Source organism: Lontra canadensis, unplaced genomic scaffold (genome assembly GCF_010015895.1).
Source record: "Lontra canadensis isolate GAN:19392208 unplaced genomic scaffold, GSC_riverotter_1.0 scaffold177, whole genome shotgun sequence".
Lineage (NCBI taxonomy): Eukaryota > Metazoa > Chordata > Mammalia > Carnivora > Mustelidae > Lontra > Lontra canadensis.
The window spans coordinates 1,311,019-1,364,861 of record NW_022631171.1 but is presented as its reverse complement, the minus strand read 5'-3'; the positions used below and the strand labels follow the sequence as shown (position 1 = coordinate 1,364,861).

Genomic DNA, 53,843 nt, shown 5'->3' with positions numbered 1-53,843 from the left:
CAAATAAATAAAATCTTTAAAAATATATATAAAATTGTATTTTATATACCAACAATATTTATAACTGCTCAACAGAAAAAAGTACTTACATGTAAATTAACAAATCATGTACACGATTTGGAGGCTGAAAACTACAAAAGAGTGATGAAAGACATCAAAGGAGATCTAAATAAATGGGAATCTATATCATGTCCATGGATTAGAGGACTTAACATAGTAAAGATGTTTAATTCTCCCCAAATTGATAGTTTAATGCAATTCCCATTAGAAACCCAGCAAGATTGTTACAGCTATACACAAGATTATTCTAAATTTATATGGAAGGGTCAAGGAACAAGAATACTTAAACTATTGAAAAAGGAATTGGGAGGGGAGCCTGGATGGTTCAGTTGGTTGAGTGTCTGACTCTTGGTTTTGGTTCAGGTCATGATCTCATGGGTCTTGAGATCAAGCCATGCTTAGGACTCTGCTCTCAGTGGGAAGTCTGCTTGAGATTCTCATTCTCTGCCCCTCCTCCTGCTTGCTTTCTTCTCACTTTCTCTCTCTAAAAATAAATATATCTTTTATAAAAACAAAGTGGGAGAAATCTTTCAAATTTCAAGAAATTATATAGTAACAAAACTATGTGGTATTATTGGCAGAGAGACAGACACAAGAGGAACTGAACAAAATGCAGCAGAAATAGCCCCACACAAGAGCAGCCAAGTGATTTTTGACAAAGGTACAAAAACAACTCAATAGGGGAATGATAGTCTTTTAACAAATGGTATTGGGGCAACTGGATATCGATAGACCAAAAAAGTGAACCTAAATCTCCTACTGTATACATAAGTTAATTCCGTATAATGAATTATGGATTTAAATGTCAAACATAAAATTATAAAAATTCTACAAGAAAACACAGGAGAAAATCTCGGGATGTTGGGCTTGAAGTGTTTCTCAATAAGACACCAAAGTAAAGACACCTAAAAGAAAAAAATTTAATTGGACTGCATCAAAATTTAAAACATTTTTGCTCTTTCAAAGCCCCTGTTAAGAGGATGAAAAGACAAGCTAAGACTGGGAGAAAATATCTCCAAACCACAAATCCACATGCACAGCTGGTACAATACATAAAAGAACTTTCAAAACTCAACAGTATTAAAAAAAAAAGACAAAACCACACACACACAAAATAGGCAAAAAAACCACGAAGAGACTCTACCTAGATGGGAAATAAGCACATGAAATATATTTAGCCTTACTAAACCATTAAGGAAAGAGTAAAACCACAATGGAATTATCACTATATACCTATTAGAACAAATAAAATTTAAAAAGGCAATGGCAAATGCCAATGATTCAGAGAACTCAAATCTCTCATACGTGGCTGGTGGGAATGTAAAGTGGCATAACCACTTTGAAAATTTTGGTAGTTTCTTTAAAATCTATATATAATAGTTATCGTATGACCCAGCAGTTGTACTCTTGGGGATTTATGCCAGAGAAAGGAAAACTTACATCTACACAAAAACCCATACATGATTATTTGTAGCAATTTTATTCATAATATCCAAAAAGTAGAAAGAAAATTATGGTACAATCATACCATTGAATACTACTTGGCAATAAAAAGGAATGAATTACTGATATACACAACAATTTTGCTGGATCTCAATGTCATTATGCTGAGTAAAAATGGCTAATCTTCAATAGTCACATATGGTCTGATTTTATATAACTTTGTCAAAATGATAAAATTATAGAAATGGAAAACAGTGAGTGGCAGAGATTAGAGATGGTTGGGGAGAAGGTAGGGGGTATGACTATAAAGGGGCATCATGAATGAGATCTTTGCAGTGATGGAATACTAATGTATCTTGATTGTGGTGGTAGTTATATGAATTTATACATGTGATAAAATGAATATGCACACAGAAGTGCCAGTTTTTGGGTTTTGATATTGTATTATAACGAAAGGTGTAAGTATCTCTACAATTTCTTTTCAACCTGTGAATGTTTCAAAAGGTGTTTTTTTTTAATGTACAATGGGAGAGATGATAGAATTTGAACTATTCTATGGTTTGTTCCACTATTTTCTGAGAGTAGATAAGAAATAGTCATTCCCTTTAGATTAGATATTCACAATGTAAAGTCAACTAAAAAAACCAAAACCAGGGGCGCCTGGGTGGCTCAGTGGGTTAGGCCTCTGCCTTCAGCTCAGGTCATGGTCTCAGAGCCCTAGGATCGAGCCCCGCATGGGGCTCTCTGCTCAGCAGGGAGCCTGCTTCCCTTCCTCTCTCTCTCTCTGCCTGCCTCTCTGCCTACTTGTGATCTCTGTCTGTCAAATAAATAAATAAAATCTTTAAAAAAAAAAAAACAAAAAAAAAACCCAAAACCAAACCCAAACAAACCCAAAATACAAAAACATGTATGTAACTTCCAAACCAGGGCGGTGGGGTGGGAGTGAAATAAAGAAAGCTCAATTTAAAAGACAAGGTAGGAGGAAACATGTAAAATGTAGAACAAGATATTTCATGATATGATAGACACAAATCCAAAAATAATAGTAATTTTAATTGTGAGTGGGCTAGATTTGCCAGTAATAAGACAGAAGTTATCATTTTGGACAAAGAATGACATGAAGCTACATTGTAGCTACAAGAGATTCTGTTTAATTACAGAAAGATTGAACATAAAGGGATGGGAAAATGCAAGAAGCAAATACTCCCTAAAGTAAAGTAAAGTAAAGTAAGCTGGCTTATCCTATATTAGTATGATGCGAAGTCAGTTTTGAGTTCATGAACACATGTCTGCACAAACACTTGTACATGGATGTTCATAGCATTATTATTCATACTATTCCAAATGCTCAAAGAACCTAGATGTCTGTCACTGATGAATGGATAGGGATACCAGAAATGGGGCATATCCTTCCGATAGCATAGTTTGCAGCAATAAAAAGGAATGTTATAACATGGGTGAATCCTGAAACATAATGCCAAGTGGTAGAAACGAGTTACAAATGACATCATATTGTATGATTTCTTTTATACGAAAAAACAGAATAGGCAAAACTGTTTTTAAAAATAGACTTTAGGGGCACCTGGGTGGCTCAGTGGGTTAAAGCCTCGGCCTTTGGCTCAGGTCATGATCCTGGAGTCCTGGGATGGAGCCCCACATCGGGCTCTCTGCTCAGCAGGAAGCCTGCTTCCGCTCCTCTCTTTTTGCTTCCCCTCCTCTCTCTTTGCCTGCCTCTACCTACTTGTGATCTCTGTCAGGTAAATAAATAAAATCTTTAAAAAAAAAAAGACTTTAATGTAAAGGGAATTGTTAGGGATAAAAATGATCACTACCTCACGATAAGAGTGGTAATTCTCCGGGGAGATATATTAATTTTTAACATGTATGTACCCAATATAGTCTCAAAGCAGGTAAAACAGAAATGAGGGTGACATCAGTGAAAGAGGTGGGGGAAGGAATGCCAAAGTCCTGTGTCTCCACACAAATACCAAAAACAAACAAACAAAACAAAACCTGACCAAAACTGTCAGAATCCACTTTATGGATCTCTGGAAATTAGTCAAAGTTTTCCACCAAGCAAGTGAATGCGTGAGAAAAACTTGATTGAAACCCAGTACAAAAGTGTTGTGTCATTTTAACTTACTCTTACTTAACCCCCCACTTCTAGGTCTTGAAGATGGAAGTCCATATTCCCAACATAGTTTCCAGATATTGGAGAAAGCAAAGCAGATTTTTGTTTCCAAACAATTGTGGTTGACTCTTATGTGGGTCCTTGAAGGACTAACACAAAGGCTTTTCCCCTCCTTTTACTTTTTCTCTTTTTCTTTTCTTTTCTTTCTTTCTTCTTCTTCTTCTTTTTTTTTTTTTCCTTCCCTAACTCAGAACTCTCTCAGGCTGGAAAAATAGCTACACGGAGGTGATTCCCCCCCAAAATATTTAAATGCAAAGAAACCAGCCACTACCATAGTTGGGGCAAAAATAGATACACTGAAAAACCTGGGAAGAAAAGGCTAGGGAATGAAATGCCTTGGGGGAATAAAGACTTCGAAAAGCTTCCACATATTATAAGTCTAGAAGGCCATGTGCATGAACAGTCAGGGTGCATGTTCAAAAAGACCTGAGAATGCTCTAAGCACTCATCTCTGGCTGATCTTGAAGCCCTGGGCAAGCGAGATATGAAAGTAAAGGCAATGTTTTATGCTTCCCAGCTGAATATTGCAGGCATGCCCCAAGACACATGGAGCCCAGATGTAAGCACTGGGAATTGTTTTGTCCCCAGGCACTGAAGGAAATATCTGTGAAATCACCAGGTGGACAGTAAGCTAAAAGAGACTTAGTGACCACTCATGACAATAAATTTAGTCTTTACCAAAAGGAGTTTAGAGAAGTCACTAAACCGAACACAGTAACTAAACAACGAAAACCAAAACCCTCAACTAACAACAATGATGCTGATTTCCAAAGTTACATTATAATATTAAAAATGTTAAGTTTTCAACAAGAAACAAAGCATGCAAAGAAACAAGAAATTCTAGCCCATTTGCATATACAGTAAAGGAATATTAACATAAACTGCCCTTGAAGATGCCCAGACTTTGGACTCACTAGACAAACACCTCAACTGCCTTAAATATGCTCAAAGAACTAAAGTAAATAATGGATAAAGAACTAAAAGAAACCGAGGTTTGTGGGGAGATGGGGTAACTGGGTGATGGGCATTAAGGAGGGCACTGGATGTTATAAGCAACTGATGAATCACTAAAGTCTACCTTTGAAAGTAATAATAAACTATGTTAATTGAATTTAAATTAAAAAATTTTAAAAAAGAAATCAGGAGTGGGGGGAGGAGTTAAGATGGTGGAGGAAGAGAGGACCCTAAGTTTGTCTGGTCCCTGGAATTCAGCTAGATAGTTATCAAATCATTCTGAACAGGTACGAAATAAATCAAAGATCTGAGAAAAGAGATGCTGCAATTCTACAAATAGAAAAGCTATCACTTTTTGGAAGGTAGGAGGTACAAGGACATGAATCTGGGGCAATATATTGGAGGATAACATGGGGAGGAGCCTGGGTAAGGAGGTTACCACAAAGTATTATAAACAGTGGAACACAAAATCAACTTTTAAAAGCCTACTGGGGTAGGGACCTCCCTGGCTCAAAGGTGCTGAGGTGGCAAAGTGGGGCAGAATTCCAGGTGAGAGAGCATGGTCCAGGGTCCCTGAGGTCACAAGAACGGGGCTACCTGAGTGCAGCAGAGTTCCCAGGCATTGGAGAGGGAAGCTGGCTGAAAATAGTCTAGGCTTTCTGCTTGATGTTGCCATAAACTGTGAACTGCTGCACAGTTGGGTGACTACTCTCTGGGCAGGGACCAAGCAAAAGGCAAAAGAGTGGTGAGACTCCCCCCAATCCCACCCCAGGAGGAGGGCAAGAGTTCATATCACAGAAGTCTGTAAAGTTTAGAGACTGGAAACTGGGTTGCATGCGTGAGGTAAAAGTGCTGTCACAGGCTGGATGAACACAGAATTTAGACAGAAAACAGGGAGATAAGAGTGATTGACTGCTTTTCTGTGAGGACTCACTAAAGAGTGGGGGGCACAAACTTTCAGTACGGCAGCTAGAGATGGTGTGTTGCCATTTTCATCTTTCCAATCTGTGCTGAAAGACTTCAGGGAGCAAAAGAACACCACATAGTGCAATCCTGAGCCACTTACATGGAGCCTGGTCCTCCAGCAAGGGGAGTGCAATTCCCCCAGGGAAAGACACCAAAAAAGCAGCACAACAGGCCCCTCCCCAGGAAGACCAGCAGGAACATCTGGCTAATACCAACTTTACCGATCACACAAAACTGCAGAAGTCCAGGGCTAGGGGAAATCAGTATATAGCATTCATGGTTTTTTTATTATTCTTTAGTTTTTCAGATTTTTAAAAAATTTTTATATATATGTTACATATATAGTTTATATGTGTATATTTTATAATATAAATACATATATTTATATATTATAAAATTATATTTATATGTATTATAAAATATATGTATTTATATAAAAATATATAAAATATATTTTATGTATTTTATGTTTCCATTAGTTGTATTTTATTATATTTTTGTATATACATGTTTTTCTTTCTTCCCTATTTTGTGATCTAGTTTTTTTTTTTTTTTTTTTTAAGATTGTATTTATTTATTTGACAGTGAGAGAGAGAGAGAGTGAGAGCAGGAATATGAGCAGGGGAGTGGAAGAGGAAAAGCAGTCTTCCTGCCAAGCAGGGAACCCGATGCAGGGGCTTGATCCCAGGACCCTGGGATCATGACCCGAGCCAAAGGCAGACACTTAATGAATGAGCCACCCAGGCACCCCCAGATCTAGTTTCTTTTAACAAACAGACCAAAATATACCAAGGATCTGGTTTATTATTTCACTCTGTTTTACTTTTCTATTACTATTATCTGTTTTACTTCTTGTTTGATTTTTTTCTTGTTTTGTTTCTGTTTTCTTCTGGTTTGTTTTTTTTCTGATGTTGTTACATTTGTCTTTCTCTCACTTTCTTTTGTTCCTTTCTGGACATAATGAGAAGTCAGAGAAACTCACTCTAAAAGAGAACATGAGGAAGTACTCCCTGCTGGAGATTTAATCAATATGGATAGAAGTAAGATGTTGGAACTAGAATTCAAAACAACGATTGTAAAGATACTAGCTGGGCTTGAAAAAAAGCATAGAAGACACTAGAGAAACCCTTATTGTAGAAATAAAAGAACTAAAAATCTAATCAGGCTGAAGTTAAAAATGCCATTATTGGGCGCCTGGGTGGCTCAGTGGGTTAAGCCGCTGCCTTCGGCTCGGGTCATGATCTCAGGGTCCTGGGATTGAGTCCCGCCTCGGGCTCTCTGCTCAGCAGGGAGCCTGCTCCCTCCTCTCTCACCGCCTGCCTCTCTGTCTACTTGTGATCTCTCTGTCAAAAAAATAAATAAAATCTTAAAAAAAAATGCCATTATTGAGGTGCAGTAAGAAATGGAGGCTCCAACAGCTGGGATAAATGAGGCAGAAGAGAAAGTCAGTGATATAGAAGACAAAATGATGGAGAATAAGGAAAGTGAGAAAAAGAGAGAAAAACAACTACTGGATTATGAAGTCAGACTTCAAAATCAGTGATACCATAAAGCAAAATAAAATTCAAGTAATAGGGGTCCCAGAAGATGAACAGAGAGAGGGGGGCAGAAGGTTTTTTGAACAAATTATAGCTGAGAACTCCCCTAATCTGGGGAAGGAAACAGACATTCAAGTCCAGGAGAATCCCCCTCAAAATCAGTAAAAACAGGGGTGCCTGGGTGGCTCAGTGGATTAAGCCGCTGCCTTTGGCTCGGGTCATGATCTCAGTGTCCTGGGATCGAGCCCCACGTCGGGCTCTTTGCTCAGCAGGGAGCCTGCTTCTCTCTCTCTCTCTCTGTCTGACTCTCTGCCTACTTGTGATCTCTCTCTCTCTCTCAAATAAATAAATAAAATCTTAAAAAAAAAATCAGTAAAAACAGGTCAATACCTCAACATATAATCGTGAAGCTTGCAAATTTCAGAGATAAAGAGAAAAATAAATGAATAAAATCTTAAAAAATAAAATTATTTCTCCCAATCTGTGACTGAACTTTTCATTCTTAAATGTCTTTTATTTAATTTCTTTATTTATTTTTAAAATGTTCTTTATTTATTTGACAGAGGGAGAGATAGTGAGAGAGGGAATACAAGCAGGGGGACTGGGAGAGGAAGAAGCAGGCTTCCCGCTGAGCAGGGAGCCCAATGTGAGGCTCAATCCCAGGACCCTGGGATCATGACCTGAGCAGCAGGCAGATGCTTAACAACTGAGTCATCCAGCCACCTCACCAACAAATAAACTGAAGCAGTAATCAGAAATCTCCCAACAAGGGTGCCTGGGTGGCTCAGTTGGTTAGGTGTCTGTCTTCGGCTAGAGTCATGATCTCAGTGTCCTGTGACTGGACTGAATGTCAGTCTCCCTACTCAGCAAGGTGTCTGCTTCTTTCTCTCCCTCTGCTTCTCACCCTGCTTGTAATCACTCTCTCTCTCTCTCTCTCTCAAATAAATAAAAATCTTTCAAAAAATCTGCCAACAAACAAGAGTCCAGAGCCAAATGGCCTCCCAGTGGAATTCTACCAAACATTTAAAGAAGAATTAATACCTATTCTTCTGAAACTATTTTGAAAAATAGAAATGGGGGCGCCTGGGTGTTTCAGTGGGTTAAAGCCTCTGCCTTCGGCTCAGATCATGATCCCAGGGTTCTGGGATCGAGCCCCGCATCTGGTTCTCTGCTCATTGGGGAGCCTGCTTCCTCCTCTCTCTCTCTGCCTACTTGTGATCTCTGTCTGTCAAATAAATAAATAAAATCCTTAAAAAATAGAAATGGAAGGAAAACTTCCAAAATCATTTTATGAGGCCAGCATAACCTTGATCCCAAAACCAGAAAAAGACCCCACTAAACTGGATACAGACCAGTATCCTTGATGAACATGAATGCAAAAATTCTCACCAAGATACTATCTAATGGGATCCAACAGTACATTAAAAAGATTGTTCACCACGATCAAGTGGGATTTATTCCTAGACTGCAAGTGTGGTTCCACATCTGCAAATCAATTAATGCGATATACCACATTAATAAAAGAAAGGACAAGAACCATATGATCTTCTCAATAGATGCAAGAAAAAAAAATTGACAAAACACAGCATCCTTTCTTGATAAACACTCTCTGCAGTGTAGGGATGGAAGGAACATACCTGAATATCATCAAAGCCATCTATGTAAAAACCACAGTGAATGTCATCCTCAATGGTGAAAAAACTGAGAGCTTTTCCTTTAAGGTCAGGAACATGACAGGGATGTCCACTCTCACCACTGTTGTTCAACATAGTACTGGAAGTCCTAGCCTCAGCAATCAGACAACAAAAAGAAATAAAAGGCATACAAGTCGGCAAAGTAGTCAAACTTTCACTCTTCGCAGATGACATGATACTTTATGTAGAAAACCCAAAAGGCTCCACCCCCAAATTGCTAGAACTCATACAGGAATTCAGCAAAGTGACAGGATATAAAATCAATGCAGAGAAGTCAGTTGCATTTTTGTACACTAACAATGAGGCAGAAGAAAGAAAAATCAGGGAATCAATCCCATTTACAATTGCACCCAAACTCATAAGACACCCAGGAATAAACCTAACCAAAGACATAAAGCATCTGTACTCTGAAAAGTATAATACGCTTATGAAAGGAATTGAAGAAGACACAAGGAAATGGACAAACATTCCATGCTCATGGTTTGGAAAAACAAATATTGTTAAAATGTCTATGCTACCCAAAGTAATCTTCACATTCAATGCAATCCTTATCAAAATCCCATCAGCATTTTTTCACAAAGCCGGAACAAACAATCCTAAAATTTTTATGGATCCACAAAAGACCCCAAAGAGTGAAAGTAAAGTTGAAAAAGAAAGCCAAAGCTGGAGGCATTACAGTTCTGGACTTCAAGCTGGATTACAGAGCTGTAATCATCAAGACAGTATGATACTGGCACAAAAACAGACACATAGATAATTGGAATAGAATAGAGACCCCAGAAATGGACCCTCAACTCTACAGTCAACTAATCTTTGACAAAGCAAGAAAGAAAATCCAACAGAAAAAAATACAGTCTCTTCCACAAATGGTCTTTGGAAAATTGGATGGCCACATGCAGAAGAATGAAACTGGACCACTTTCTTACACCAAACACAAAAATAAACTCAAAATGGATGAAAGACCTAAATGTGAGATAGGAATCCATCAAAATCCTAGAGGAGAACACAGGCAGCAATTTCTTTTTTTTTTTTTTTTAAGATTTTATTTATTTATTTGACAGAGATCACAAGTAGGCAGAGAGGCAGGCAGAGAGACAGAGAGGAGGAAGCAGGCTCCCCCCTGAGCAGAGAGCCCGATGCGGGGCTCGATCCCAGGACCCCGGGATCATGACCCGAGCCGAAGGCAGCGGCTTAATCCACTGAGCCACCCAGGTGCCCCAGGCAGCAATTTCTTTGACCTCAGCTGCAGCAACTTCTTGCTAGACACATCTCCAAAGGCAACAGAAACAAAAATAAGCATGAACTATTAAGGACTTCATCAGGACAAAAAGTTTTTCCACGGCAAAGGAAAGAGTCAACAAAATGAAAAGGTAACCTACAGAATAGGAGGAGGTATTTGCAGATGTATTATCAGATAAAGGACTGGTATTCAAAATATTTAAAGAACTTATCAAACCCAACACCCAAAAAACAAAAGACCTAATCATAAAATGGGCAGAAGACATGAACAGACAGTTCTCAAGAAAGACACACAAATGGCCAACAGACACATGAAAAAATGCTCAACATCACTCATCATCAGGAAAATACAAATGAAAACCACAATGAGATACCACCTAACACTGGTCAGAATGGCTAAAATTAAAAGTCAGAAAACAACAGAGTTGGTGAGGATGTGGGGAAAGGAGAACGCTCTTACACTATTTGTGGGATGCAAACTGGTATAACCACTCTGGAAAACAGCATGGAGTTTCCTTAAAAAGTTAAAAATGGAGCTACCATAGCACCCAGCCATTGCACTACTAGGTATTTATGCAATGGATACAAGCATAATGATTTGAAGGGACACATGCCCCCCCAGTGTTTATAACAGCAATGGTCACAATAACGAAATTATGGAAAGAGCCCAGATGTCCCTTGACAGATGAATGGATAAAGAAGATGTGTTATATATACACAAAGGAATATTACTCAGCCATCCAAAAGAATGAAATCTTGCCATTTGCAAAGACATGGATGAAACTAGAGGATATTATGCTAAGTGAAATAAGTCAGTCAGAGAAAGAGAAATATAAGATTTCATTCATATGTGGAATTTGAGAAATAAAATAGATGAATATAGGGGAAGGGAAGGAAAAATAAAATGAGATGAAAACAGAGGAAGACAGATCATAAGAGACTCTTAACTATAGAAAAGAAACAGGGCTGCTGGAGGGGAGGTAGGTGAGGGGATGGGGTAACTGGGTGATGTGCATTAAGGAGGGCACTTGATGGAATGAACACTGGGTGATATATACAACTGATGAATCACTGAACTCTACTTCTGAAACTAATAATACACTATACATTAATTAAATTGAATTTAAATAAAAATTTTAGAAAAAGAAACCAGGAGAATAATATCTCAATATGAGTAGAGAGTGTCAACAATAAAGAGACAAAAGTTATGAAAGATTACCAAACAGATATCTGAAACCAAAAGAACAATAATTGAAATGAAATTTCACTACAAGGAATCTACTAAATTGGAGCAGTTAGGAGAATCAGTAGACTTGAATTTAGAACAATTGAAATTAGCTGGTCTGAGGAGCAGAAAAAAAGAATGAGGAAAAAGAAACAGAGTCTAAGTAAGTTGTGGAAAACTATTAAGTGTACCAACATATACACGATGGGAGTCCTAGAAGAAGAAAAGAGAGTCAGAAGGAATCCATGAAGGAATGAATGGCAACTTCCTCCACCCCTGGCACCCACCAAATTTAATGGAAATTAAGAATTTGTACATCCAAGAAGCTTAATGAACTCCAAGTAGAATAAACTCAAAAGACATACACATTCAGTCAACTGAAATCAAACTGTCAAAAGACAGAATTTTGAATGCATCAAGAATGAAGCAACTAAAAAAAAAAAAAAAAAAGAATGAAGCAACTCATCATGTCCACGTTTCCTCAATAAGATTAACAGCCATTTTCTCAGCACAAATTATGGAGGCCAGAAAGCAGTAGGATGTTATACTTAAAATATTGAAAGAAAAAATTTCAATGAACAATTCTTTTTCTGTTTTTAAAGATTTTATTTATTTATTTGACAGAGAGAGAGAGAGAGAGAGAGAAAAGGAACACCAGCAAGGGGAGTGTGAGAGGGAGAAGCAGGCTTCCCCTTGAGCAGGGAGCCCAATGAAGGGCTCAATTCCAGGACCGTGGGATCATGACCTGAGCTGAAGGTAGACACTTAATGACTGAGCCACCCAGGTGCCCCTCAATGAACAATTCTATCTAGCAAAACCATTCTTCAAAAATGGAGTAACTAAAACATTCACATAAACAAAAGCTAAGGCAGTTCAATGCCAATATACTTCCTTGATAAAGGAAGTCCTTCAGGCTGAAATGAAAGGACATTAGACAGTAACTTGAAGCCATATGTAGAAATAAAGAACACCAATAAAGGTACTTATTTAGGTTAATCTAAATGCCCATATTATTGTAATTTTGGCTTGATTTCTACCTCATTTAAAAGACATGCATAAAATATTAAGTATAAGTCTATGTTACTAGGAATACATTTGGTAAAGATTTAATTTGTGAGAACTGCATAAAGGGGGAAGGACAGAGTTGTATAGTAGGAAAGCATTTGTATACTATTGAGGATGAGTTGGGGTTATTAAAAAGAGAATGCTATAATTTTAAAATGTTAATTGTACTTTCAGAGATTATGAAGTTGGGCAGATCCTGGCCAGGCTGAGGATATTGGATCTCACTGTCCTCTTAGCTCCTCCGCCCTTCTTAGGAGCAGAAAAGGAAGGGAGAATGGAGTAAAAATGGTATACTAGAAGAAATCAATTACAGAAGAAGGCTGGAATGGAGAAACTGAGGAAAAAAAGGTATAAGATATAGGAAAAAAGTAGCAAAATGGCAGAAGTATGTCCTTAACTAATAATTATCTTTAAAGGATTAAATTATTCAACTTATGAATAATTGAATTTAATAATGATTGAACAATAATTTGAATTAAAAAATTACAAAAATCAGAACAATATCTCAATATCAGAAGAAAGTATCAACAATAAAGAGATAAAAATTATAATAAGTTAACAAAATAGATATCTGGAGCTGGAAAAACAGTAATTGAAATGAAAATTCACTGTAGTTGAATTGCTCCATTCTCACTTTTTTGCACATTTTAAGTTATTTTCTTAGTGGTTACTTTGGGGATTACAATTAACTTTTTATCAACCCATTTTATTGAGGGGCTTCTGGGGAAGCATTAAAGGAATACACTCCATGACCAAATGAGATTTACGTCAGGAGTTCAAGAATGGTTCACTATAAATAAATCATGTAATGTTAATACAATGAAGGAAACATCTGATGTGATCATGTCAACTGACACAAAACAACGTTTGACAAAATTTAATAACTATTCAAGATAGAAATGCTCAACAAACTACTGTGTCGACTTTCTGAATCAGGAAACAAACCAGATTGGGTCTCGGTTCTTGAGGAGTTTACAAACAATTTGTCTTCTAAAAAGGGGACGCCTAAAGCGATCCAATCCATATTATAAAGATTTAGGGAGACTGGGGCAGTGCTGATTTTCACTGTAGCCGCCTCCCACAGAAAAAGGGCTCGGGATTTGGCTGCCTTTTTAAAAATTTTTAAAAAAGATTTTATTTATTTATTTGACAGACGGAAAACACACGTAGGCAGAGAGGCAGGCAGAGAGAGGGGGAAGCAGGCTCCCTGCTGAGCAGAGCTCCGGACTGGGGGCTCCATCCCAGAACGCTGGGATCCTGACCTGAGCCGAAGACAAAGGCTTTAAACCACTGAGCCCACCCAGGCGCTCCGTGCCTTTTTTTTTTTTAAACCTTTAAAAAAATTTATTTATTTGACAGAGAGATCACAAGTAGGCAAAGAGGCAGGCAGAGAGAGAGGGAGAAACAGGCTCCCCGCCGAGCAGAGAGCCCAATGCGGGGCTCGATCCCAGGATCCCGAGATCCTGACCGGAGCCGAAGGCAGAGGTTTTAACCCACTAAACCGCCCAGGCGCCCCGACTTGACTGCCTTTAAAGACCGCCACGGTTTCCCTCCCCAAAACCGCCTCGCTTCAGAGATTAGTGTGTCTCCGAGAATCTGAAGCTCACCCTGGGCGGAGTCTGGGCCGGAGGCGCACGCGCGGCAAAACTCGGCCTCGCCTCCTACAGACTTTTACAACGACCTGGCGGGAAGCCCAGCCACTGGGTTTGCGAGTCAACTCATTGACAGCGCCTCTGGTCGACGCCGGTCTGGCGGGCGCCTTGGCGCGCGGCTTCCCAGCGATCTGCTGTCGATTGTCAGTGCCTGCACGGTGCGCGCGGAGCTCGATTGGCGCTGTCTGCGGGGGCGGAGTCGATATCGCTGACACCGCCGCCGCTACCGCGGGCTTGGTTTGTGAGGAAGGGCTTAGGCCCAGGCCTGCTGTGGTGGGCTCGCCCAGCGCCTGGGCTCTTGTCCTGCCGTCCCCTCAGCTCCAACTTCGCCCACTTCCCGACCCAAACGGGCTGGGCGCGGGAAGACTTGCGGGAACCATGGAGGACGAAGTAGTCCGCATTGCCAAGAAAATGGACAAGATGGTGCAGAAGAAGAACGCGGTGAGCGAGGCGGGTGGTGCGGGCCGGCCGGGAGGCCGGGCTGCTGGCCGGGGCCGGACGCGTCAGGCTTCGGGCCGGGCTCTCGGGAGTTCCCCGCCCGCCCACGCGGGCCCTCTCGGGGCGGGAAGCCGGCGTGGATGGTGCCCGCGTCCTGGGGAGGGCGTCGGGGAGAAGGTAGCGCGCGCGGCCTGCGGCGGCCGGCGTTACCATCGGTTCTTGGTACTTCAAAGTTTCTCGTTGTTAGTACAGCGTAGTAAACCTAAGGGGGCATTCTCTTACTTTAAACTGGAGGAATTGATTGACTCGCTAATTACCTCTTCAATTTGGCTTAAGAATTGAAGAGTGTAGAAAGCTCTTCACAGTTTGAAAGAATTTGTTCTCTTTTCCATGATCGCTGCCTAACAACTAGAAATAATATCACGTAGAGGTTTGTGATATGTTTTAGACATCAAACTGGTAAGTTTTTTGGATTTTTTTCGAAGAATGGTAAACATTCACTTGATTTATCTCGTCTACGCTACAGGTTTGTTTGGCAATTAAAAAGGTAGAGAGTATGCTAGTGCGCTTGGCAAGTCGCTAAAAACTGGATATTGTCAGGTGCTAGTATGTAAACAGCTAAGATTAAAACACACACTTAGGTGTACTGGTAGATGCATTTGGCCAGATGTCATTGCTGGGTACTCTAAGTGGTTTACAGTTAATACCAGTGGCATTATCTTGTTATTGATAAAGTGTTTATATAAACATGTTTTCTTTGTGGTTTATGTTCGGCATTTTTGTCTACCAGTGTGAGCTACTTTCAGTCCTCTGGTTCAGAGTCGACTGTTTTCCGTTGCAGCTCCATGATTGTCTTCACCTGAATTTGTACCACGCTGCTCAGTACGTTTTCAGTATCAGCCTACCTGAAATAACTTACTCCTATCGATGAAATAAATTCCGTATCAAACTAATGTGAAGGAGAAAAGGGATGCTCTGATTTGTACAGCGCTTTAAAATTAAAAAGCATCTGTGCAAATTTCTTTTGAGACTCACAACACAGCCATTATCGTGTACCCATTTTGTAGAATAAGAAACTGAGCGAGATTAAGTAGTTCACCCAGTTAAATTAAGTACTGTGCAATTTGGATTAAGCCACGACCCAGGTTTTCTACTGGACAGCATTCCAAAGCAGAAAATAGTGTTAAACAGTGAACTTTTAAGATTTTGTACATAGTCTGTTCCTCTTTTCTTTAACAGGTGCATTGCTTAGCATGTAATTTCATACTCTGTTAATCTGCACTTGCAATTTTGGCCTTTTAAAGTATTTCCTGTTTGTTTTCTGTTCCAGACATTACCTTTGCCATTTATTTTTCTCATTGATATAGCCCAGTGCAAGTGATGAGATCTGATTACTTGATAGGCCGAACATTTCTGTTATTTTGTTTAAATTGGAAAGCTTTTTTCTTTACCTGGAGGCATCCCTAGATTCACACAGTAGAACCTCAGAGGGGAAAAGGGCTTTTGTTGGGTAATTTTTTTCTCTAACTCAGGCTATAATGTGTATCCATTAATCATGTAATGCATTAGCTGTTTGTTTCCTTTCCTTGTAATAGGTGTTTCCTAAAAATGAGTAATTCCTTAGTGGATAAGTATGGAGAAGACCAGTTTGTATTTATTTGCAGTTCTCAAGGTATAAAGGAATAATGATGAGTATGGGGAGAATGAGGATAAACTCCACAGATACTCGTCAAATCTCATTTTTCTGATAGTTCAAAACTTGATCAATATGGAAACTTGCCCCTCAAAAAGAAAGATAAAATTGACTGGCTCTTTTATGTTTTTTTCTTCTCCCTTTTCCTGTATATCTTACAGAAATTCAAATTGGCAAATGAAATAAAGAGAAGGGGAAGTGGTCTGAATGACTCTCCCTCTTTGCCCTCCAAAGCACATCAACCCACAAATAGCTTTTTAAGAGGTCAGTAATTTCACAGAGGTTGTTCTGGGGGTTGTAGGATCATGGTAGATTTGTTTCTCCCTCCGTGTGTGTGTGTGTGTGTGTGTGTGTGTGTGTTTCCCAGATTTTCTGAGAGCTTTTAAAAATATTTTTATACTACGAAAAAGTAAACTTTCCTTGAAAAATTGTCATTTTCCTTGTGAATTGGCAAGTTTAGGTGCTGTTATTGCATATTTTGTTTAATAAAGCATAGGTGTCACATTTAAGTAATAATAAAAACAGCAACCATTCATTGAACTATTACTCTGAGCCAGGCATTCAGCTGAGTACTTATGCCAGGGACAGTTGTACATGATAAGTAATACCCCATTCTAAAAATAAGGAAATTATTTGGAAAGTTAAGTGAATTGTCCTAAGCCAAATAGCTAGAAAGTGGGCAGATGAAGACGTGAATCTAAATCTGTTTTGCTCAAAGTACTGCTCTTTTCAGGTGCAGTGTCTCTTTAGAAGACCCTTTTTTTGGAACCTTGTATGGGTACAGTTAGGTGAATATAAGACCAGGAAGTAAGGGTATTTGCCGTTCTTGGGGAAGCAGCTTGCCCTAAATATCCAGTCAGTATCCTGACCCTAGAACTATCCAGAATGTTGTACCATGTGTATACTTGGTCTTAAACAGTATTAGCAGTTTTATAATTTTATACTCTGTTTTATAAGTGTATACTCTGAGGCCTTGATGAACCACATAAGTTAGTTCCAAATTTTCAAGTATTAACTGCTTTTTAGGTCATTTTAACTTTTTTTTTTTAATTAATGTCATTTTGACTTGATGTCAGTAAGCAAGTCTGACTCCTAATTGGAGTTCAAATCTTGGCTCTTTTGAACTTTAACAGTGTGATCTTAGGCAAGTTCCTTAACATCTCTAAAACCATTTGAGGTTGTTTTTTTTTGTGTGTGTGTGTGTGTATGTGGTTTTGTTTGTTTGTTTGTTTTTGGTAGTAAACTGGAGACAATATAGTAAAGATTAGATGAATCTTAAGAGTCCTTAAGATATGGTAAGGGCCAAAAAACCTTGTATATTGTTTTTGTAAAGGATTTATTACATGACTTTAGAGGGAGTAAGGTAACTTAGAATTTTCAGATTCATGGATTTTGTCAGTGGTGTTGAGCTTTGTTTTTGAAGGCTCAGGGTTAGTAGAATTAAATTGTTGGGAGAGAAATTGAACTTAGAAATACTAGGAACTGGGATACTTGGAATGTGTGAATTTCTAAGCCTTATAACTGGGTTGAAGAAAAAAAAACTTTGGTTTTCATATCAGGGTTAGATTAAGTAGTATATATTGAGATTTAGAATGACTACACAATTTTTTTAACAGCCTTATTGAAATACACGATACAGTTCTCCCTTTTAAAGTGTACAATTCAGTGGTTTTTAGTATATTCACAGATTTCTACAGCTATCACCACACTATCTAATTTAGGAACACTTTCATAACTCCAGAAAAGAAACCTGTACCCATTAAGTGGTCACCATATATCTGTGCCCCCTCCCCCCCCACCCGGCCAAAATGTTTTCTGTCTCTATGGATTTACTGTTCTGGGCATTTCATATAAGTGGAATCATACAATATGTATTCTTTTGTAACAGACCTCTTTCACTTAGTGTTTTCAGGATTCATCTATGTTACAGCAGGTATCAGTACTTCATTCCTTTGTGTTACTGAACAGCACTACTGTACTGGTGGGGTATCTTGCATTTTGTTTATTTGTCATTTGGACATTTTGGGCTATTTCCATTTTTTGGTTATTATGAATAATGCTGCTTAGAATATTCTTGTGCAGGTGTTTGTGTGGACATATTTTTTTTCCTCTTGGATATATACCTAGGAGTAGAATTGCTAGGTTGTATGATAACTATGTTTAACTTTTTGAGGAATTGCCAAACTGTTTTCCAAAGTTGCTGCACCATTTTACATTCTTACCAGCAATGGATGAGGGTTACCACGTCTTTATCAACACTTGTTATTTTGTCTTTTATGATTATAGCCATCACAGTGGATGTGAAGAGGTAGCTCATTGTGATTTTGATTTGCATTTCTCTGATGACTGATGATGGTGAACGTTTTTCACTTTTTGCTGGCTATTTCTGTATGTTTGGAGAAATGTTTGTTCAGATCCTTTGCCCATTTTTAAACTGAGTATTCGTATTATTGAATTGTAAGAATTCTTTATATTCTGAATACTAGACTCTTAACCAGAGACAGGATTTGTATATATTGTCTCCCATTCTGTGGGTTATCATTTTACTCTCTTTGATAGTGTCTTTTGAAGTTCAAAAGATTTCATTTTTTATGAAGTCAAATTTATGTATTTTTCCTTTAATTGCTTGTCCTTTTGGTTGAGAATAACTACAAATTTGAGATGACATAGTAAAATTATAATTACTAGTTTATAGTGATGTTACTGAGCCATAATAAAAATATTTACAGTGTTTCCTTTTTTTTAGATGTTCTTTTTTATTTTTTAATGAGTTTATTTATTTATTTGACAGACAGAGATCACAAGTAGGCAGAGAGGCAGGCAGAGAGTGAGAGGGAAGCGGGCTCCCTGCTGAGCAGAGAGCCCGATGTGGGGCTCGATCCCAGAACCCTGAGATCATGACCTGAGCCGAAGGCAGAGACCTTAACCCACTGAGCCACCCAGGTGCCCCTTAAGGTTTTCTTTATGAGAGAGAGAGTGGGCACAAGCAGGGGGAGTGGGAGGGAGAATGAGAAGTTGGCTCCCTGCTGAGCAGAGAGCCCAACATGGGGCTTGATACATTGGCTCTGGGATCATGAACTGAGCCAAAGGTGACACTTAACCGACTGAGCCACCCAGGTATCTCTGGAGCTTTTTATTTTAAAAACACATTCATACAAACACAAATACCACCTAGGTACCCCTCCTTTTTTTTTTTTTTTTTAAATAAGATTTCATTTATTTGAGAGACAGAGAGCATGAGAAAGGGGGAGGGTCAGAGGGAGAAGCAGACTTCCCGCTGAGTGGGGAACCTGATCTAAGATTCGATCCTGGGGCTAGATCCTGGGACTTTGGGATCATGACCTGAGCCGAAGGCAGTCGCATAACCAACTGAGCCACGCAGGTGCCCCAGTGTTTCCTTTTTAAATAGCACCTTAAGTTTTTAAATCTTGGAATCTCATAATTCTAAGAGGTATTTCAGTTGATTGAGCTTAAATAATGCTTACTTAAAATGCTGGCTTATGGCTCTTTGAGGATATTGTTATGATGGGAGTAGATAAATTTTTTATTTCTTTGTACATCTTATCAACCATGTCCTATGTGTCAGGTACTCTGTTTCAATACTTCATAGTGTTATGTTACTCCATTTGACCATTTTAACTGTTCTAGGTCAGTGTATTATGCTCTCCTACATATAAAGAAGCTGAAGCTTGGAAAGGGTAAACAACATTCCCAGGATCTTATAATTAGGAAATGGCAGTGTGTGGATTTGAATTTAGATCTGGGGTGTGTGTGTATGTGTATGTGTGTGTATATATATATATATATACACACACATACACATACACACACATATATATATATCATGTTCTTCATTGTATATTCTGTGTTGCTTCCTCTTCCTTATGTCTCCTTGAGGAGAAGGATGTTTCTACCCTATATGAGCTTGTGTATGCTGAATGCTCAGTACAAATTTGAATACCATATTTTGTAAAAAGTACTTGTTTCTGATGATAGTACCAGCCATGTAATAAAGTCATGTTATAGCTGCTGTTTATTATTTAGCCAGTCTTGTGAACTAAATTTGACTCTGGAAGATAAGGTAGAATCTTTCTTTCTCTTGCATCATTATCTGTAGGAGATGCTGCAATCTAATAGATTTGACCTTTAGAGGCAGGTGATGATTGGGGAAGGATAGAACATAGTTTCTTGTTCGGCAGTGCTATTCACCCCAGCTCATGGATTAGAACTACTCCCAGTGGACCTATGAAATGGAGAGAACAGTGGTGTGAGGGTCAGGAGATGATAGTTCTTGTTCTTTTATATTACCTATCAGTTGGCCAAGTTACTTTCCTTTTCTGAGTTTGCTTCTTTGTATAATTTAGGGTTTGAAGTAGATGCTCAAAGATTTATGTTTATTTTAAATTTCCTGTAGTCAGAAAGGATTTCTATCTTGCTCATTATCATATCCTCAGAGTTTTGTATACAGTTAAGTATTTGTTGAGAAGCGTTAAGTGTAACTTGACAGAACTGGGTAGGTCTCACCACTGTTAGTAATAATCATATGACTGTGCAAGTTTCCTAAATTATCTGGGTTTTCAGTTCCTCTTCTGTAAAATGATTACCTGCTTCTACAGGGTTTATTGTGAACATGAAATAATACATATATAAAGTATTTAACAGTGCTTGGCACATAGTAATATTCAAAGAAGATTTTGTCACTGAATTAATATATGATCATCTGCTTTTGCCTTTTTGCTCATTCAGATCATCATAGTTGTTTATTTCTTAAAGAACTTTAATTGAGATATTCATCTTATTTGATTAGAGCATAGTGTAATTATGAGAAAGGTCATAGTTTCATCCCATGAATGTTATTTAGCTTTTTCTTCTTCCATAGCTTGTATCTCTGACTCCAGTCTCACCAAAGACATCTGTGTAAAAAAGGAGAGTGTGGTGGAATTAATGCAAATCTATCTATTGCTTCTACTTGGAAAACAGTTTAAAACTTACATCACATTGCTGATGTGTTAGAAGAATCAACTTTATACATGATAGCATTTTGTAAGTCTAAGGACTCCTAGAAGTGTGATTCTCTATCTTCCTTTCTAATTAATCCTAGGTAATGGATCAGAAAGTCCATGGAGACATGGGTAGATGAAAAATGTCTATGGTAGTTGTAAGATATAAGTCTACAATCCCTTAATCAAAACCTTTAGAGTCTGATATATTTGAGAATTCCTCAATTTTCAGATTTTATTAAGATAATGTGATACATATATCATATATCCTAAGCAGATCTGGGCTGTTCCCATTAATCAGACATTAACATTTCTATAGTGAAATGTAGTACTCTCCCATGAAGTGGGATATATAGAACATAAATGACTTTACATATGTTGAGATTAGGTGTTGCTGGCAAATGAGTTTATTGAAAATCTGTAAGAAATCTTGATTTTCTTTTTAAAGATTTTATTATTTGACACAGAGAGAGAGGGCACGGACATGCACAGGCAGGAGGAGTGGGAGAGGGAGGAGCCTGTTGTGGGGCTTGATCCCCGGACTTTGAGATCATGACCTGAGCTGAAGGTAGGTTTTTAACTGACTGAGCCACCCAGGGGCCCCATGAAATCTTGATTTTCAGAGGGTTTGATTTTTGGATTTGCATATTGGGGATTGAAGACCCCATTTCCTCACTGAGATGTCATTCCTGTAGAAATTTCCTGATTACTAGTAAATTTAGTCAATGTTAGTTTTCTTATCTAGCAACTATATTGTTTCACTGTTTCTGGTTACCTCCAAATGAAAAGAACTTGTAGAATTTTAAAATCAGAAGGAATCTTTAAGCAGTAAATCATTAAAGTCCTTCATAATAACCTGTTTCATAACTGCTATTGAACTTAAGTTTTTATTTATGAGATGCTGGGTGAAATTAAAATGATAGATATGTTTATTACCAGAAGAAAAGTTAATACATTTTTATTCTCCACAGCCAAGTCTGATGTCTCAGTTTTAAACGGAAAAATTACATGACTGGAAGCCTTTATTCAATTTTATATTTAAGAAATTTGATACCATAAGTTTCCATGCTTATTTCTTCCTTTGGGGTGCATAATGAGGGACATTCTCTGGGGCTTTCTATTTTCCTAGGATATGCTGTGTTTCACTGATTCATAGGCTGCCTAGTTTTCATATTTTAACATTGGAGAAAGTGGAATGAATTACACATATATTGTCAACCAGATGGTTCTTGGAATGTAGTCTCACAGGCAGAATATCAAACCCAGCATCAGCATTTTTAGTGTGTCAGTGACTTAGAAGAAACTCTGAAAAACATTAGTGGAGTGCTTGCTCTTTGAACCTCAAGGAACCAAATGGTTGAAGAGCAGTGGGGGTGAAAAACAACTAGCTCTACACACTACAAAGCCAGCTAAGAGCTAATTTAGCTCTTTGATGGATTCTTTTATGAAATGCTGCATTACTTGTGTTTTTGACACAACCTTTGGTGGGATAAAAACATATTGAATCTGAGCCAGTAAGTTATTCATAAGCGTTAAGGACTCTAAATGTGACATAGTTTTAGAAACAACTTAGCCAATTTATTTTGCTTATATTTTTCTTTTATATATGTAAAAGGTGATATATGATAAAAATTTCAACTCTAAAAGAGTTAAAAAACTAAAAAACAGTGATAATACTATGTCATAGTTTAATTTTTTTTCTTTATTAGTGGCCTATAGACTAACGATGTGTCTAAATATAGTACAGTGAGTATTTGACTAAATAAAATATGACTAAGTGACTATTGTTTTTTTTTATTTTTTTTTAAAGATTTTTATTTATGTATTTGACAGACAGAGATCACAAGTAGGCAGAGAGGCAGGCAGAGAGAGAGGAGGAAGCAGGCTCCCTGCTTGTAGGGCTCGATCCCAGGACCCTGAGACCATGACCTGAGCCGAAGGCAGAGGCTTTAACCCACTGAGCCAACCAGGCGCCCCTAAGTGACTGTATTGTATGAAATATGATAAATTGGAATATTTGGCCATAGGTATAGGTGATGCTGTTGCTTCTTATTTCATTCCTTTTTAAACTTTAGGTGGCTTATATAATTCTTCTAGGAGCCTTATTTTGTTCCATCTTCATCATCAATGTGCGAGCCTTTGATTCTAGATGGCAGTGGACAGGCCTGTGAGCTTAGCATCTTAATTCTGAGTTTTCTCTCAGAATTTGCTTTTTCCTACTTTGTAAGAATAAGGTAGACAGCAGTGTTTTTGTGATAGACCGGGAAGATACAGAGAGACCTCAAGAGAATTCTAGTACAGATACTTCCTTTCCCACTCTCCTTGTGTGTGAGTGAATGCTAGAGGTGCTGCAACATTTTCTGACCTCCATTCCCACTTTCTCAGGGTTGGCTCCTTAATCAGATAGGTCTTCTCTATGGAAACTTGGGATGTGTTACGCCACCATAGTAGGAAACCCAATTCAGATTTCTAATTGGGACACGTAAATACTGTATGTAAAATGAACTTTAACAAAGCAATACTTAATAAGTGCTGATCTTAACCCAGTAAATGGATTTTATATTTCTTTAATGAGTTATTTGGAAAACACTACCTCTCTTTCCCTTTCTCACTTTTATAAATACACTATTACCACATGAATAAGTGAGCCATAGTGAGTTGTGGATAGGAAAACATAAATTTAAATCTCTAGTTAGTCTTTGCTTTGTCAGCTGGGAAGTTCAGTATACAATTATTTTGTTTTATAGGCTGGAGCATTGGATCTACTGAAGGAGCTTAAGAATATTCCCATGACCCTGGAATTACTACAGGTAGGTGCTAATCTGTTTCATGATTTGAATAGATAATTGTCATAAAATACCAAAACATTTTTAATACCATTAACTTTTTTGTATTGTCCTATTACAGTGTTCTGGGCTTTTTTAAAGATGGCAACATAAATCAATAATCTACTAAATTACCACTGTAGAAAAATGTTGCCTTCCTCAAAAAGAATAAAACCTGAATCTCCCAAGTTTGAAATCTCACTGTGAAAGGAAATGAAGTTGGATTCTTGGCCCTGATTTGATCTCCCTAAATCTCACTTTCTTGATCTGTTATTGATAGCTGCTGCCAGCATGTAGCTAGCCTCTGGGGTACCTTTTAGTTGTCAGTCTTTATTTCTCCCCCTCTTCTGCCCTAGGCAAGCACTAATCAGTCTACCTTTTGTCTCTTTAGATTTACCTATTCCAGAGATTTCATATAAATGAAGCCATAAATTATCTGACCTTTTGGTTCTGGCTCCCTTTTTTTTTTTTTAAGTTTTTTTATTTTTTTATTTTAAATTTTAAGTGAACTTAAATGTGGGCCTTGAACTCATGACTCCCAAGATCAGGAGTCACATGCTCTATCACCTGAGTCAGTGAGGCGCCTGTCTGGCTGCTTTTACTTAGCATAATCCTCAAGTTTCATGTGTTCTAGCATGTATTGGTACTTTATTCTTTTTTCTGGCTGAATAATACTCCACTGTATGGATATACTACATTTTATTTATCCATTTGTCAGTTGACGGGCATTTGGGTTATTTCTCCTTTTTTGGTTTGCACATTCATATATAGGTTTGTGTGTTTCTGTTTCTCTTGGGTAGAGATCTGAAAGAGTGGAAACGATGAGTCATAAGGTAACTTTGTGTTGAATATTTTGAGGACCTGCCAGACTGCTTTCCCAAGTGACTGTACAATTTTGCATTCCCAACAGCAAGTAAATGAAGGTTCTAGTTTATCCACATTCTTGTCAACACTTGTTATTATCTTTGATTATATCCATCTTACTGGGTGTGAAGTGATATCTCATTGTGGTATTGATTTCCATTTTCCTAATGACTAATTATGTCGAACATCTTTTCATATACTTCTTAACCATTCATATGTTTTCTTTGGAGAAATGTCATTTCAGAGCTTTTGCCTATTTTTAAGTTGGATAGTTTTTTTTTTTAAAGATTTTATTTATTTGACAGACAAAGATCACAAGTAGGCAGAGAGGCAGACAGAGAGAGAGGAGGAAACAGGCTCCCTGCTGAGCAGAGAGCCGGATGTTTAGCCCGATCCCAAGACCCTGAGATCATGACCTGAGCTGAAGGCAGAGGCTTTAACCCGCTGAGCCACCCAGGCGCACCGATAGTTTTTTTTTTTAATTAACTAATTTGTGATCGTTCTTTATACATTCTAGATACAAGTCCCTTAATCATATATAGGATTTGCAAATATTACCTCCTATTCTGTGGGTTATTTTTACTTTCTTAGTGATGTTCTTTGAAGCACAAAAGTTTAAAATTTTGTCGTAGTCTGATTTGTCTGTTTTCTTTGGTTGCTTGTGCTTTAGATTTCAAATCTCAAATAGTTACTTAACTCAAGGTTACACAAATTTATTCCTTTTTTTAGGGGGGACTCTTTCATTTAGTTCTCTGATTCATTTTGAGTTAATTTTCATGTGGTATAAAGAAGTCCAATTTCATTCTTTTACATATGGATATCTACTTGTTTACTTTTTAATATTCTTCTGTCTAATGAATTATCTTGACATCCTTATTGAAAATGACAAAAAATGGAGGAGTTTATTTCTGGATTCTTAAGTCTGTTCCATTAATTTGCATGTCTCTCTTTATATAGGACCACGTTGTCTTGATTATTGTAGTTTTGTAATAAGTTTTGAATTTGGTAATTGTGAGTCCTTCAAGTTTATTCTTCAAGATTGTTTTGGCTATTCTGCATCCCTTGTATTTCTGTGTGAACTTTAGAATAAACTTATCAGTTTCTAAAAGTCTTTTTTTTTTAATCTTTTTTAAAGATTTTATTTATTTATTTGACAGAGAGAGAGATCATGAGTAGTCCGAGAGGCAGGCAGAGAGAGGAGGGAAGCAGGCTCCCTGCTGAGCAGAGAGCCTGATGTAGGGCTCCATCCCAGGACCCTGAGATCATGATCTGAGCCAAAGGCAGACACTTAACCCACTTAACCCACCCAGGCGCCCCAGCTTATCAGTTTCTACACAAAAGGCAGCTGGGATTTTAATAGGGGTTGCATTGAATCTGTAGTTGGATTTTATTAGTATTGCAGTCTAAACATTTAAGCCTTATGATCCATGAATATGGGATACCTTTCTATTTATTTTGGTCTTTAATTTCTTTCAACAGTGTTTTTAGTAGCTTTATATTTTTTTCCTTTAAGATTTAGTGGCTATTGGTGCACCTGGGTGGCTCAGTGGGTTAAAGCCTCTGCCTTCAGCTCAGGTCATGATCCCAGGGTTCTGGGATCGAGCCCCGCATCGGACTCTCTGCTCAGCAGGGAGCCTGCTTCTCCCTCTCTCTGCCTGCCTCTCTGCCTACTTGTGATCTCTGTCAAATAAATAAATAAAATCTTAAAAAAAAAAAAAGATTTAGTGGCTTTCTTAAATCATCTTGTCAAAAACTCATGAGTGATCATAAAGATGATTCTTCTAGAACATACAAGTCTGCTTAGTTCCTGTGATGCTGACAGTGTTTCTTAATCTCACTGCTCATTCCTTTCTGCCTTACCGCAAATGTGCAGCTGATTCCCTAAGTCTGCTTAATGCCTTCCCCATCTTTCCAAGGGAGTGTCTTTCTTTTTTTTAAATTTTTTTTATTTTTAAGATTTTGCTTATTTATTTGACAGAGAGAAAGCGAGTGTGCACAAGCAGGGAGAGTGGCAGGCAGATGCAGAGGGAGAGGAAGAACCAGGCTCCCTGCTGAACAGAGAGCCTGACGTGGGGCTCCATTCTAGGACCCTGGGATCAGAACCTTGGGATCATGACCTGAGCCCAAGGTAGACACTTAGCCTGGGCCACCCAGGTACCAACCAAGGTAGCATCTTTCTAATTGCAGAATTGGTGTTCTGTAGAAATCAGATGGCCAGACATGGGCAAAGCATACATTTTCTCTGTCTAGAATTTCACAATGTATAATTGATCTCAAAAACCTTCATTAGTTTTGGAGTCAAGAAGCATTGTAACTCTATAGTTCTTTTTTGTTTGTTTGCATTATTTATTTATTAATTTTAAAGATTTTATTTATTTATTTGAGAGAAAGAGAGCTCATGCACAAGTATGGGGAGGGGCAGAGAGAGAGTAAGAAGTAGACTTTGCTGAGCAGGGAGCCTGATGTAGGGCTCAATCCCTGGACCCGAGCCAGAGGCAGATGCTTAACCAACGACAGCCACCCAGGCGCCTCAGCTCTACAATCTTAATGTTATTTGAGCACACAACACTTTTTTAATAGGCCACCTGTTACATCCTGTAAATTATAGTACACTGGTATTAGGAAAAATCCAGAATCCAGAGAATTCTTAGAGGTACATCTAGAATTGGTTATCAAAGTAATACAGCTTAATAATCCTGTTCTCTGTCTAGTTTCTTCTACTGTTCCCCCAATACCCTCTTTAAAATGGAGGGAAAACCTACCCAGATCTTTGTCAGTCTACCTTAGCAGTCTCATTTCTTACTATTTTTTGACTAGATGATCTCTTCCTTAAATAAGCATGTTTGTTACAGATGCTTAGTCTCCGTATGGGTTTTCATGGGGTTTAAGCAGGAAATTATTGACTCTTTAGTGATGAAAACATCCTGTGACAATTAAAAAGCAATCACGCACAGCACACGATTTGTTCATGCTCTCCTTATATCTTTGCTTGCCTCTCCTTCCTAAAATCCCATTTTCTTTGCCAGTCTATATCAACTGCAAGCTTCAGAACTGTGTTAGTAACTCAGATGATTTCCCTGACTCATTCCAAAAGTAGGTTTTTGTCTAGGTTGGTGGGGTGGGTTGTGGGGTGGTAGTGAGGAAGAGCTGTGAATGGGTGCTGGAGAAGGAGTGCTGAAGGCATCAGGATAAGAAGCCAGACCTGACACTTGGTATGGTGGCTGTAAGTGCAAGCCTGGCTTCTAAGCAGTTAGCTGCATCCAGTAGGACAGCTCTGGGTCTACACAGTTGTAGGCTCTGCCATGTAGCCCAGGCACTTGCTTCTGGAAAATTTTCTGTATCGAAGTGTTAGAAAAGTTCTAAAAAGTTTTAAAGTTCGTAAAGTATTTTCTTCTCTAAAAAAAGTTCTGAGAGCATTTTGTTAAAGCAATAAACCTCTTTCTTTGGGGGAAAACCCTCCCAAAACATTAAGCACAAAACATTTTTGGATTTTAGAATTGCAGAGTCCCCTTTATCTTTCTACTATGAAACCTTATCTGCATTGCGTAGCCTTCCATAGGTATAACATAGGCCATTCCAGCCAAACACATACTCTAAATTCTTGAACCAATTTCTGTCTTGAATCTCTTTGTTGAGAAGACTGAATAATTTAGCAGGAAACCATAAGTACCCATTTATTATTTTGTCTTAAAGTTTATAGCAGGGATTCCCGCCCCCCCTTTTTTTGCCACTAACAATTCCTTTTGTTGTTTTTTTCTTCCATTGACTGTATGTTTTGAAAGATTGTCTACTAACAACTTGAACTTACTAAATAATTTACCATTTTTTATTTATCATCCTTAATTGGCCTGTCATAGCTTTTGTGTTCTTTGAGTACAATTTGAAAGCCATTGGTGTGCAGGAAAGAGCATGGACTTTGGGGGTGGGCAGACCTGCATTAAAATCCCAGCTTTACCAATTAGTAATATTGCTGGGCAAGTAGGGATAATGATCTCAACTTCATAGAGTTGTTAGGAAGATTAATGAATATATGGATGCTCCCAGCATAATCCTGGGCATAAGAATAATAAATAACAATAATATTACCACATGATATATTACTGTATTCTGTGACGTTCATTTTAATTTCTGTGATTATTTGCTGGTTTGGGCAAAAAAATGCTTTTAAACTTCTGTCGATGGTAATATTTGGGTATTCTCATTGAAGTCTCAGCAGGTGATTTATGGAGTAATCTGTGTTGAAGAATATATAGAAACAAAGAAGTACATATATTAGTCATGATTGCTTCAGGATGGCCTACATATAAATTCAAACATTTTATGTTTTATTCTTTGAGAGTTATGGAAAGACTGATTTTCATTTTACTGGTTAACCAGCCTTATTACAGTAGCAACTTATATGCTTACAGATCTCTATGGTAATAACCTCGATGAGTCCAGTATTTGATCTAAAGACGCATGTATCTTAATTCTATCGTATATAAGAATATATATATATATAATATACAAGAATATATTAATATAGTATTAAAGAATTTAAATAACAGGTTTTTTCTCACAGGAAAATGGGAAAGAAGAAAATGAAATACTAAAGTGTCTGAAATAAAATGGCTTATACAATTTTTTTTGTCATTGCCTTGCAGTCCACAAGAATTGGAATGTCAGTAAATGCTATTCGCAAGCAGAGTACAGATGAAGAAGTTACATCTTTAGCAAAGTCTCTCATCAAATCCTGGAAAAAGTTATTAGGTATAATTGATCTTCCCTTATATATATTTATGATCTGGCTTACTCAAACACTTGGTATTTGTATTTTTTTCTGTTTACAAATATAAATGTATTGAAATCAATGCCTTACATTAAGAGAGAGTGGCATTAGTCTGACATCCCTGAGGGTTTTGCTTTTTTAAGTTAGTCAAAATTAGCTTTTTTTGTCTTTTAATACTTAGAACTGGACTTCTCTTTAAGAAGAAAATTTCTGCCCATGAGAAAGTTGTCATACTTTTTAAAAAGGTTTTTCGAAATAATTTTCTTTTTCTTTTTTTTTTTTTTTTTTTAAGATTTTATTTATTTGTTTGACAGAGAGCGACAGAGTGAGAGAGGGAACACAGGCAGTGGGAGTGGGACAGGGAGAAGTAGGCTTCCCGCCAAGCAAGGAGCCCTATGCGAGGCTCCATCCCAGACTCTGGGATCATGACCTGAGCTGAAGGCAGATGCTTAACGACTGAGTCACCCAAGTGCTCCTTGAAATAATTTTCTAACTTACAGAAAGTTTACAAGAATAATAAAATAATAAAAAATAATAAATAATAAAAAATAATAAAAATAACTCACATGTATCTTTTTCTAGATTTTTAATATTTGCCATTTTTGTTCTGTCATATTTCTTCCCTTTCTCTGTATGTATATATTCAAACGCACAAATTACTTTTGCTGAACCATTTGAGAATAGTTTCATCTATCGTGCTTTACCCTTCAGTACTTAAGTGTCTATATCCTTGGAACAAGTTTATTTTCTTATGTAATCATAATACAGGAAATACAAGAAATTTAACATCAGTATAGTACTATAATCTATAGGGCAGATTCCCGTTTTGTCAGGTGTCCCACTGATGTCCTCTAACTTTTTTTTTCCTTTGAGAACAAGTCTAGGATCACTAGTCTTCTGCTCTGGAATAGTTCTTAAGCCTTCTTATGTTATTTATAACATTGACAATTTGAAGAATATAAGCACTCATCTTTGTTTTTATTTATTTATTTATTTATTTATTTTTCATCGGTGTTTTTAATAGCAGCTTAAAATAATTCTGATTTGGACTTTTTCTGTTGTTTTCTCATGATTAGATCAGATTGTGCATCTGTAGTTGGATGTGAGGTTATCACATCTAGAGGCATTGATGTTGTTAATTTTGATAACCCAGTCAAGGCATACACTGTATAGTTTATCATTTTCCTTCTTATATCTGATAGGCATTTTATGAAAGACATTTTAAGATCCTTAAACTATCTTGCTTCTCTTCGGTCTTCTCCCCAACCCTCCATTTAGTATCAACCAATTCTTGCCCAAACTGTTCTTTATAGTGTTAGTTGCAAAATTGTGATTTTCTAACTCTTCTGCTTCTTCAGTATTTATAAATCAACATTCTACTATTACAAGAAAGAGCCCTCCTTTTACTTGCCTGTTATTTTCCTATTAGTGGATTCCTGTTTTATAACATGGATTATAATTCATTACTGTTATTACTGTTTTGATGTTTATATTATCCCAGATTTGACTAATGGGCACCCATTCAAACTGGCTCTTGTGTCCGTTTGACAAACCCCTTAAGTTTTATCTTTTTTTATATTCTGGAACCAAAAAGTGTGTTGGGTTCATCTGTCTTCCCTGCCCCGGCATGGAATCAAGCAGGTATTAGCCTTACATGGACAAAAAATAGAAAAAGTTGAAACTTTTAAAATTTCAAGGGCAATAGTAGTAATAACAAAAAAATCTATTCCAACTAAGAACTAAAAATTGTAAAGCCTCTAAAATTTAAGAAAGAAGAAAGAAAATTAAATATGATATATGTTCCTGTATTGGATTCTGGACCAGAAAGGAAAAATTGCTATAAAGACCTTTTTGTAAGGTTTGTAGGTAAGTAAGCAGTATTGTATCATTGTTAAATTTACTTATTATTTACTGTGATTATATAAATGAATTTTTTTCTTGAGGAATACATAGTGAAGTATTTTGGGATTAAGGAGCAGGGTATCTGCTACGGATTTTCAGATGGTTCAAAAGAAATATGTGTGCACACAATGGTGTGCGTGTTTGTGTACATATAGCACACATGTATGTGTATAGTAGGGGGCAGTGATGAATGAATAAGGAAGTGAGTATACCAAACATTAACACTTGGGGAATCTGAGTGAAGTTTCTTTTTTTTTTTTAGATTTATTTATTATTTATTTTAGAGAGAGAGTGTGCAGTGGGGAGGGGCAGAGGGAGAAGAGAGAGAAACCCTATCTGACTCCATGCTGAGCACAGAGCCCGACATAGGTCACAGTACCAGGGCTCTGAGATCACTATCTGAGCCAAAACCAGGAGTCTGGATGGTTAACCGACTGTGCCACTCAGGTGCGCCTGAGTAAAGTTTTTTGCATCATTCTAAAACATCGGTGCAAGCGTCAGATTATTTCAAAATAAAAAACTTAAAACCCTAGTCTTTAAAGACAAACTGAAACTTTATGTTTGTAATTCATTTAAATTTTAAATCTTATTCCATATTCTGAAGTAATTAGAATTTGCCATAGAAAGTTGACTGAGAACCATATACATGTTTTTTATTTCTGGAAAGATGGTTTACATTTTGTGGGACATTGTAGTTACGTTCATTTAATCTTAAATTTAAAGAAGTTCTACTCCTTTATACTTATTGGAGGTATCTGATCTCATTAGAAGTTTTCCTTTAAAAACTTTTTTTTAATATTGAAAGATTTCCATGTTCATTAAATATGGAGAATTGGAGGAGGAAAAGAAATCATTAAGTCTGTCTTTAAATACAACCATCAGTTCATATCTTGTTGCATTTCTTGCCCATTTTTCTCCTTGTGTATGGATTTTGCTTCAACTATAATTATACTGTATGTATATTTACTTATATTGCCTTTTTTAATGAAAAAAATTTTATATTTTTATATCATCATTAACTCACTTTTATTGGTTTCGGAATAATCCGCTGGGTGATTATGCCTTAATTTAATCACTTGCCTTAATTTAATCACTTAGATATGTTTTTCTTAACTTTATAGCTATTATAAATAATGTCTTGATGAACATCTTTCTGCCTAAAACTTTTTCTGTAGGTTACTAGATAGATTTCCAGAAGATTTACTACTACTGCTACACTGCAGCATAGTTTGAATACTTAACATATGGATATATTTAACCCTCCCAGGAACCCAGTGTACTAGGTGTCAATATATTTCCCATTTTCTAAAGAGGAATGGAGATAAAGAGAGATTAAGCATCTTGTGCACAGTTGGATTGGTGGTGAGGTGTAGTCTGCAGATAGTCTCAGTCCAGAGCTGGACTCCTTCTCTCTGGATCTGCTCTGTTGCTCATGACACTATATTTAGATAGTAGGAATGCTTTTAAGGCTGTTTACATCTCTTACTGCTCTGCTTCCTCAAAGGATTTCACCAGTTCACACCGTTAGAGCTGTGTGTGGGATCCGTATGATTGCATTGTTAGGTAGTATTGCATTGTTACATCACCTTTCACATGCTTTCTACCCTTTTAGTTTTGGAGTATTTTCTAGTCCTTGTTACATTCTTTAATGTCATTAGTAATCTTTGTTTTCTACCAGCTTTAGTTTTTGGAAATGAATTGTAGAGAATAAAAAGGGGCAATAAAATTAGTAAGTGAAAACTTACACAATATTATAGGGGACTTGAATTGTATTTTGGATTTGGTAACCCTAACGTTTACAAGATGAGTTCCTAGAATTGTGATTTAGACCATTCTCTATCAATTAGCCTCATCTAGATTAGCATATTAGAGTCATCTGGGGAACTTTTAAAGATTTTGATGCTCATGCTTCACTGCCAGAGATTTGGATTGAATGGATCAGGATAGGAGCTTGAGCTTTAGGTTATGCTTAAAAGTTACCTAGGTGGTCCTGAACTAAACTAAAACTAACTAAACTAAACTAACTAAACAGTTGAATATGTGTATGCTCTTTTATATGCTGTACAGAGGGATATGCAGAAGTAAAGTATTTATGTAGCTCTTTTACTTACGTAGGGATCAAAATGTAGATAGATAAGTGGGATAATTTATGCAGTAGATCCAAACGTTTTCTGAACCCAGCTTCAGAAGGCGGTTCTGGTTGATTTAAACATGTACGTTTCTTTTCATTGTTAAAAAATTGCATTGGCCCAATCTGTTTTACACCTCTTTATCTCTTAAAGCTTGTGGACTCTATATTACTTTATAGATTATTTAAGATAGAGGAAGTGTTAGGTAGGCTTTACTAATCCTGAAGTCTTTTCTATGAAAATGTTCTTTGTTTACCATCCCAGAAATACTTATATACATTTTGGATACTACCTCAAATTTTTTGACTTCATGAAAAATTGTTAAAATTATATTGCTATATATGGTTTGCACTTTTCATTTTTAAAATGACAGTACTGATATTATTTCTGTATTCTTTCTTTGTTCTGTATATTTTTCTCCGTTTCATTGATTTATTTATTTACTAGTTTTAAAAGATTTTAAGTATTTTTTTTGCCATTTTAGGTTCCCGTTGGCATATGAATTTGTGCTTCCCACTAAATGAGGGAGTTTATTTGGGAATGCTAAGCATGCACTGTGAAAAATACCCAAGTACATATGCTAGTAGAAGAGCTTGCATAAACTTCATTTACTTTTGAAATTTTAGGATTTTTGTTGTTGTTGTTGCATCAATAGCTTGATAATGTAAAGTAGTTCCATTTTATAATTTTTTAAACAAATGTTAACAACTGAGGGATTTCCTAATTTTCAGATGGACCATCAACAGATAAAGACCCTGAAGAAAAGAAAAAAGATACTGCAATTACATCACAGAATAGCCCTGAAGCAAGAGAAGAAAGGTATGCACTTTATGGAAATTCATTTCTGTTTGAAGTCATAGTTGTATTTGACTGTCACTTCCTCTGTGGTCTTATTTATGGTCTCATGTCTGTACTCCTCTTCCTATTTCTAATCAAACAGAGAGTCAATTATCATATGGTTTCACTTACTTGTGGAGCATAAGGAATAACATGGAGGACATTAGGAGAAGGAAAGGAAAAGTCAATTGGGGTAAATCAGAGGGGGAGATGCAGCATGAGAAACTGTGGACTCTGAGAAACAAACTGAGGGTTTTGAAGGGGAGGTGAGTAGGGGAATGGATGAGCCTGGTGATGGGTATTAAGGAGGGCATGTATTGCATGGAGCACTGGATGTGGTGCATAAACAATTAATCGTAGAACACTGAAAAAATAAAATTAAAAAAAAAAACAAAAACAGAATTAGTAAATGTGTATAGCCAGATAGAATATTCTAAGGTTTCTTACAAGATTTTCATCGGAATTTAAGAGACTTAGAAGATACCAAATAAATAAGGAGAAATTACTTACACTGTATTCAGTAAACTTAATTGAATGGAATCCCTGGGATAGCACTAATAGAATTGATAATGAAGGTATTAAGGTATTAATTAAAGATTCAAGTGATTACTGCCTTTATTTACCACATTTCTTTTTTAGTTTTGTTTTGTTCTTTTTTTCCAGGGGGGATCCTGGATCTGTTTTTCTTTTTATGCGAATTTCTTCCTTCTCAATTTAGCTGTCTGTCATAAGAACTTAAAATGTGAAGTTCAGTAATGAAGGGTTCCAGTTATTCCTCAGCTTTCATGAGGCCTTTGCATTTATTCTTTTCCTGTCACATATAATGAATGAACTGTGTAGTATCTAGCATGTTGATGTTGTAGATAATATGCCTAATAGGTTAAATACAGTTTCTTTGTTCTTGGGAAGCTTGTGTTTTAACACTTGACTCTGATGTAGAGCAGTAGTTCTTAAAGTGTAGTCCCAGGAATATCAGGGAACCTGCAACTTGTTAGCAAAGCAAATTCTTGGGCTTCACCCTGGAACTACTGAATATGGAATTGTGGTGATGGGGCCCAGAAATGTTTTTACAAGCTTTTCAAGTGATTCTGATGGATTAAAGTTTTAGGCTACCCATTTTAACTTAATGTCTTAGTATTTTCCCCAAAGTGATAATGTACCCCTCATTGGCTCAGTAACAGTAATTAATATTCCATACACTGTTGTCTTATGCATAAGAACTAACTAAACTTGATAATAAAAGAGGTAAGCTAAAGGGTGAACATCCTTTGTTATAAAATTTATTCAGTGTTTTCTGACTTGAGATAGTTTTAGACTTTTAGAAAATTGTAAGAATAGAACAAAGAACTCCCAGTTGCCACTGTGTGTGTATATGCATACACATATGTGTGTGTACATACTTAGTCACATGAATAATTTTATTTTTAACTAAATGAGAGTCCTTTATATCCCTAGATACATCAGTGTGTATTTACTGAGAACAAGTTCTCTTTCTCACATCTAGCACGATATAGATATCAAAATCCAGAAGTTAGGATTAATAAAGTGCTTTTTTCCTAATCTGTAGGGCATATTCATGTTAGCGGTTTTCCCAATAAAGCATTTTATTGCAGAGGAAAAGATTTTTCCATAATATCATCCAGGATCACATTCTGCATTTAGCTGTCATCTCTGGTTTACTTTAATCTGGAGTACTTCTTCAGTCTGTCACTGTTTATCATGACCATAATATTTTTGAAAAGTATAGGCCATAATTTACAAAATTTTTAACAGATCTTTCAGCTGTATTATATTCAAAGTTGCTGACTTCATGTCTTGGATATAAAACATAAAAGTGTAGCAGCTATTTTAAATAGATATTGGAGAAGGCATGAGTTCCTAGTATATTTTTGTCTGTTTTATGGAATTGAAATTTAGGGAGAGAGCCTATTGACAAACACATTGAAGTATCACATATGAAGTCTGACAAAGTGGTTTGTGTTTATCTATACACATGCATGCTTACTCACACTCTCTCTTTCTGGAGAAGACAAGGCTTCAGGAAGGAGGTGATTAAACGTAAAAGGTATACAGAAGGACTGTTCTGCCCACCAGGATCAGTTTGTGCATTTTGATAGTGGGTTATGTGGAGAAAGAGGAGGCGGGATCTCTTTGGAGGAATGCAGCAAGTTACTCTGTGGCTGGTGATTGGTGTCTTTGGAAAGGTTTGTGGCAAATATCTTCAGTGTGATAAACATTAATTACAACCTCACAGAAAATATTTTGGTGAGACTCTTAAGAAGTTAGAAGCAATTGAAATGATTAGGTTGACTGGAAAACTGTTAAACTGTCCTGATTGAGTTGATGTTTCTAGGGAGGAATTAAAGAGACATTTTCATATTCTTTTTTTAAAATTTATTTTTATTTTTTTATAAACATACAATGTATTATTAGCCCCCGGGGAGACATTTTCATATTCTTAAAATACATTTTTTACTACGCATTTTTTATCCAGAAGGGAGTGTTTTAAATATAAACTTCATTGGTTATCTAATTGGAATAGGGTTTTTCAAGCATTGTTTTTTCCCCTCTAGTCTTGGTTGAGAGCTTCGTATTCTCTGGTATCATCCTCTCACCTTTCTCAAAACCCAGATCCTTGTTTTCATTTATTGTATTGAGCTGTAATGTGTATTTTCTTTATTAAAAATATTGTTTAATGTTTAAAAGGATGATCAAGGTGTTTAACTGGTTAAAAAAACCATGAAACATGTCTCAGATTTCCTAAAACTTTAACTTTTTAGAAATCTATATGCACGCAATTTCTTTTTTCATGTAAAAGTTGCTGAATACGATCTTATTCATGCCCCCAATTTTTGTTTTTAGAGAGTGATAGTAATGATGTTACCTTAAGAGAATTTTTCCTGTTTTCTTTTTGGTGTGTGTGCATGTATATGTATTTTAGTAGTTCCAGTGGCAACGTAAGCAGCAGGAAGGATGAGACAAATGCTCGAGATACTTATGTTTCATCTTTTCCTCGGGCACCAAGCACTTCTGATTCTGTACGGTTAAAGTGTAGGGAGATGCTGGCCGCAGCTCTCCGAACGGGAGGTAAGTTTAGTGTACCCTGTTTCATTTCCTGGTCCTTTGTTCTTCACCACCATCGATGCATGTCCACCTCCATATTTCTGTTTTGCCAGTGGCTTCCTCGTGTAGCTGCTTGCACTGCTTAGTTCAGGAAGATGTTGTGGCACATAGGGGTTAACGATGGCAGAGAGCACAAGGCATCGTGGGGCCTCTGCTTGCTACTGTATAGTTCCAAGAAGGAGATCCTTTCTAATATGTGGACGTTTCCCTTGATTCATAGTAACTTAAAGGTTTTTCACAAATCTTCTTTTCCCCCACTTTTAATCTACAAACCCTAGTTGACCCTTGGATAATGAGTTTAAATTGCATGGGTTTACTTATAATGAAGTTTTTTTTTTTTCCAACAAAACTAGTACAATACATAAATGTGTTTTCTCTTATGATTTTCTTAACATTCTTTTCTTTAGTGTACTCTGTTGTAAGAATACAGTGTATAGTACATATATAAAATATGTGTTAATTCTTTACATCATTGGTAGGCTTTTGGTTAACAGTATGCTATTACTAGTTAAGTCTTTGGGGAGTCACAGGTTATATGTGGATTTTTGACTGCACAGGGAGTTGACATCCCTAATCCCTGTGTCATTCAAGGGTCAACTGTAATTACTCTGCTCCCAGATTGAGCATTAATGGTATTGTATTTGGGTCCTATTGTTAAATGTTAGTATGACATATATAAGTTTTATATTCATAATTCCATTTTTTACTTTCTTTTAAGTGGAAAAGAGATCTTGATTTTTATATATATGGGAGCCTTAATTTAATTTGAAGTTATTCATTCTTATGTAAAAAAATTTCGTATATAGGAATATTTATCATCTTATACAACTTCATTCCTTTTCTTTTCTATTATACTGTACCATAGTTACTATGACCTGTTTTTCTCTTTACTCTGCCCTTTCTATTTTGATTCCCTTCTTGTCTCTTTATATATTTTTTCTTTTTTCTTCCTAGTTTCTTTTTATTTCCTTCTATCCATTTGAATATTTGCATAGGAGTCTTCTGAGTGTGTCCATATATGTGATTGGCAGATGAAATGAATGGTTTCTTTGCATTGAAGCCTGAGTCACAGGATACAAGACATTTCTTTCTATAACTTTCTCTACTCTCTGCTGGAGCAACCAGAATTTATGGAGTTGTGAATTGAGGAATTGCCTGCTAGATCAATTACTTCCCCACTCCTGAGGGATAAGGAGTCATCATGCAGGAGCACTGTGGACATTAGGTGAATCCAGAGGAGGAGTCTAGTGGGTAGGAAAGAGATCAGATTCTAATGAAACTAAACAAAAAGGACTCTTTATTAGGGCAATGGGGTTGAAGAAATAGGAATGCAGTTTAATTTACTCTGTATTGAAATTTTTTTTTAAATGTCATAATCGCTTATTTTTGACAATTCTTTGTGCCTGTGTTTAGATGACTACGTCGCTATTGGAGCTGATGAGGAAGAATTAGGATCTCAAATTGAGGAAGATATCCTTTGTGTGTATATTTATGATTGTTTAAATAATCTGCTAGATTAACTATTTTTCTTCTTTCTGTATAGAATTTAGAGTTTGGTTCTTCAGTTTCTGTCTTCATTGTATTATTTTGCAAGGACAAGATATCGGGCTATCCATGTCATTTTGTTCTTGTTTTCTTGTTACTCAAAATTAAAACATATGTGTTGATAGTATTTTTATTTTTCTGCCTTGCAAATTGAGAATGTGGCATCTCAGATGAACTTGTGCAGAAGGAGGGCATGGAAGACACGCACACTATACATGTGTAGTAGGGTTTCACATTTGGGGGATCTCAGCAAAGCATGTGGGGTCCCCTGAGTTCATTACCCAGGAAGGAAGTATGTTTGTCCTGGGCACCACGGAAGGGGATTTGGGAGAGGGGTCGTGCACATCTGGGTGACCATGTGACCATGGAACTGTCCTAGTTTTGGAAATGGCCTTGTTGGAAAGAAAGTATGCTGCTCTTTGGGCTCACCTGTTCTGTTGAGGAAAAAAACAAAAACAAAAACCCTGGTAAACTAGCTTCTTGCTGAGCTGGGGGAGGAAATGAACCTTCAGGGCACCGTGAATGAGTTCTTCCCAGAGGGCCCCCAAAGGAACTGTGTAGTCATCTAGCCTTTTAGGATCCTTTGTAGAATTCAGATTTGAGCAAGTGAAAGTTTAAATAAAATGCAGGCTTTTCACAAGTTTTGTCGCTCAGACTGAGTACCTAAGTTACTTTTTGAAATGTCTCTAACTTCTGTGCTGCTGACATTGAACAAGAAGAAAGCATTGCTCATTCATAGTGTAATAAAAGTAGGATCACTTTTATTTGCCAGTTACAGATCAAGAAATGAGGTAGAAACACTGCCTGTTAGCTTAATCTAAGTTGGGAACCGTTTTGGAGAACTGCTTAGAAATTTTAGGAATTCTTACTTTGGTGAAATAAAAAAAAATACCTTTACAATTTTAACTTTTTTTCCTTAACGGCCTAGTACCTATTTATCAAGAAATAAGGAATACAGACATGAAATACAAAAATAGAGTACGAAGTAGAATATCAAATCTTAAAGATGCTAAGAATCCAAATTTAAGGAAAAATGTACTGTGTGGAAATATTCCTCCTGACTTATTCGCTAGAATGACAGCAGAGGTGAGTATATATGAACATTTCCATGATGTTAGGTGAAAAGTATGTATAAATCATAAAGTACTTTATAAGTACTATATTTATAATAAATTATCATTAGCTATTTTGCTATATTTATATGTATAATGTACTAGACACATAACTTTAGGTGATTAAATCTGTTGGTATCAATACTTTGTCTCTTCCACAACTATACCATGATCTTTGGTTGATTGCCTTAAATCATTGTCTAAAAATTAAACTGTTTTTACTTATTTTGGATTCACATGGAATTGAAGATTTGAATATCTAATTGCAAACAGGCTTTTTAACCTCCCAAGTTCTTTTCAGGGTTAAACCCCATAAAATTGGTCACATCTTATTGACTGTTCCTTAAATTTTAGGGAATGATTGAGAAAACGAAATTCAGAGCTTGCTCTTTATAGACACAGCTGTTCGTAATCTGCAGTCTCATTTTATTATTACACATCCAAGAGAATAAAGTTCTGTTTCTATATAGCTAATAAAATTATATTTTTAACATTCATTTTTTTAAAACCTCATTAAAATAACATAAAACTTTAAATTAGAGACCATAATGTAATGAACTCCTTTATATACATCACCTAAGCTTCACGTATTTTCAAGAATTTGTCACCCTTGGGGCACCTGGGTGGTTCAGTCGGTAGAGCGTCTGCCTTTAGCTGTCATGATCCCAAGGTCCTGGGATTGAGCCCCTCATTGGGCTCCCTGCTCTGTGGGAAGTCCATTTCTCTCCTTTGCCTCCCCCCCAATTTGTGCTCTCTCTCCAAATAAATAAATAAAATCTTTTTAAAAATAGAATTTGTGACCCTTTTTCTGTTTTTTTTTTTTTTTTTTTTTAGATGTTATTTATTTATTTGACAGAGAGAGACACAGAGAGGGAACACAAGCAGAGGGAGAGGGAAAAGTAGGCTGTCCGCTGAGATGGGAGCCTGATGAGGGGCTTGATTCCAGAACCCCGGGATTATGACCTGAGTTGAAGGCAGCTGCCTAGGTGCCTTATGACCCTTTTCATCCATCCCTTTTTTTTTCCCTTTTCCCCTGAGTTGTTTTCAAATGAATCCCAGACATTATATCTTTTTACCTTTATAAACCTAAGAGAGATACCTTTAAAAATATAATTAAAAAAATTTTTTTTCTTACATAATTACATTGTCATCACTACATCCAACAAAGCTAACAGCAATTCCTAATTTATATATTAATATTTTCCTGATTGTACATTTCTTTGTATCAGGATTCCAGTCTGCACATATCTTTAGTTGGGTTCTCTAAAGATTTTGTATATATGTGTTTAAATCTCTTGCAGTCTCTTCTCCTGCCCCAACCCCCTTTTTCTTCATGACACTGACCTATTGAAGAAACCAGTTTACTTCTGTATCCCACAGTATGAATTTTCTCCTCCTTATGATTTTTTTTTAATTAAGATTTTTTATTTATTTATTTGACAGAGATCACAAGTAGGCAGAGGGGCAGGCAGAGAGAGAGAGAAGAGGAAGCAGGCTCCTCACTGAGTGGGGCTCGATCCCAGGACTCTGGGATCATGACCTGAGGCGAAGGCAGAGGCTTTAACCCATTGAGCCACCCAGGCGCCCCCTTATGATGTTATTTATTTAACTTTTCTGTCCCCTCTATTTTCTGTGAACTGGAATCTAGTTCTATAGGTTTGATAACATACAAATTCACCTGTTTTCCCCACATAATACTTTGGAATTGGTGCTTTTTACTTTGTTTTGCATCGGGAGACACATAATGTCTTGTTGTTTTACTGTTAGCATGTTGAGCTCGATTAGTGGGTATGGATATTAACAGCCTGATTCCTCCATTGTAAAGTTCTCCTTTGACCTTTCATCTAATGCATTCATCCACTGATTTCCTTACCTGAATTGATTAAATTACCAGGAGTTACAAAATAGTGATTTCTAAAGTTCTTTCGTTCCTTTCACATATATTAGCTAGATTTCTTTGATAAAGAAGCGTTTTCCATTGTAAACTCAGGCACTTGGTGACCTCTTGGTTTGGATACGAAAGGCAAGTAAATGTTGTCTGTTGTCTGAAACTCTTCCTTTAGTTAATAGTTACCAGAATGAGGAGTTGGTGCCCTAGTAATTGCCACTGGGGGCTTTTCTTGCTGTTTTTGTATGGTTGTGCTCTTCTTTTCCGGTATCATCATGGGCTTGTGACATTTTTATTTATTCAGTGGGGATTGGTTCTTTACAGAAATTTATTTTGATAGCTGAAGAAATTGTCCTATCTTTGGCTAATGGGAGCTCCTTCATATTAGCTCCTCATCCATATGACTCAACCACAAAAGTCTTTAGTAGCTTCCATTCTTCTCTGGCGCAAAAGGATGACCCTGGCTTATCCTGTGCATTTCTTTTTTTTTTTCCCCCAATAGAGTGTGAGCAGGGGCGGGGCAGAGGGAGAAGGAGAAGAGAATCCCAAGCCCAACTTCGCATTGAGCGTAGTTTTTATGGGGTTGGATCTCACAACCCTGAGATCATGATCTGAGCCAAAACCAAGAGTTGGACGCTCAACTGACTGAGCCACCCGGGTGCCCCAAATCCCGTGCATTTCTTGGTTCAAAATGGGAACCAGATGCTTCTCCAAAGATCCCTCATTCCTTTTTGGGGAGGACAGTGGTGCGGACAACAATCTGGGTATTAGAGGTGCTCATTGCTCTAGTATTATTACATGGTTTATAAACCTTTAGGCAGTAATTAAATCTAATTTTCACATAGAAACTTAAAAGTATTTGATGAAATTTTAAAAGAAAGCAAACTCTGAGTTCTTGGAGGAGAAATAATTTTTCACCTTTAAAACTCTAAAAGTTGGTTTTTGTTCCATTTTTATTAAGCTAATAGAACATAAAAAACATTCAGGATATATATATAGGAGTTGCCTGTAACTGAGTGGTATTGCCACCTCCCTCACAGGAAATGGCTAGTGATGAACTCAAAGAGATGCGGAAAAATTTGACCAAAGAAGCCATTAGAGAGCATCAGATGGCCAAGACGGGTGGAACCCAGACTGATTTATTCACATGTGGCAAATGTAAAAAGAAGAATTGTACTTACACACAGGTTTGTGATTATTTATAGATTCTTATTTTCATGTAAGAATACTTAAGGGTATTGTGCTAAGTCAAGTAAGTCAGAGGAAGACAAATACCATACACACACACACATACTTATTTATTGAATCTAAAAAGAAAAAAAATTGAAATACTCAGATACAGAGAACAAACTGGTGGTTGTTGTGGTTGTTGGAGAAGAAGGGTGGGGGGTTGCATGAACTAAGTAAAGGGGATTAAGAGGTACAAACGTCCCAGTTATAAAATTTATAAGTCAGAAGATGTGTAGTATGGAAAATATAGTCTGTAATGTAACTTTGTTTAGTCACAGAGAGTAACTAAACATATAATCATTTTATAATGTATAAAAATATCAAATCACTATGTTGTACACCTGAAACTAATATTATATGTCAGTTATAATCCATTTAAAAGTAAATACATAAATAGAATGCTTGCAACTCCTGTTTCAAAACAAGTAGTAAAGATAATTACCAGTACTTTGATAATGCTTGCTTGCTCTCTTCTATTTTTCTTTCTCCCTCCTTCTTTCTTTATGTCTTTCTTTCGTTTTATTTATTTATTTGACAGAGAGACTGCCAGAGAGGGAACACAAGCAGGAGAGCAGCAGGCAGAGGGAGAAGCAGGCTCTCCGCTGAGCAGGGAGCCTGATGGGGGGCTTGATCCCAGGACTCTGGGATCATGACCTGAGCCAAAGGCAGACACTTAACAACTGAGCCACCCAAACGCCCCTGATAATGCTTTCTTAATACTAACACATTCCAGTTAATTGAAAATAAGTTGATGTATTTATACTTTCATGGAAATTGTTACTGTGAAAGCTGTATCAGGTAAAATTTATAAAAATCATTGTAGGGATTTACTTAAATGGCCATATTCTTTCTCTAATAGTTGAGCAGTTGATTAATGGTTAGTGTATAAACAGGTTATAATTCTTTTTATTAGGCAGGATCATATAATTTAAGAAAAGTTCTTTACTCTTCCTCACTTGGAGCATGGGTACTTTTGCTTAGCCGCTTTCCAGATACTGATTGCCTTTCTGCAACGTATTGATGACTTTTCATATATGATGCAACTAACCTTCCTTTTTGTTCTTAGACAAAAAGATAGCTGAAAACAGCCACATAATGGTTGTTTTTGTTGTATATGCGTGTGTAAAAATGGTTTATCACTGTCATTAATTTCATTTGTCAAGTAGCTATTTTTGTGCTGTGTCTATAATTTACTAAACTCAAAATTTTCTCCTTAAAGAACAACTTACAGTTAATATTGTAGGATAATGGATTTAGGGAATTGAATTTTTTTATTGATAGAAAATTAAGCAGTTAAGGAAGTAGTATTACTAAACTCTCTATAAGTTGTAGAAAGGAACCTTTACTTTTTTTTTTTTTAATTCTTAGAAGGTGTTACTCTCAAGGTTAAAAATTCAAAAGGTACAAAAAATTGTGAGTGGAAAGTTCCCCTCCCACTTTTGCCTGCAGCAACTTGGCCCCACCTCCCTGGAGATAAACTAGGTTACTAGTTTGTTTTGTGGCTTCCTATGTGTTTTATGCATACATATGCAAATATGTATATATTTTTTATTTTCCCTTTTTTAATATTTATTTTTAATAATTTTTAGTAATCTCTGCACCCAGCGTGGGGTTCACATTCCCAACCCTGAGATCAAGAATTAATTTCATGCTCTTCTGACAAATTCAGCCATGCATCGCTGTTTCCCCATTTCCTAAACACATGTGGTAGCACATTATATAAACTGCCTCTTTTAGTTTTTAAAAGTACATAACACCCATTTTCAGATATGCTCTATTTAACCAATCCAAAGTCCTTTCTATCTTTTTGGAGTCTTTCATTTAATCATAGTTATAGATCTGATATTTCATTATTTTTTTTTTGTAGAACTATTACTACTGATAGTCACTAAAATATATTAAAATATGAAAGTAGCTTCAGAAATTTCTGAGTTTGGGGATACCTGGGTGGCTCAGTTGGTTAAGCAACTGCGTTCAGCTCTGGTGATTGATTGGGGCCCTGATTCCAGGGCCCTGGCATTGAGAGCTCCACATCAGGCTCCCTGCTTGGCTGGGGGGCGGGGCCTGCTTCTCCCTGTTGCTCTGCCACTCCCACTGCTTGTGCTTTCCTGCTCTCATTCTGTCAAATAAATAAAAATCTTAAAAAAAAACTTTTCTGAGTTTGGATTGCTCGGTTTTCTTTTGATTAGGCAGAAACATCTCAGCAGTAAAAATTCTGTCCTGAAAATGCTACATAGCAGGAAGTATTAAGTATAAATAGGTATTTAAAGCCAAAACGTCTTTAAAACATTGGAAGTCAGGGTGCCAGGGTGGCTTAGTCGGTTGAGCGTCCAACTCTTGATTTTGGTTCCTGTTATGATCTCAGGGTCCTGGGATCGAGCCCCATGTCGGGCTTGTGCTCAATGTGGAGTCTGCTTGAGGTTCTCTCTCCGTCTCCATCTACCACCCTCCCCTTGCACACGCTCTCTCTCTCTCTAAATAAATAGGTAAAATCTTTAAAAAAATCCATATGAAGAAGTAATATATTTACATAATCAGCTATAATAAAAAATGTTTCTTTTAATAGAAAGAACCTAGTACTAAAGATGAGGTATGATTTTCTTAGAATCAATTACTTCAGTAGATAGAAAACTTCCAACGTTGGCAAAATAACTGATATAATAGACATAAGTTTGACTCTTGGTTAACATGTACCTACCAGGAGATCAGCTTTTTTCCAAGAGAGCAAAAAGTTCCTCCTATCTGTGTACTTTTCGGGCCCTAGTTAGCAAGTATCTAGATATAAATACATGAGAATATTTCAGAAGGATTTTTCAAACGATTTTTATCTGAAGGCCTTAGCCAGAATGGTATTCTTTTGAGAGTCCCTTTTCTTTATCTTCCTTTGGGCTTTTGAGTTAAAAATCATGTTGATAGTTGACAAGTATGGTGTGCTTCTCATCTTCAAGGTGGAAATCTACTGGATTTCATCATCCAATACTAAATTAAATAGACATTATTCAGGATGCAATATTGTTGGTGTTCAGGTTCTTGCCTTCACCCAACTTCCACATCTCCCCCATAACTTAAACCTTAAGAATAACTTACAACTTTAATATATATAATGCATTGTCAGCTTCATTCAGGAATGTACAGTTGAAAGAAAACCTCCTGTTTTGGGGACCTTGTTTTCAGTAGTTCTCAATGGAGAACTTCAGAAGTCTATTATGGTTGATAAAGTTTAAAAAAATCATACTAGCTTATTATTATTTTTTCCTGAGTTCTCTTTTGTTTCAAAAATTTTAGTTACGGCAAAATACACATAACCTAAAATTTACCACCTTAACCGTTTTTAAATATATAGTTGAGTAGTAATACAAGTAATACATTGTAGTAATACAGGTAATGTATTTGTGGCAAATACATTTGCCACAAATTAATATCGCAATCTCCAGGACTCTTTTTCTCTTGCAAGACTGAAATGCGATACCCATTAAACAGTAACTGTACATTTCCCTAGCTCCTGGCAACCACCAGTATCTGAATTTGACAACTCTAGTTAGTCAGAGGTATAAATGGAACCTACATAACAGTATTTGTCCTTTTTTGTCCCTGGCTTAATTCTGATACCTGATCTATTCTAAGATAGTAATTAGAAGCACAAAGAAATGTGTACAGATCAGCATCACTAATCATCAGGGAAATGCAAATGAAAACTATGTAATGTTCACAAATAGTCCATATTATAGCATATATCATAATTTCCTTTTTAAGGCGAATTAAAGGGTGAATTATCACTGTATGTATATACCACATTTTGTTTATCCATTCATCTGTTAATGGACACTTCTACATTTTGGGCTCTTATGAACACTGCTGCTTTGAACTTTTGTATACAGATACCTCTTTGAGACCCTGCTTTCCATTCTTTTGGGTATTTTCTCAGGAGTGGGATTTCTCATTCATATAAGCTTTTTTTTTTTTCTTTCTTTTTAATTAAGAGAGGGATGGTGGGGAGATGCAGAGGGAAAGTGGGGGAGAGAATCTTAAGCAGACTCCACGCCCAGGTCCCACAACCCAAGCAAACCTTGAGTCAGACGCTTAACCAACTGAGCCACCAGGGCATCCCTACATTAACTGTTTTAAGGCAGTTAAAGTACCTATTTATAGAAAAATTGGAAAATGAAGAAAAATATGAACAAAAAATTTAAATCACCCGTTAATCTGCATTTAGAAGGAATAGTGGTCGGTATTTGGTGCCTGCAGTATTTTGTGAAGTTTTTCTAATCTAGTTGTAGCAAAATCCTATAAACCATTTTTTAAAAAGATTTTATTTATTACAGAGAGCATGAGTAGTGAGGAGAGGCAGAGTGAGAGGAAGAAACAGATTCTCTGCTGAGCAGGGAGCCTGGCATTGGGCTTGATCCCAGGACCCCGGGATCATGACCTAAGCTGAAGGCAGATGCTTAACCAACTGAGCCACATAGGCACCCCTTTAAACCATTTTATGTATAGTTGACCATTGAACATCATGGGCTTGAAGTGCATAAGTCCACTTAACATACAAACTTTTTTCAACGTATTTATGTCCATTACTATAAATATATTTTCCTTATGATTTTCTTAAAATCTTTTCTGTAGCTTGATTTAAGAATTCAGTATGTAGTAGGTATGACATACAAAATATGTATTAATCGACAGTTTGTATTGTTGGTAAGGCTTATAGTTAACAGTAAACTATTAGCAGTTGTGTTTTGGGAGAGTTTGTTGTGGATGTTCAACTGCATGAGGAGTTGGTGCCCTTTGCCTCCACATTGTTCAAGGCAGAACTGTACTTCTTTCACTTAACTTATAATAATGTAAGCATTTTCCTTTAATTATTTAAAAAAAAAACCCAAACCCTTTGTAAACATCTTAATAGCTGTATAATATTCCATCAGATGGGTATGCTCTTACTTCATTATTTCCCTGTTGAATATTTAAGTTGTTTCCAGTGTTATTACTGTAAAATTACACCTCAAACATCCCTGTACACACATCGCCAACTCCTGGCTTTATGAGGAATGATTGACATATAATTGAATGTTTTTAAAGTGTACAGTGGGATAATTTGATATACATATACACTGTGGAATGATTACCAAGATCAAGATAGTTAACATATCCATTACCTTACATAGCTAACTTTTTTTGTGTGTGTGGTGAGTTCCTTAAGATCTACTCTTAACTATCGTCATTATGCTATATATTAGAGCCACAGAAATTATTCTCCTTTACTTGAAAGTTTGACCTTCATCTCTCCATTTCCCCCTTCTCCCAGCCCCTGCAACTACTATCTGTTCTCTGTTCCTATGAAATCTGCATTCATTCATTCATTTGTTCATTCATTCATTTTTACAATGCCACATATAAGTGATACCATACAGTATTTGTCATTCTTTAGCATATTTTATTTAGCATGTCTTCCAGGTCCATCCGTGTTGTCTCAAGTGGTAGGATTTCCTTCTTTTTTGTGGCTGAATAACTTTTCTTTATCCATTCTTCAGCTGAAGGACATTTAGATTGTTTTCATATCTTGGCTATTGTGAGTAATGCAGTGAGTGTGAGTGTGTAGATAACTCTCTGAGGTATTGATTTCATTTTCTTCACATGTATTTGTGGAATAGGATTGCTGGGTCATAAGATAGTTGATTTTTTTTTTTTACTTTTTATGCTTGTTCTGCCTTTTTTTTTTTTTAAGTCTACACTCCAATGTGGGGCTACGACCCCAAGATCAAGACTTTCATGCTCTACCAACTGAGCCAGCCAGGCTTCCTGTGTGGTAGTATAATTTTTAATTTTTTGAGGATCTGCCGGCCTGTTTTTTACAATGGATATGCCAGTTTATATTCCTGTCAGCAGTGTATAGGAGTTCCCTTTTCTCCACATCCTCAGTAGTTTTTATTTCTTGTCTTTTTCATAGTAGCCATTCTAACAGGTATGAGATGATAATTCCTTGTGGTTTTCATTTGCCTTTCCCTAATGATTAGTGATATTGATCTGTACTTTGTGATCAGATACTTACCTGTCTTTGTGTTTCCAATTACCATCTTATAATAGATTAGATGTCAGGTTCCTAGGTCAGAGAGAATGGATATTTGAGGCTCTTACTTTGTTGCTGCCTAACTTTTAGAAAGGTTGTGACAGTTTATATTTTTCAGAATGAAATATTCACAATTTTTACATCTCTGCTAATTTATAAGAGAAGATTGTTGTATCTTTTAATTAACATTTAGTGCTTCTTAGTGATGATGATTTTTAAATATTTATTAGCCATTTATAAAAAGTATGTGTGACTTTAGAAGGTTTTCCCACTTATCTGGGATAAATTAAACATGAAAAGACAAACAATGACTTAGAAAAATAAAGTTTTTGAAATATGTGTCCTTTTGACATTACTTAGCTTATTTGAACTTGTTTCAGGCTCTTATACATTTTATTGTGCTACTGTTTTGGTTACTGTATCTCTTAATGTAGAATGTTCTTATTTAGGTCAGACTTTTTATAGTATTTTAAAAAATAATATTTTTCACTTGATTTTACTGTAGGTACAAACTCGTAGTGCTGATGAACCGATGACAACATTTGTTGTCTGCAATGAATGTGGAAATCGATGGAAGGTATATGACACTTTCTTATATTCATATTTTATCCATTTATAATAGATTTTTTTCACATCTTTTCATAAGACTACCTAGGTATCTAAATATATACATCTGCTCATGCTGTCTAGTACTATTGAAGTCCATGACAAACCATTTGTAAAGGAATATACTATATTGTACTCTATTAGAAATTAAGAATGTTAATTTAATTTTCCTATCTTCATATGGTTTTGGTGTGGGAGTAACAGGATTGAATCTAAACTGCACTTACTGTATCATAGTCCTGTATATACTATACTTATTTAATTGCTTTGACTCTTGTACTTCGGAAAATCTGTCTTCAGAGATTTTGGGTATTACTTGTCTTCATAGATTTTGATTCTGGAAAGATTACTTTGTTGAAATCCAACAGGTTGGTTTTAGTGTTTATTTTAGGAATTAACAGATGAGCACTGTCATGGTTTGGTAGGCTTTTCACTGAGACTTCATATCGCCTATGTACTTTGGAATGAGCCCCACACAGGCAAGTGTGTGTTATTTAAATGATCCCTTTTTGAGTGATTTTTGTGAGCCACAGAAATATAATTTAAACTTGGGAGAAGAATCACTTCTGAGACCATTTTTATTGTTAATGGAGATGTGAGTGCTAGGGGTATGTATTTGGGGAGACTCACGTGGTAGGGCCAAACAGGTTTTGAACTCTGCTTCTTATCATTAGTGAACTATAATTTTCTTACATATTAAATGTAAATAATATCTACATCATAGGCTGTAGTGAAGAGTACAGATACTGTATTTAAAAAGTGCCTGATAATTGTTGGTATTCCAAAAATGGTTGCATTTATTGGTTTTGTGAAGCTTATGTGATTCTCCTTTTTTTTTTAAGCTATACTTAGCTTTATCCCTTTAACGCTCTTAAATTATTTAGCCCTTTTGAATTATTCACCTAAGTTAAAACATTTTCTGAAAGTTAGAAATGAATTAAAAGCTAGGTAATGGGGGAATATCCTCCACAAATATGGTATAGGTTTGGCCCTAGATATTATTTTAGAGGTTGAGACCAGTACTCATTTTATTATATACAAAGATGTAGTTCTGATCTGGGAAGGTTACTGGTATTGAAAGTGTCTGGTACTGAGAGAATCATGATTTGAAATAGTGTCTTCCATCCTGAGTAGTTTTTTACATTGGTTAAAGAGAGGGACATTCTTTTTTTTTTTTTTTAGTTCTGTTGAGCAAGTCTGGCTTTTCTAGATAGCTCTTAGATTTATTTTGCATAATGGATGATAGTGATGATGATGATGATTTCTATTATTATGGGGCATATTGCAGTTGGTTTTGAATACAGGCAGTTTGCAGCATAGTTTTGACATAGTTCTTCTTGGATTTAAGAAAGGTCAATTTAATGTAGCAAGCTGATGTCCAAGGATGGCTTACTTTAGAAGTTCAAGATTGGAATTCAGTTTTTTTTTTTTTAAATTGTTTTTTTAACCTAAAAACATTAAGAAGAGGGGTACTTGATAAAAAAAAAATTGATAGTATTTCTTCAGTTATATATTCCTACTGATTGTAAATTGGAAAAGACAAACATGTAGGATAGGTGTCTGTTCATGTCTGAGAAGTACAACATCTTTTTAAAAAATGCCTCTTTTTAATCAGTATTAAGTATATACTATGTTAAATGGGGGGTGGGGTACACCCCATTGTCTGTATTTAAAGATCTCATGAAATACTTTTTTTTTTTTTTTGACAGTTCTGTTGAGTTGGAAGAAATGGCAAAATGTCTGGACCATTAAAAAATGGATTTTGTAATTAGCTTTAAAACTAGGCCAAGCATCTAGTTTACCTGCAAATCAGATTTTTAAAGTAACATACATCCCTTGGGTTAGTCTTGGTTTTTGACATAGCATTCCTTCCTTAAATGCCTTCTGTAGTTTCAGATCAGTAGGGAGACCACATAATAATTGTATGGTATCTGTTTCAAAACATTTTTTTTTCATTTTTATAGTAAGTTGATATTAAACTCTTATCAGTTAAACTTCTGGCAATTTATTTTTACTTTTTCTTCTTTTGAAAGGAAAAATGAACCTTAACTTTTTAAAAGTCCAAACACACACAGTAGGAATACTGTTCTTCTCAGTTAATACATAAAAATGGAAATTACATTTTTCCCCCATATTGGCACATACATACAAATAGTAAAGGAGGAGAAAAGGTAATATAAGTTTATCAGATGTGGTGTGTATTCAGATAATACTTGACCAGCTTATCTAAATTGTACATAATATTTGAACTAGCCTATGAGATTATCTTAATTATTATGTTCACAAGTCTGGGATAATTAGATATTATTTTGCATTTGTAACTAACTGTGATAATCATTTCTTGTACATGTTTATGACTTTTTCTTACTAGATTTTACTTTTGGAAACATGACTTGACTTTGTTGAAATCAGTTTGGTTTTGTTATTTACCTGTTTGACTTTGTAGTTGTATTTTAGTTTTGCCGAACACTGTTGTAGTTTAGTAGGTTTTTCATAAATCCCAGCATAGGCAAAGAATGAAAGCTTCTGACCATTTTTCCCCTCATAGGAAGACAAACTTGGAAGGAAATATTAGCATTTTAGTACAGTATAGTTACTATAAACAGATATGACTTGATTTTTGATTTGGAAATCTTTACTGACCAAGGATTAAGTTTAAGGACTATATAAATCATTAGAGCTGTGGTCTTTCCATATGGAGGTTGATAGAAAATATTTTTGTCCTGAGTTGAATTTGGTCTTTTATTGTTACACAATGAATGAGGTTGTTCAACAAACCAAATATATGGGCTATAATGCAGTTGGTTTTACAGTACAGATCTTATACTTAACATTTATTTTTTACAAGTGTACCATTTGTTTTGTTAGGAATAAGAAAAAAATGATTTCCTTAGGGAATGTTCCTTAGGTTACACTTGCTCTAGCACATCTTAAAGGCCATTTTTACAAAGGCCACATTTTATCATGCTAAATCTGTATTCTATCATACTCCTATAGGAAGACTTCAGTACATGCTTTGCACTCCCCTTTGCTCCCTTTTCCCATTTTTAAAATGCAGATCAATTTGATGTAATACAGAAAGCAACATTAAAGGTTCATGTTAGGACCCCATATATGAGCATTGGCCCACTGGTACCATCCTGTCTCTACTTTGTTATTTCACAGATTAACTTTATCACTTAAAAAATAAAGTGCATTTTTGGAAGAATAAAACTAAAATAGTCACACTTTTAAATTAAGTGATCCATTTTTAAATTTGTAATTCAATAAAGTTTCTTGTTATTAAACATGTATCACATTTTGTCATTTTATTTAGATATTGACAGCTGCTCTACCTCATGTTTCAAAGGTTTCTCCCTCCCCCCCAACTACTAAGGTGGTTATTTATTTATTTATTTATTTTACAGAGAGAGAGTGTGGGCATCTGGGTGTGAGCAGGGAGGGCTGTGGGGGGGTAGAGAGAGAGGGAAAATCCCAAGCAGCCTCCATGCCGAGTGCAGAGCCCAAAGTAGGGCTCAATCCCGTGACTGAGATCATGACCTGAGCTGAAATCAAGAGTCAGATGCTTAACTGAGCCACTCAAGTGTCCCCAACTACTAAGGTGTTTTTAGAGGATAGTTTTAATTAGGTGTTGCCTTCCTAGTTTTAAGTAGAGACTAATACTGAGCAGTAGTACAGAGAACATGTTTTTCCCTTCTCTTTTCCTGGACTCCTGGTGAGGGAGAGGAGTGGTTCTCAGTAGAGCATCAAGCATATCCCGTGTGTGCACATACATAATATGAGACCACATAGTCT

General features: G+C 36.4%; 1 protein-coding gene across 3 annotated transcripts; it reads left to right on the top strand.

Moving 5' to 3' along the window:
- Positions 1-14,217: 14,217 nt before the first annotated feature.
- Positions 14,218-53,335, top strand: TCEA1 (transcription elongation factor A1). Of its 3 annotated transcripts, XM_032846589.1 has the most exons (11): positions 14,223-14,468; positions 16,320-16,422; positions 23,906-23,968; positions 29,491-29,596; positions 34,378-34,465; positions 37,425-37,570; positions 39,020-39,076; positions 40,083-40,237; positions 43,192-43,338; positions 49,948-50,019; positions 51,758-53,335. In XM_032846589.1, exons 3-11 carry the CDS (start codon positions 23,948-23,950, stop codon positions 51,764-51,766), a joined length of 801 nt encoding a protein of 266 aa, XP_032702480.1. In that variant the 5' UTR covers positions 14,223-14,468; positions 16,320-16,422; positions 23,906-23,947; the 3' UTR covers positions 51,767-53,335. The 3 variants fall into 3 exon arrangements, with proteins under 3 accessions (XP_032702478.1, XP_032702477.1, XP_032702480.1); XM_032846587.1 differs by lacking the exon at positions 16,320-16,422 and having other exon boundaries at positions 14,218-14,468; positions 37,428-37,570; XM_032846586.1 differs by lacking the exon at positions 16,320-16,422 and having other exon boundaries at positions 14,221-14,468.
- The last annotated feature ends 508 nt before the right edge of the window (positions 53,336-53,843 follow it).

What these genes read in the sequence shown, in the direction of transcription:
- TCEA1 (XM_032846586.1), top strand. Translation starts at nt 14,406, where the DNA reads ATGGAGGACGAAGTAGTCCGCATTGCCAAGAAAATGGACAAGATGGTG. An exon ending in TGACCCTGGAATTACTACAG is followed by an intron (nt 23,969 to 29,490) that starts GTAGGTGCTAAT and finishes ATTGCCTTGCAG; the next exon opens with TCCACAAGAATTGGAATGTC. An exon ending in AGAATTGTACTTACACACAG is followed by an intron (nt 43,339 to 49,947) that starts GTTTGTGATTAT and finishes ATTTTACTGTAG; the next exon opens with GTACAAACTCGTAGTGCTGA.